General features: G+C 32.5%; 2 protein-coding genes and 1 long non-coding RNA gene across 11 annotated transcripts; 1 reads left to right on the top strand and 2 right to left on the bottom strand.

The window, feature by feature from the left end:
* Positions 1–2,013: 2,013 nt before the first annotated feature.
* On the bottom strand, positions 2,014–15,515 carry LOC123883681 (regulator of nonsense transcripts UPF2). 4 transcript variants are annotated; one of them, XM_045932588.1, is made up of 18 exons: positions 15,347–15,515; positions 15,042–15,139; positions 14,439–14,529; positions 12,706–12,908; positions 10,717–11,061; positions 10,401–10,505; positions 10,133–10,260; positions 9,322–9,495; positions 9,020–9,101; positions 8,052–8,333; positions 7,751–7,948; positions 7,546–7,647; positions 6,551–6,802; positions 6,250–6,468; positions 5,674–5,844; positions 4,679–4,864; positions 3,597–4,055; positions 2,014–3,293 (listed from the first exon to the last, which is right to left on the bottom strand). In XM_045932588.1, the coding sequence occupies exons 2-18, from the start codon at positions 15,117–15,119 to the stop codon at positions 2,787–2,789; spliced, it is 3,582 nt and encodes a 1,193-aa protein (XP_045788544.1). In that variant the 5' UTR covers positions 15,120–15,139; positions 15,347–15,515; the 3' UTR covers positions 2,014–2,786. The 4 variants fall into 4 exon arrangements, with proteins under 4 accessions (XP_045788544.1, XP_045788541.1, XP_045788542.1 ...); XM_045932585.1 differs by having other exon boundaries at positions 15,289–15,491; XM_045932586.1 differs by having other exon boundaries at positions 14,439–14,526; positions 15,289–15,491.
* A 7,630-nt stretch (positions 15,516–23,145) lies between these two features.
* Positions 23,146–39,463, bottom strand: LOC123883680 (cation-chloride cotransporter 1). Of its 2 annotated transcripts, XM_045932583.1 has the most exons (13): positions 39,095–39,463; positions 38,338–38,487; positions 37,861–37,939; positions 36,078–36,169; positions 35,341–35,455; positions 31,180–31,280; positions 30,957–31,018; positions 29,375–29,602; positions 28,668–28,782; positions 27,444–27,638; positions 26,520–26,920; positions 25,858–26,019; positions 23,146–24,398 (listed from the first exon to the last, which is right to left on the bottom strand). In XM_045932583.1, exons 1-13 carry the CDS (start codon positions 39,271–39,273, stop codon positions 23,311–23,313), a joined length of 2,967 nt encoding a protein of 988 aa, XP_045788539.1. In that variant the 5' UTR covers positions 39,274–39,463; the 3' UTR covers positions 23,146–23,310. The 2 variants fall into 2 exon arrangements, with proteins under 2 accessions (XP_045788539.1, XP_045788540.1); XM_045932584.1 differs by lacking the exons at positions 37,861–37,939; positions 38,338–38,487; positions 39,095–39,463 and adding an exon at positions 36,940–37,215.
* Positions 39,464–44,077: 4,614 nt separating this feature from the next.
* LOC123883679 lies at positions 44,078–47,654 on the top strand. Of its 5 annotated transcripts, none has more exons than XR_006800380.1 (7): positions 44,078–44,257; positions 44,463–44,558; positions 44,670–44,773; positions 44,895–44,952; positions 45,723–45,835; positions 47,213–47,294; positions 47,415–47,654. It is a non-coding gene; the product is annotated as an uncharacterized LOC123883679 (long non-coding RNA). The 5 variants fall into 5 exon arrangements; XR_006800382.1 differs by having other exon boundaries at positions 44,079–44,257; positions 44,718–44,773; positions 44,908–44,952; XR_006800377.1 differs by having other exon boundaries at positions 44,080–44,257; positions 44,718–44,773.
* The last annotated feature ends 7,351 nt before the right edge of the window (positions 47,655–55,005 follow it).

Genomic DNA, 55,005 nt, shown 5'->3' with positions numbered 1-55,005 from the left:
TTTTAGTAAAATAATCAATTGTATAAATTAGGAAATATTATATATAAGAAGATTTTCTAATCTGCACAAATATAATCACATAAGATTTTAAGTGAGTAGGGAGATTTTAATATGATGCGTCAATTAAATCTAATAGTTATTATTAAAAATTCTCGTTTCTCACAATAATTATCAGTTCTCACCTGATACATTCCATATATATATATATATATATATATATATATATAGGGGGCTGCTAATTTAGACCCAGTTGGGTCTAAATTAGCAAGGTGCACCTTTTGAGTTGGACAAAAATACCCTTTCTTTTTTTAAAAAAAAAAAAAAAAAACATATTGGCGCTGATCCAGTGTCGCGCGCCTACCGCAGGACCACCGTTACAGACCGTTGATTTCCATCAGACGGCCAAGAGATGATCTCATCATGGCTGTCGGATCAATCAGACAGTCCAGATCATCCATCTCCATGATAAGCCAGCGCGTGCACCACACTAGATCTGCGCCTGGAGAGAGAAAATTTCATTTTAAAAAAGCAGGACACGTGTCAACTGCTGGGTGGTTGGCGTGTTTTTTTTTTCATTTAATACTTTAAACTCAATTATTTCGTTGTAAATTAATTTTTTATTTTTTTATTTTTATACCAAAATTCATAATTTTTTTTGTCTACAAATAGAGACTTGGTTCGTTTGATTTGGACACAAAAACAAAAAACTCAATTTTTCACTACCTTTAATTATCTTTATATAATACTGTGAAACCATTTAGCTGGTAGAATGGTTTCACAGTATAACTCTCTGAAACCATTTTACTGGTAGAATGGTTTCAGTGAGTAATTTCTTTATTGTTTGCTTCTGAAACCATTCTGAAACCATTTAGCTGGTACAATTGTTTCAGAGCGTTGTACTTTGAAACCATTTCACTGATAGAATGGTTTCAGGGGAGTTGATTTTTAATTGTTTGCTTCTGAAACCATTTTACTGCTAGAATGGTTTCACAGTATAACTCTCTGAAACCATTCTTCCAGCTAAATGGTTTCAGAAGCAAACAATAGTTTTTAATTACCGTTTTATCTCATTTAATTAACGAAAAATAGTTTCAGGTCTCAAAAAATTTCATAAAATATACCAAAAGTTCCAGAATATTATCTAATATTTTATTAGAAACAAATAAAAAAACAATTGGTTTCAGAGTACAAATCTATGAAATTATTATTATTATTTGTTAAATGGTTTTAAATAATCAGCGGAATTTGTGAAAATAATTTCATGACTTGAACTAGGGAGAGTGAGGTACACAAGAGGGTTCTAAATAATTCATAGTACTTTACATAAAATTTTGGAAATTTTTTATGGAATTATAATATTTTTAATTACCTTTTTACTCATTTAATTAACTAAAAATAGTTTCGGGTCTCCAAAAATTTCATACAATATACCAAAATTTCCAGAATATTATCTACTATTTTATTATGAAAAAATAAAAAAAAAATAGAGCCTCCCTGAGGCCGCACGCGCCCCCACGCGCCGCCGGTGAGAGTGGGCGTGGGCGACGCGCACTGTTCATCGTCCCTCCCACTCGTTTTATGCAGAAACGGGTCGTGCGACCCGGTTTTTGACCCGGTTCGATCTCCCTCAATACTCAACGAAACTCGACGTTCCTTATATGGATTTTGATCGTTTTTCAATTTTACAAAGGTTTCCGGTATTAGTTTTTGAAATCGGCGTACGATTCGCACGTAAAATGAGGTCGAAATTTGGAAGAAATTTAAAAAATGTAATAGTTGTTCTATTGTTTCAAAAAAAAAAAAAAAGGGTATTTTTATGATGCAAATTACATACATGCCCCAGTTGCTCTATTGTTTCAAAAAAAAAAAAAATGGGTATTTTTGTCCAACTCAAAAGGTGCACCTTGCTAACTTAGACCTAACTAGGGTCTAAGTTAGAAAACCCCATATATATATATATATATATTAACATTTGTCATTCAAAGAAAGTATTATGGCATAAACATGAATGAATATCAACAGAAAAGTAAGTAACTATATTAACAACACGTTTCACACTCAAATAAGTTATACTTCGGGGATTATTCTTAAATCATTATCTAGAGTTTCTACGAGAGAAAATCCCATACAGTGCAATCTACATAGATCCCTCTCAATAGTATGGGATCAAATAGATCCATACTTCAGTCTATTAAGAATTACACTTTGAACTAGAATGTAATGCTGATGATAGGTATAACATACATGGGAGATATTCAGTAACCATGACCAAGACAAGAGAGGTCGATTCTTAAACTCATATTTGACTGTTTTCAGCTAGTTGACAATGTATCGAGACAATTTTTTTTTTCCTAGGCATTCTTCCTCATAGATACAAGCCAACCTCGCCGACTTGACAAAGTAAGAACAGCCAAAAACTATTCAATTTTGTGATTTTGTCTCCGCATAGAGCTATACAAGAGGTTTGGAGGCCATGATATAATTACAGAACCCACCTGGTACAATCCTGCACGTTAACTGAGGTCAAGAATCCAAGATAGTGTGCACAACACTCTACAAACCCTGCATCACCAACCCACCATGCTTGAAACCGCCACTTACCAACAGGATAAGGGACTCATCCTTGCCTGGAAGAGTGTGAAGAGTAGAATATGATAGTGGCACAAGAGGAGACCAGGCCATTACTAATCATGAATATCAGAGGAACTTTGTTTTCAAATATCTGTCATGCTGGGAGGAAGCAGATGGCATAAAATATCTGCCTTCCATATTCACTCAAGTATCACTTACCTCCTTCTACTATAGTAGATCCCACCGCCAGTATAGTAGTGATGATGACGATGCCGTGATCCACCACCCCTGCCACTGGTTCCTTCAAAAGAGTTGCCACGACCACCAGCCTTATTACCTCCACTTTGCATCCAGTTTGTTGGTTGGGCCCCTAATCCATTAAGCTCTTCCTCTTCTCTATCATTGTACTCCAAGATAAGCCTCTTAATGTCTTCTTTCTCCTGAAGCTCAGCTGCTTCTTTCTGTTTCGTACTCTGCACCAGTGAGGAATCACTGGGGATGTACATCTGTTTTGTTTGTTGCTTGTTCCCACGCTTCACCAGAACTTTCACCTGAACCTCTTTATTTACACCAGTTTCCTCATCTAAGGCTTCATCACCACTTTCCCCACCAATTCCTTTCGCATGATGATCCTTGGCAGATCCTTCAAATACATTCATAGGAATCATCATATTCAATGTAGGACGACCCCGTAGCTCCTGTCGCCGTTGTTCCATACTCTCCTGCATAAATTATGATACAAAGTACCGTGAGTATGTTATAAATCCAACTGCCAAACATTGTTTACATCGAGGCAATGTTGACCCATCCTTCCAAAAAAATAAGCTTGTTCAAACTTAGGATTTTGGTGGACAAGAGAGAAGATAAGGCATGATATATTTCATAAATAAGGCTCCATATAATTGAGATAATGTGGCATAAAAAACTAAACTATTTTGAAAATAATCTGCGTCAAGGTAAATCATCAAATGTTGCAGAAAATGAATCAGGAGAAAGTAAACATGATAAAATAAGTAAACCCATGCCTGTACGACAGCCTTGAGCTCCTGATCAAAATCGGCTTCTTCCAATGGGTCGACTTCTGCCACCTTCTGTCTCACATGGACTTCATCCTCATCATCAGAAGCAGGTCCATCGTCATCGTCATCCTCAGTCTCACACCCATCATCATGATTCTCCTCATCCAACTCGTCATCATCGTGTCCTTCCACATCAATTACGTCACTCCCTGAATCATGCTCACCGTCGTTGACATTGTCTTGCACTCCATTTTCCTCAGCACCATTATCATTGTTCTGTCCATTGCCAACCATCGTCGTGGAATTGGTCCTACTTAAGGGCTTATCAGTATGGGAATGTTTTTCACTACTAGCCTTGTCAGCAGAAACTAATCGGTCATGTTCCTCAATTTCCACTAGAGCTGCAGTCACCTCATCAACAGAAGTGTAACGAACCATACTGGGACGCAAGTCAGCAAACAGATCCTACAGAACAATAAATGACCCCAAAATAGTAAATGTAAGAAAATGAGTATCCATAGGTTTACAAAACTCAGTGTCACGGTTTTTAGAATCTGCTGACAACTTGACAAGCAATCTAAAGAAGATATATATGTTCATGGGTGCTAGTTGCTGCAAAGAGGTTTAAGGAAAATGTTGCAGGTACATTTTCCCACAAGTAATACCATATTTTTCAAGATAGTTATTCCATGAAAATTTATATTTGTTCCAAACTTCACTCCATATTAAATCATATCCTGTTACTGGACTGTCATTAAATTATTCATCATGATAGTCAGATCCTATTTTATATCAGCACTTAATTCCACCATATAAAGGTATTACATTGCAATCGGATAACATTGGTAAGAATAAACAATAAAAAATATTCAAATGTTTAAATATGATGCCATCCCAAAGACATATAAATTATAATACTGTACAAAATGCCGCTCGAGCTATCTCAATTCTACTGGATTAAACTCAAAACTGATGCATACATGAACTATGATTAAGATTGCTACTCTAAATCATCAAATACATAAACTAACACATCAATCATTCACTCATAATGAAATGCAGTAAACAAAAAGGCTACTCCTACTGACCTGCAAGTCAAATTCGACATCCAGAGGCAGTGCACCTTTGCTTAAAATATACCTTTGGAAATGCATCAGGAACCGATCAAGCTTTTTCTTCGAAGAGCCATGATCAAAGTAATGGCCACAAGTTTCAAGTAGAGTAATGATCAACCTTATACGGAAAAAATCTTCAGGTGGATCGAGTACATCTTGCTGACAGAATAAATAAATATATTTCATGATGTCATTAGAAGGCTCTCATATGCAAAATCAATTAATTAAGTAGTTAATGAAACAAATAAAAGAAGTCAAGTGTTTCTGTATTCAAAGCCATGTAAAACATGTCGATGTGATCTGTTGACTTGGGCAGTCCTCACCTTACAAACCAACTTTGTGTGATTGGATTATGCCTAAGCCCAAATTCTAAGATGGTATCAAAATCTATCGTAGATACATTGTTGGATTTCCCACAATGTCCAAGCTCTGGACCAATCAGGCCTAGGTATGCCGGAAACTCTGCCCTTAATTGGGGTCCATTCCTAGGCCTTAATTGCAGCAAATAGGGACTGCATTCATTGCAGCCTCAGACATCTTGTGCTGGGTGTCAGGGGTGTGTTTAGTCTTGCATCACTTAGAGGTATGATCTAAGTAGTAGTGACAAGGCATGGGCAGTCTTCACCTAGGATCTGTTAGACTATTTATTATTACTAAATAAATATTATATTTTATAATAGCAGTTATGGCAATTATTGTGTAAGTTATTATGTACTAATATAAGTAGCTATTAAGTTAGTTATGTATTGTGTGTGAATATAAGGGAAAATGCAGACTGTTGTGCGTTATCCTGAACATTAGAAAGTGGTTATTTGAGAGGGAGAGACCAGTTCTCATAATCTTGGAAGGGAGAGACCCAAGGCTCTCAAATTTCTTGGGAACCCATTGTAACATTACTATTAATTTATATTTGGTAAGCCGAAATTCTACGACTCTCCTAAAAAAGTAAGCAGTATACAATCAAATACCTCTGGTGTTCCATGGCTATAGATAATAATGAGATACAGTGTCTCAAAAATAACAGATGAGTCAGCATGCTTGTAGTTGTAAAGCTCCCCTAAAAACCGCATGTTGGCAATGCGTCTTTGTTGCATCCCATAGTCATTTAGTTCCAGCCCAATTCTAATCTCCTCCAAAACCTGAAACCAAATACCAAAAATCAACCCCAAAAACTTTCTGGAGAGTAAATGTGTATAAAAGATTCACATACAAAATCTAGAATTTAAAATAGTAAATTCAAGATTTTAATCAGAGAAAACATAATAATAATAATAATAATAATAATAATAATAATAATAATAATAATAATAATAATAATAATAATAATAATAATTTGATTACTAATAATGAGCATGTTAAATTAAGTGAGCAACTTAAAATTGAGAGGCCCAAATTTTCATGCAAACAAAGTTATGAGCAACCAAAACAAGAGCTAATTAATAGGTAGGTGTTCCCAATCAGGCATCCTTCAAAATTCAGATCATTCTATTGTATGAAGAAGAGATGACAAATCAAGAGAGAATTAAAATATAAAAATTAATAACCTCATCAACTATAGCTACAGCAAATTCATCATGATAGCGACTTAACCCAGCAGCAAGAGATGCAATCAGGTGGATCTGACCATATTTTCCTTTGTGAACCTTCATAAAGCATTTTAAAAGATACAGTTCACAATCACTCCATGGTAATTTACGAAGTTGCCTCAGTACATGCTCAATGGTCGACTTGTCAAGATCAGAGAAAAGTAACTTTCTGATATACTGCAATGAAGATATCGTTATAAAGTTAGTTGAGATTATTAAGTTATCAGAGAAAGAAAGAAAGTTGAAATAAGAATTGCACCTGATGCAATGGAGGACGGACTTTGGCTACTCGTGCAGATCTTTCAGGTGGCTTGCAAAGGTAGTATGCATTCTCCACCAAAGTACTGTGTCTAGGATCCAAGTTTTTAACATTTTTCAAGCGCATCAGTATCTCCAACATGTTACCCATACGTATACTAGTTTCTGGAGACCGATACAGAAAACGGCCACATGTTTCAAGAAGGTTGCAAGCTACATCAATGTTGTGATGACTAAAATCATCTAAACAGGCCTGAAATGATAAGAAAACAAAAATTGAGGATTCAATATTTTATACGGAGACATCACAATACATATATTCATTCTCTTCAAACCTCGCAACAAATGGCGTAAGAAATGCAAGTGGAACTAGACTTGAAGTAAGATAGAAAATATGAAGCCAAATAATGCAGTATCATTTAGTCCAATACCCAGTTCAGTTGGTCAATTATTAGACAGACAGAATATGTTGCTTCTCCAAATTGGAAAGAATTTTTCCTCAGCAGTTCACTTTCTCAAAACTTTTAATCTTGAAAGGTTAGGTGCGGTCCAACAAGGCAACAAATTTTCCAGAGTTAGGGTTTAACTGAATCTTTCAATTGGTTATTAATTTAAAAAGAGTCAGCCGTCTTCTCAAAAATGTGCACATTCTAATTATAATACCACAAACAGGAGCTATTGTGATATGCACAAACACAGTGATCTAAGATTTAGTAAATGGAGGATAACAGCATATTTCACATGAGTATAACTTATAGGACTTCTGTAACCAAAACAGAAGAAAATAATTGAAGAGGATTTTGGAATTTAAAAAGCTAGGCATAATTTTTGCAAAAAAAAAAACTAGGCATAAAAAATATAGTCAGTGAACCTGAAGCCTCTTGACATTATATTATAAGAACAGCTCCAAAACAGAAGTTGCAAATTTAAGAAAAATGTTTTTGTAATTAAAAGGAGTTAGCTATGATATGTAATTTGATTATTAGTCTCTTATACCTTCAAACAACTGAAGACCAGGCCAGCAGGGGCAATTTTGAACTTGCAAAGTTCTCCAATGAACCTGATATTCCTGATCTTTGTCTCAATATTCATCTGGTCCTGTTAAGACATTCCAAAAGCAAGATAATGAAAGTAATTACCAAATTTAAAGTGGTGAAAAATATTGATTCAATTCCAATGGAAAATTTATATAAAAATTAACCTTTTTATTTATTAAGAAGTTGAATTCCTCCTCCAACATCTGCAATAGAAGGGAGGCGACATCCTTCATACAAGTTGAGAGTGTTGCAACCATACGTGAGTAATATGCTAGCAGTTCCAGAGAAGTCCTTGGTACACTGAACAAAGCCCTCACAAGCTTTTTCCGATTTGATTTTGAATTTAGATAACAGAACTCTACCTAACATTTGTAAAGCCAAAAGGAAATAATGATTATTAGTGATGTCAAAAATAACAATACAATCTCAAAAGATAAGTAATAGAGTTCAATAAGATATCCTCACTGTTAATTGATCTATAAGGTCCCGGCTCACACAACCTGGAAGCCTCTGCAATAGAGCATCCAAATTTGTTCCTTCAAGACTTCTGAGTTTTTCTTTATCATGTTCACCCTTTTTTTCATTTTCTTTTTCGTTGTCTCTGTCCAATTCTTTAGACTTTTCTTTTTCTTCTTTATCATTCACTCTCTCTGAGCTTTCTCCCTCAGATAAAACACTAGACTCTGTGGAGACCTCTCCACTGTCAAGGGTTATCAGTTGACTTTTGTCTGATTCAGGTAATATTTCCTAGATAATAATCAAACTTGGAGTCAGAGAATAGTTGCAGAACGTCACTAAGAAAAGGGGGGAAAACCCAGGAAAATGGATGTCAAAAAAGTTTCCCATTATTCTTTAACGAAGAACCATGCAAAAAGTTGCTGAAATTTGGAAAAAGTGTCATACAAGAAAATGAAAAGTACATGCTCCAAAACAGAGAAGTACAGGAAGAAATATGAAACAATACATGATTTATCAACATTTTATGACATGCATGAATCACAGAATGGATATAGTTGAAACTATTGCTAGTTCCAAGCTATAAATGAAGAATGAAGATATTGTTGCCTAAGATCAACTTTCCTTAAGGATTAAGCATCTAGGTAGAGGTCCAATGGATAATATTAGCATCAAATATTTGAAGTGTATAGACAAAACCGCTAAAAACTAACGTAATGGAAATTAAACCGAGACATACTATGATAAGAAAACAATACACATTATTTTAATCACGTATATAAAGTGCAACTAGAGTGGTTTCAAAGAATCATGGTTGATCCCAGGCCCCAGCTGAGTCTGAAAGACATAAGTTATAAGAGTTGGATACACATAGGTTTTTTACCATCCAATAGGGATTTTTTTTGGAAAAAAAAAGCAAAAAGTATGAAAAACCAATAAAAAGATCCTAAAATAGGTTAAATAAAAAGATTTCTTACAGTTGGTTGGTCTTGACCCTTCACAGGTTGCTCATTGACTTTTGGCTCCGTTTCTCCCAAAAGCACGGCAGGAACAAAAGCTCTGGAGAAAAGCAAGCAGGATAAAGTTCCATCTAAAATAAAACAATGGTTTTTCACGAAAAAAAAAATAAAAAATAAACCAATGGTACACCAACTAAAGAAATTTTTAAACCATTTCCGTTTACATCAAAATTGTAAACAAGAATACGGTGATCAAGGACTAATGAATGGATTTCTAAATGTAGGGCTCATTAATAAAGAGGTTCCTTGGATATACAAACCTAAGATCTGGTAAACATTCATAAAAAGCCCTTGTGTCTTCATCATCCCATATGGGTTCAACAACAGAATCTTTCCCAGCAGCAGAAGAAACAGCCTCCTCACCACTAGTTACCCTTGTTGTGTGGCCATCCTCCGGCATTACAGGAGGCTGCATATCAAGTGCTTCAGCTAATCTGTAACAAGACAACCATAATTACAGGATAGAAGAATTAAATGGAATAATTAGAGACATCAAAGCAACATTCAACTGAAGGATGATTCCACTTATAATCTACATTAGACAGAAAAGATCGGCGGGATGAATGAAACGTCAAAATTTTATAACAAGTAAAGTAAAACTATCTTACAAAGACATTACAAATAATTTTGAGGGAACCTCGATGAGAGATAAAGTCCACCTCGGGTTTCAGACATAACATAGTCTTAACTCAGTATATATGAAAGTGCTTATGTTTCCCACCAACTGAGATATCCCCAATAAACTATTCTAACCCACAGAAAACCACATAATTCCATGTTTGCCTCGAATCTGCTGGACTGTGTCACAATAACTCAAAGCATGTGTGGCTTTTGTTTTATGCATAACTACATATATACAAAAAACCCACTCTGAAAGGCCAAAATATGCATGGGCAGCCATACATGTAAACCTTAAACTGGGTTCATAGTATTTTTTGCAAAAACATATTATGTAAATAATACATATACAAAAAACGATCCGTCAAAAAAAAAAAAAAAACAAGATATACAAAAACGAAGTAGCGATTAGACATGGAAACATGAAAAGTCAACTATACGAAAGCAACTTACGATGAGACATTACGGTACAAATGGTCATAGGATTTACGAAGTTTTTCATATGAAGAGAGATTTTCATCGCTTAGCTCGCCTTTTGCATTCAAAATCTTAGAATTCTCATGCTCCATTAATCGTAGTGACTGTCAAGAAATTAAAGACATCAACGATTACAAGGACAAACAAAACCATTTGCACATATTTGATGGAAAAAAATAGCCAGAAAAGAGAAGGTGAAGACAAACAATAATAAAGAATGTTTACAAAATACAGAAATGCTTACAGAATGCTCGGTCTGAAGTAGTTCAGCTGCAGCTTCATAAAATGAATAACATGCTTTCCGGATAATTTTCTTTTGATCTGCTGTGATGTTGAGGCCTTTCAAAAACTGTATCAGGATGTCAGTAAAGGAGTATTTATAACACAGCTCAGGGCAGAGAGAACGATCCTTAATATAAATAAAGGTCGGACAAAAACTTGCAATCATGATTTAAAATGACTAAAGGTTTAGAAAATCAATGAAAAAGGATATTGAATAAAAACGATTAATGGAAAGCACTGGTAATATAACTAATGTAATGAATTAATAAAATAAATACCTCTTCATGAATTTCTGTCCCAGTAACAGAAAGTCCTAGAAAAATTCTTCCTTGGCGAGCAAAGCTAGAAAGAAGGGTCAAACTTGTTTGTGTAGCTTCCCGATCTTTCAGCTGTTCCATACTAGTAAGATCTTTTATGATATTGATAAAAATGCCACCATCTTCAATAACCCCAACAAAAAAAAGTTCCAACAGAAGTTTCAGAGAGCTGCGCTTCTTCATTGCCTTTAAGTTTCTGTCTGAATCTGATTCATCACTAGATTTTCCAGGAGAGAAGACTTTGAGAAGTCCTTGAATCAGAGTTGGCACAAAATCCTTGTACCTTTGATGAAGCAAAGAGCATATCTTTCCGAAAACGAGTGGGAGATGGCCATATGCCAGAAAGAAAATATTTTAGGTAACATGCACCACATAATAATTGAAAAATGTCTCGGAGGAAAAAGTAATCTACATGCTGACTATGCACTTAATTGGTTTCGATTATCATTGTATAATAAAGAATTTATTAAGATAAGAAAGACAAGTACAAAGAAGCATGACAAGAAATTACTAACAAAAATAATGCAACGACAGGCCAAAACATGAGCAACAGTGGAATGCAAGTGATATACAACTACAGCATGGATTGAAAAGGCATACCAATGACTTATTGAGAAAATACATTTATACTAATTTACAATTTTACACACCGTATGAATGTATTGTATTTGTATATACATTAGTTTCCGTTAGAAAATTAGTGTTACAAGTGTTATTGTATTAGTGTAGGCCTGGCCTCATACTAATAAAAATAGACCAACATGACCTACGCACTAAATTGGTGAGGAAGGCTTGTGTTTTGTATCTCATACTCTCCCTCTATAACAAAATATAAACAAAAATGAGTCAAAGAAAGTTGATGTATTATTTGGTCTAAATACATCAACTTTTTTTAACCTATTTTTGCTTATATTTCTTTACTAAGGGCGTAAACCTTATTAATGTAACATTATGGAGACCTCCTGCCTTCCTTTTCCTCTTTCCATACCTAAACTATAAAGTTTCAACAGTCTATAAGACAGTGTTGTCAAATATCGGCCATGGCAGATATAAGTGGCAGGTTTTTGGCTCTCCACCATGGCACCATACTTTGATATGGTGGCGCCACATGTCGGCCTGTATGGCGAGATTTTGACTCTCCGCCGTGGAACGTCATTGACAACACTGCTATAAGTTTAAAAGGTATCTACTACTAATATATTAAAATCGATTACCACCAAAGTTACTAATTTATCTTTATTACTTTTAACCACGTTGAAAGTTTTATATCCTTCATTGTAATTTCACTAAAAAAATATTAAAGTTTACTACTAACCATTAATAATAATATTAATAAAGTTTTTGTTAATAATATATTTACAATTCAAAAAATAATAATATAATAAAGTTAATTAGTATCAAACTTACTAAATTATCCTAAATAAAATTTTTAATTTTTGATTAAAAATATACACGGGATCATTATTTGTCACTTAAACATAAATTGAATAAATAAGTTTACAAGAAATAATTAACACAATAATTCCACTTATATTTTAACATTATATAACAAATTTTAAAATATTTAATTTTAAATGTCTTTTCTACATTAATATAGTAATTAGTAACAAACTCAAATATCAAATAAAAATCAAAAGACCCGTGTGAATGCACGGGTCTTTAAACAAGTTTCTATTAAAATACAATTAAAAAAATTAATTGCCTACATAATTTGTCTAATCGAAAACAGTTTTTCAAGAGAGAAAAGATCCTTGCTATCTGCATCAATCCGAGCTAGAAGTAATATAAAAAGGAAATACTGAAGAAAGAGGAAAACACTAGGTAAACAAACAGTATGAATTTCAAATCCATGGACCCACAGCAAATTAAGGTGTACTATCAGGGATATCTTTTCTTCCAAGGAAATAGTATCTTTTGTGTGGAAAATATGAGAAACAGAAATGTGAATACCTGTACTGCTGCATGTATATCAGAACTTCTAAGCTTTGCATCACATAGAGCTGCCACTGCTTCACTAACAAATTTGCTTAAGTTGACACTTCGCAAGTCATCCATCAGTGATTCACGCTGCTCTTCATTAATCTGCTTCAGTTTCTTAATAACTGCAGTGTTGCGCTTAATGCTGGAATCCAAGGTCCTAAAAAATCCTGCGTCTGCGTTGAACATTATATTTTAGTACTATTACTATTTGTGCAACATTAAATATACCAGAAAACAACCAAATAGTGCCCGAAGGGATTTGAACTAGAGGGTGATTTCTTTCAGTAAAATCACAATGCCGGCTTGTAAGGTGAGGACTGAGGATTGCCTCTACTTATAAACCCATGTGCAGGCCATCTCACATCCTATGTGGGACTCTTAATAAATAGTTTTCATACGGTGTTACTAACAAACTCTATTAAAAGGCTAACCTGCTATGTGGAGGCATATGAATAGTTTTAATGTCTCTAAAAATGTTTACGGTATCAATGAATATGGTAAGCTTCAATCATAAACTAAACATAATGAGAATTATCTAAAAATCATCAAATACTATTGAAACAACAACCCGGTTCACAGTCGAGTTAGACTCATCGTTAACGGCAGAGTTGAATTCCTCATACTTGGATCGCTTTCACCTTTCAAGCTCGTGCTTGAATCTTGGGCTGTTAATGCAAACTTATGACTATGGACATGTACACTTGGAAATCAGGCACGTCAGGATCATGCAGACGACGGGAATAGCTGGTTCGACCCATGTATATTCATTTTGGACACTGATTAAATGTATCCCACATTTATTAGGCCCTAGAGCTCTCGTCTAGGTTTACACTAACGGCCCAAGATTCAAGACCACGAGTTTATAATATGCAATCCCAAGAAATACGAATTTATCTGGTAATTATCGCTAACTAACAACCAACATGTGCTATTACCATTATATAGATATAGAAGACTCAACCCTACGCAACTCACATTTTACAGAAGGTTTAATCTCTGCACCCAGCCTTTGGTAGATACTTTGACCTAGCAATTTAGTTTTAGCATGAACAAGATATGTGACTAATTAGTGTATTTAAATAAGCAACAAGAAGCTTCCGAATTCAAGGTTGCAGTCCATATTACATCCCCACGCAGAAGCGTCTATAATAATCTATCTATCTAAACAAGTCTGCAAATGTGATGTTGCCTAATACTGCTGACACCTATACAAACTAAAAATTATACTGTTGAGTTATTTTCTTCACTTAGATACTAATGCAAATGTAGGTGTCATCAAAACATGACATTTAAGTAATATGTTATGTACAATTAGTAAAGTGTATCCAGAAATTGTTGTCAAAGTAACCATCTGAAGTCTCAATTATTTTATTTTACATTTTTTTTGAGACGGCCAATGTTAGTTGTTAGTTTTGTTAGATTAATATTTTTCTCCCTTGCCTGGCTGGGGTAGAACCCGAGACCTCCCACTCCTTTTAACCCTTAGCTCAAAACAGTTGAGCTACCCACCCACCCCCTCAGTTATTTTGCTTTGTTATGTTTTGCTATGGAGGAGGTTCAAGATCTAGTATCCAGGCTAGGAGTCAACTCATAGAATATGTATGTAGTCTATTAAATTGTTTCATTCATTCCTATTTCCTACTGGCAGCAAAAAAAACTCGTATATCTGTAATTATTGAACAACAAAAGGAATAAAAACTAACCAGGCCTTTCAGGATTCAAATTGCTTTGACGTAACGCCATTTTTGCCTCGATTGATTTCTTGATTTCTTCGAGATGAGCAACAGCTTCCTGCTGATGATTAGAAAAGAAAGGACTCAACTGAGTCAGTGTGTACCAGAATTACACTACCAAAACCAAAACTTTATTAAACAAATTACAAACTATACAATCCATTCATTCACAAATAAGAAAAAAAATACAAAAAGCCACAGTAATTTCATAGTTACCCTCTGAAAACTGTATAAATTTTCTCACTGAATGCTCGTATAAAAATAGAAAAGTGCAACAAACATCACTAACCATTGTCTATGAAGCATGGACACAGACACACTGACCCGTTGACACCGATAATAATTTGAGAAAATGACATAATTCAATGTTCTCATAAGTGTGGCGTGCTTCACAGGCCAGTGTTAAACAAACTAAGACACTATTATTACTTACAAGATATTACATTTTCACATCTAATAACACACTCACCATATAATCAGATGAAACCCTTCTTCCCCTAATTACCCAAAAGGGAAAGGAAAAAAAAAAGCAACAAAAACGAAACAGTAAAGTTGAATGATTATGATTACAACCTCATCATCTTGTTTGCTATTACTTTCACCTTCATTACGACCCTCCTCCTCGTGTTGATCCATAACCGTATCTTGCATTCACAAAATCACGCAACGCACTGAGAAATCAAAAAAATACGAAATTAACACTAGGGTTTCGAGTGAGTAACGAATAATATAAATTAAACGCATCGAATAACACAGTTTGAAGAGAAATAGAAACAATTTGCATGAAATTACGATAGAAATAAGACAGTAATAGACAAACCTAACACGGTGTAAGGATGAAATTGTTAAGGAGAAAAACGAATCAAAGATGAAATTACCGAAGTGAAGGTATGAATGAAGAGAGTGAGTATCGGAATCGTTGTGGATTTAGAGTTGTTTGTTGATTTTGGGAAGAAACCAAAAAATGGTGGTTTTGTGGAGTTTTTTGGTCTCGCTGTTCGTTGGAACCACTGTTGCTGTGAAACTCACTATATGAAAAAAAATAATAATAAATAAAATAATAATAATAATAATAATAATAATAATAATAATAATAATAACTTTTTTGTCAATTAGGGAGTACTAAAAAAAATCCATTAATATTTTTTTTGTTTAATTAGTAAAATGGTCCCTTAAAAATATTTTTAGTTTTACATTGCTCCATTAAAGAAAAAAATATCTGAATAGGTCCCTTAAAGAAAAAAGGATCATGTTAACATGTACACCAATGGCACATGTTAAGATTCTAAATATAGAAAATTGCATTTAATGATAGAAAAAAATTTAATGTTTAAAAAGTTAAACGCACAAATTTCAATATATTATTTCTACTTTTACTTCCTTAACATGTGTCTTTGGTGCACATGTTAACATTTTCCAAGAAAAAAAAGGTCCAAATAGATCCTTAAAGACATATTCGTTAATCAGTTTGGTTCTATTCAAACCTTTTTTAGGGACCAAACTGATTAACGGAGATGTCTTTAAGGGACCTATTCGGACCTTTTTTTTCTTTAAGAGACCTATTTAGACTTTTTTTTCTTTAAGGGACCAATCTGAAATCAAAAATGTCTTTAAGGGACCATTTTACTAATTAAGCCTATATATTTTTTTTGAACAAGCTAAAATGAGATATATATTAAAAAATAGTCTTCCCAGTACAAGGTATACGAGAACGACTAAAAATATTTACAAAGAGTCACGAAAAGAACCATAAAAAATCAAACAAGGCACAAACAAAGTAAAGGATCAGACCACCAGCCATGGTAGTTTGAGACTAAAGTCACACTCGTCGTCTTCAACCACTTATAGGAAAATAGCTTAATCTTATCCAATAATTGATGAGAAGTACTTGTTGAACCGCCAAATAATCTATGATTTCTTTCCGTCCAAATAATCCAAACACAAGCGAGCCAAATCAGCTGCATAAAAGGTCGTCGAGCACGAGAACCACCTGCTGAAGAAGTGAACTAGACAAAATGATCACCCAAAGTAGTGTAATCCACCATAGGAACGCCAATCCACAACCGAACCAATGCCCAAAAAGAACCGTAAATGTTGCAAGAGAGGAACAAGTGATGAGCTGACTCCACCCCTCCACAACCAGAACACACAAGAAATAGTAAGATGCCACTGGAAACCAGATTGACTTTAGTAGGCAACCTATCCCGCAATAAACGTCATGCTAAATATCCATTAATAAGTATATATATATATATATATATATATATATATATATATATATATATATATATATATATATATTACTAATATTAATATTCGGACCAGTGTCAAGGTAAAAAATATATTTTAAATTTTATTTTTAGTCCCTATGATTTTTTTTAACATATTTTAGTCCTTCAAATATTTTTTTCACAATATTTGATTCTTCGCTTTTAAGTCAACTCACGTACATCTTTAAATTTTTGTATCATGTATATATTGTTATAAGAATTTCTTGTATCGAAATTTTAAATTTTTTTCAGTCATATTTATTAAATATAAATAAATCTATCTTGCAAAATTTTAAAATTTCTTAATATATGCGATGAGTTAAATATCAATTTTTAAGTTTATGACACTTAATTCGTCAAAAAAAAATATTGGCATTTAAAAATTCATTTTTTGTTAAAAATTTAGTGTAAATTCTCCCGTCAAAATATAGAAATTTTAACAAAAGATGAGTGATATTCCGTAATATTTGACACTTGATCTATCAAAAAAATAAAAATTTAGTGGACTGATGTAAACATTTTATTTGTCTAATGTACATATTTTTGCATCTTATCTTAATACGAATGTAAATATACATATCTTTTCTTGAAGCAGTAGGTAGGTACAGTGGTATACATATCTTGTCTAATGTAAATATTGTATCTGTATGTAATTAAAATACTAAAAATACATTTATCTCTTTCCATCTAGTATATGATAATAAGTTTTTTGTACAGATTTTTTTTCTCTAAAATGTCTATCAGCATGCACACATATATTTGGGTATCATTTGGCTTGTCTTTTTTTTCTCTTATTTAGAATTTATGCAAACAATTTATGCAATTTTTATATATTATTATAAGTTTGTCAAGGTAGTTTATGATAAAATAGCTTATAAAATTACAATTTTCACTAGTGTGAACTTATAAAATAGCATAAAACTTAATTTATATTGCATAAGTTGTTTGCATAAACTCTAAAAAAATTGGGTCAAACGGACGGTCTATATATGGACAAAAGTATCAGCAGTTGATGCCTCACGTTCGCTACCAGCACAAAGTGTATATTTTTTCATTAGATCTAAAGTCAATTGAGATGTGATTACTAAAATTTGAATTTGTGAGAAAATTTGAACAAATATAATTAAAATTGTCTTATGTGGTTGTTGATGCGGTCGTGCACGAAATTGAAAATCACACTGCAATTGAAGTGCAATGCAGTTGTAAAGACTACCATCAGCAATATTGCGGCACAATTGCAGATGTGGACCGCAATTTGAATCCATGGTTGGAATGATCCCTTTTTTGTCGTGGTTGTTGGTTGAATAACAACACTGTGGGAAAAATATGTTTTGAAAGTCCTGTAAAATAAAAAATATGAAAAAGAATAAAGAATGAGATATAAAAAAAGGTAAAAAAGAGTAAATTTATATAGGTTACCAGTGGCTGTGTAATCCATTTTCTCTATTCTACCAAATTGCGTAAAAGATTATGTTCTAAAATTTTCCTATACATTTATATATTTTTTTTAATAAAAGAAGTCATAGAAGTTAAGAAAGTATTTTTTTTGTAACGAGAAAGTATAAAAGTTAAGAGGGTAAAAAAAACTAATGGTATTTAAAAAATGCTACACCAAAAAGTAAGTTTTCCCTTTATTTATAGAAGAAGATATATAATATTATATTTTTATTAAAAAAAAAAAATTAAATCTTAGGGTCTTTTTGGTTCAACCAACAGAAGGGAGATATTTTAATGGATGGGAGAGAAGATGAGGGGAATGATTTTAATTATTTAAGTGTTTGGTTCAAAATAGAGGAGGAATGGAATAGATTTTGATTACGGGCTTGTTTGGATTTGACTAGGGGTGCTCAAATTCAAACCAATCCAAATAAAAATCGCAAACCGATACAAAAAAACTGAAAACCGCAAAAAACCTAATATTTTTTGATGTGTTTGGATGTCCTTTTGAGAAAACCGCTAGATCGAATCGGATTTCGGATCAATTTTTCAAAACCGATCAAAACCGAACTAAACCGCATACATATATTTTAATATTTATTTATTTTTTAAAATTTTGTTAATACTATTTGTTAGTTTAATTTAATTAATTTTTCACCTTTTGATATGTTTCAAATATAATTGACAATTTTTGTAAAAAAAAATATATAATTGACAATTGTCATTCCAAAATATTAACTTTTAATATATTATATGTTATTTCTTACATCAAACTAAATATTTATTTTGTCAAAAAAGTCAAACTATTATTTTATAGTGTTTTTTATAATATTAATATTTGATAAAAACATTTACATTTTATAATTTGGATGTCCAAAAACCGATCCAAATTAAACCGCATAAAATTGGATCGGATCGGATTAGATTTTTTTGTTTGTCATCCAAAACTGAACCGAACCGCAAATAAATTTATTTTTGGTTCGGATGAGTTTTTGCCTCAAAACCAATCCAAACCGAACTGCAAGCAACCCTAGATTTGACCTATTTTTGAATTTATGAAACTAGCTTATGCAAATAAATAAATTTTTATGATAACTCATAAGTTTTAAATGACAAAAATTGTATTTTTATAAGAGTTTAATTGCTTTGCACCGTCAGTGTAACATTTTTTTACACATGCATCCAATAACACGTTGCCACATCATTTAATAAATGTGACACATCATGTGTTTTTAATTACCATACATGATGTGTCGGTATATTATTGGATGCATGTGCAAAATAACTTTACACCGACGGTGCATATAAATTAAATTCTTTTTATAAACTGTTTTCTCATAAATTACTTTGAAAAACTTATTAGAATACATAAAAGCTTATTTATTTGCATAAGTTGTTTTGCATAAATAAAAAAATAAGTCAAACCAAACGGACTCTACATATATGTTTGGTTCAGAGGATGATAAGAGGGGTTCTAAAACTAATTTATTTTTTTATCGTATCATAGTTTCATAGTCTTATAAACCATTGTACATAGTCTTACTAAATGCATGGTGGCATTTAGTATGGGAAAGTGAAGTATTTTCCCACCATGGGCAAATTGTTTTGAACTTTTCTCTCCCGACCCCCTCATTTTTTTTCTACCCCCCAAAAATCCAATTTTGCTCCTTGCGGTTTGAAAATTTTTGGTCAACAAACTTCGGTTTATATAAACCGAAGTTTTTAAACATGGAAAAAAAAATCCGGTTTATATAAACCGAAATAACATATACCCCCCAAAAAGAAGGAAAATTTATGTGAAAATTTGTGTTGAGCTACCTGTGGTAAATTTAGCATATCTCTCTGAATATAAGTTGTATGCTAATGATGTTTAATCCAGTGTAAATAAGACAAAATTTACTACAAGATTGACACCGGAATTGTTAAATTTCATTAAGTATAGTATGAGAAACTCTACCTACAAGTTTGAGAAAAGTTTCTGCAAAATGTTGTAGAGATAAATATGGTAACTTTATCATAGCTCTCTGAATATAAGTCGTATGCTAATGATTTTTAATCCAGTGTAAAGAAAACAACATTTACTACAAGATTGACACCGGAATTGTTAAATTTTATTAAGTATAGTATGAGAAACTCTACCTACAAGTTTGAGAAAAGTTTCTGCAAAATGTTGTAGAGATACATGTGGTAAATTTATCATAGTTCTCTGTATATAAGTCGTATTCTAATGATTTTTAATCTAGTGTAAACAAGACAAAATGTACTACAAGATTGAAACTGAAATTGTTAAATTTCATTAAGTATAGTATGAGAAACTCTACCTGCAAGTTTGAGAAAAGTTTATGCTCTGTTTCTGTACCCGTACCCATTATTTGGTCAAACTGAACCAATTGGATAGTTAACCCTCAAAATAAAAATTATATTTGTATTCTTGACACCCTAAGCTTTCCAACGAGTGGTTATTTACTCAAATCGGACATCGTTTAGTATTTCAAATAAATTGTGGAAGTTGAGGGTCTCATGTAGAATTTATGCAGGAAAGCTGGAAAAGAATTTGGAACACAATATTTCAGTTTATATAAACCGAAATTTTTTAGCATGACAAAAAAATTCGGTTCGTATAAACTGAAGTACCCCCAAGGGCAAAAATGAAAATTCAGGAGGTGGAAAAGAAATGAGGGGGGTCGGGAGAGAAGAGTTCAATTGTTTTTAGTAATACTAGATCTAACTACCTTCTTTCTACGACCCATCTTTATTCCCTCCACCGTAGAAAATTTCTCATCTCACCTACTCACTTTCTCACCCACCCCCTGTCTTTTCCATTTTTGCCTTTGGTCAAAAAATTCGGAACGCGTTTTCCGAATTTTTTTGTTCAAATTTGGAAAAAATTCGGAAAACACATTCCGAAGTTGTTTTCAAAGGCAAAACAAATTCGGAAAACGCTTTCCGAATTTTTTGACCGAGGGGAAAAATGGAAAAACAGGGGGTGAGTGAGAAAGTGAGTAGGTGGGATGAGAAAATTTCTCCACGGTATTGCAAGTGCAAATGTGCAATCCATGGTTGCAAAATTATTGCTTTTACAATGTAAAAAAAAATATTGAAATGAGGGGGAAAAGAAAAAAACAAACTTTGGTAATAATTTGGTGACGTTGCAAGATCTCTTTCCTTTCACTTTCCTTCAATCCTTAAAAAACCCACAAACCATCTTCAATTTAAAACTAATTTTGAATTGAAATTAATTAACAAAACTTAAGGAAAAACATTTTGTTTGGTGCACCGGATAAGAGACAGGATAGGATAACTGTATCATATCTTGCCGCAATCCAGTATTTGGTGATACAGTAGGATATGATAAGTTAATCCTGAAGTTTATCCTATCATGTCTCTCCAGTTATAATTCTTATCCTGAATCTGAGCTGGGTTACCAGCAGGATAGGATAAGAAAAAAAATTACTGATTTATTTTATAAAATATATTTTAAAATACAAATATGTGATTTTCTCACAGGGGTAATTTTGTAATTTATATATTCTAAAAAGTCGAAATTTTACTAAAATTACAATATTTTAAAGTAAAATTATTATTAAAAAATTGACAAATAGGAATATTAATTTAAATTTTATAAAAAATTAAATATAATTCTTTTGCAATGGTAATTTTATTATTTACATATGAGATATATCGAGTTATTTATTTGATCATGATTCATATAAAAAATTAAACTTGATTATTTTCTCATGATTTTTATTTGAAATTATATAAAGTTATTTGATTACTTATTTATAAAATTCAAAGTATTACAAAATAATTTTAAAAAAATAACAATTGTTTTACAAGAGTAATTTTGTCATTTAAATATGTTATATATCTTATCATATTATTATGAGCAATTATGTATTAGAAACAAAATAGTTATCATGTTTGTTATCTCGTGTGCACCAAACACAGGATACGATAACTGAGTATAACTGTTATCCTACTGTTATCATATCTTATCCTATTTTATATCCTATCCTGTCACTATGTTATCCTGCGCACAAAGAGACCCAACGATGATTTATGAATTAATAATTTTATGGTTTCATCATTATTCCTATTAGTAGTTAAGGTTTCATCAAGCCTCTCATGGAGACTATGAACACAGTCAAGAGATCGGCGGCCATGGAAATCTCTAACTACAACAACAGAAATTGATGGATGGTAGATTTATGTTTACTATCAATTTCTGTGTAGATAAAGATGAAGAAAGATGTCTGATGAGGTGGTTTAGGGGCAAGGAAGAGATGATCAGGGTCGGGCCTCATTGTTTTGTGATTATGTTTTGGTTAGTTTGGAGCATGTAATGACAAATTTAATTATGGACAAGTTCAAAAGATAGGATCCCATCCAGGCAAATTCTAAAACATATCTTCTGAACAATCCTAAGGGATATTTTCAAAACTTGGGGGACTTGAGAGCAATTAATCTAGATAATAAGGGCATAATTGTTGAGAGTTCAATCAAATAAGTGTCATGTTAACATGTATCTTAATAGCATACGATAAAAAACCTAATTTAGTTTAAAAAATCTATTTATATATTGAATTCTCCAACAAATACTCCTTGTGTACCAGATCATTTTAACTTTTTATTTTCATCTCAAAACTTTAGTTCTTTTAAGAAATTAAGATACAATTAATCATATTTTACTATTTATACCCTTACAAAAACTCAGTCATTAAATGAAATCTTCTCTTTATTAAAAATGTCATATTTTTTATTTCTTAACTCATGTGCAAAACTCTAAAATGACTAAAGTTTTGGGACGGAGGGGAGTAATATATTTTAGTTTTTGGAAAAAATAGTGTGAAACAAATAATAAAAAATAACAAACGACTCTATCAAAAGATAGCCATTATTCTGCTTATAGATTTTGGAAACGAGCATATCGAAGATCAGTTCTCATCTGATAGGAAATAGTTACAACAAAGTCCAGAAAATGAATTTATAATTTCACATCTTTCTATATTATCTGATGGATACAAAAGATCCTCTTCATCAATAAAATTGGTACAAAGAATGAGCCTTGCATGTAAGCTACAAAAATATAAACAGTGAGGTAGAATTTTGATTACTGTCCTAGAATCCATTTCAAGCTATGTGAATAGAGTTACAACATCTCTACGATATCCTCTTACAATCAAAATCCTTGGTATATTCTCCAGCAACAGATCCATATACTCCATATAGAAATATGCTGGGTGGCACAATGGAGGGGGAGGAAGACTTACTAACACAACAGCAGCCATTCTCGAGTATCTCAAAATTATGGAATTCAGCTTAAGCGTTGTGTATAAAAACTTCTCGACTTGCTTCTCGTTCACAACCACGGTCTTACCATCTGCCATAAGAGGGGTACCTTCTCTCTCTGCTCTTGCCTTCATTTGGGTTAAATAATCAACAATTCTTTGATTGGCACTAGTAAATGCGTCTAATGACTCATCTTGCGGAGACCCACTATCCGCTTGTTCTTCCCATTTCATGGTTATGACAAAGACTTCTGCCTGCATCCGAAGATCGTAAAGGAATTTTTTAACATCAGCTTTTAGCCCCTCTGCATCTGCATCATCTTCTGCAATACAGAAAACCTGAATCTTACAACTCTCAAAGCTCTCTTTGGTAAGAAGCAATTGAGAGAGAAGTAGCATGAGACCGCCATCTCTTACAATCCAATACAAATCAATTGTACCATATTGCTTCTGGTACACATTTGGCCATTCATCCAGACCTTTCACTATAACTACTGCCTTGTTTGCAACAATGCAGTCATTAATTATACCAACAAAGGTGGCAGGGATATCTGTTAAGTTCTCCCGGCGCCATATTTCTGGATAACGCATCACCACAATGTTCGGCTTAAGATTACCAAGGCCCATTGTCTGAACGATGCCACGAAAACCATCAGACATGTTAGGAGCTACAACAATCTCGGCCACACCTTCACAATTCTTGTACTCAATGTAGGTACTAAGTTGTTTACAAGCTGTCTTGGCCTCTTCAGCACATTCATGGTAATCCCCGTCTAGTATAGAGACAAATATGGTCATTCCACGACCTTTCTTCTTCATACAGTTAGCGAAGTCTGCGAGTTTTGGATGACAGGGGACATTTTCTGGCAGTTTGCCCCAGGGTCGACAAAATACAAGCGGAATTGGATACCAATTCTTTGGGTGCACTTGATTTGCTACAAACATAAGTGGAAACAAGTTACTTGAGTGGAATAAATTCAGATGTGTGCACAGGTTAAAAAAAGGGCAGTGCTACAAAATGCCAGCTATGCATGATTGAAAACAGGACCTATCCAAATGGTATGATATTATACGAGCTTTAGATGACAAAATAGAACAAGAGATGATCATGCAATATTAGAAAAGCAACAGCCATCTCAAGTACTGTGATTCAAGGTTGGAATCATGTAGGTGCTACACATTCTGCCCAACTACGCATGATAGGAGTTGAAGTGAGAAAAAATGGTGTAGCAAAGCCACACTTCTGTTGCTTGGATGCATCAAAAAACAAGAGAAAGAATTAAAAACTTCTGCAGCACACAATATGGGATAAACCAACCAGTCACAATTTTCTCAAGTACCAAATTTATCCTCTGCAATTTCTCACCTTATGTACATATATATAGAGACAAAATGTCTTTATACTAATATCATTTTCTCAGCTTTCACTTTTTTACAAAACCATAAAAGCGCAGAGAAAACAATTTTTCACGGTATTCTTATTGTCTTTTTCTCTAAATCCAAGTGTGAATCATCATTTTAGTTCTTGAAATTGTGTAGCCGGGCAATTTGGTACCCAAAATTTACTGATGACTTATTAGACCCTGAAATTGATGGCTCGCGATCAATTTAGTCCATCTGTCAATCAATTCTAATAAATCTGAGTCGCTAAATAGATATCAACAAAAGCCCTAAACAAAATTTCTCAAAACATGCTTCGACTGAGCATGATCTAAAGGTGTTAACTCAACTTTTCTAACTTTGTTAAATGATGGAGGGACTGCATTGAATGACGGTGATCTTCAATTTGGTGGACTAATTTGCCATTTTGTAAATTTGAGGAACCAAATTGTGGCCAATCCCTAAAGTTTGAGGACCATAACAGTAATTCACTCATTTCACCAACCCTGAGGGTAAGGTTAATAGGTACTACAACAGGAACAGAAAATTGTATTGAATTAAAACGTAGAACTCCTTCAACACGATGATAAATCTTCTGTTAATGAACTGATACCATACTGCTAATAAGGAAAGTTAAGGATGGAATAAAGCCATTCTCCTAACAAGAAATAATGGTAATTAAGAAAAAAAATGATTAACACTCTCAATAACTACCTCGCCCCCTTTCCTCTTAATGGGCCTATTAATGCCAATGGGCCGATCAATTGTGATGAAATCACCTTAACCAACTCTAATAAAACCTCCTCTAAGCTTAGATGAGAAAAGAACATCAGCAGACCAGGTAGTTATTGTGACGTGGTTCGTCACTCCAAAGGAAGAGAACATCAAAGTGGTTCAGCCAAATCTATCTTAGGCATCAAATCATACATCATCTCAAAATCAACAAAGCTACCATATTTAGTATCATATCATCTACTTGAGACACATAGATGATTGAATTTTTAAGACATATACCTCCTAGCGACCGAAGGCTGCGAAGTGCAAGTTGGAAATAAGCACTTTTGAAACCATCTCCCCAGTCCCCAGCCTTTCCTTTGATGCTCACGTACTTGTATATAAGGCTTGCAAGGGCCAAAGAAACCACGGTGAATGACCAAGAGATTAGGAACATGATCACTGCATTGCAAACAAGGTAATGATCACCACAAAATCAAGCTTTAAAATGAAACAGAAGCAGTAATAACTCATAAGCATCTACTGAGTTGTATTGAAAGGTGTTTTTAATTGTAGTTATTACATACAGTATTACACAACTGTATTTGATTTGTACAGTGGCAATATCAGCTGTACACAGCTCTTTTCCCTTTTAGATACAAGACTAAGACATAAAGTTGAATACTATAAACTGTACAAAGGAATTCTCACTTCATCCTTTTGCCTATAGATAAAATTGATAGTGTCATATATGGTGCATCACCAATGGTGTGCTTTGAGAGCACTATTATCTCTGATATTTAGTTCTACTTCATTTCAATCATATTAACATTTACAGAAAAGGATTTTCTTCTGTCCTTGCTGTAGCCTTCCAGATTTCACCAGATTAGGTATAAAACAGGGAGATAGAGAAACAAATGAAGCAGTAAATCTATGAAAATATGCACAGGAAAGCAGCATACCTACGCAAAGTAATGCTCCTAGAAGCGACAAACTCCAATGATGAAATTTCCACCGAGGACGCCAACTAGGAGCATCTAGTAGATCGAGAAGGAAGCAGGATAAGTTGACACCAGAATAACACAGAAGGAAAAACATGGTCACAGTTGGAGTGATAAGATCAAGATTCCCAATGATGACACACCCAATACATAGGAATGCAGTAAAAAGGGTAGCAATATGTGGCTCACTGCCATCTGCAACTTTAAAGTAGTTCAGAATAGGTAAAATATCATCATTGGCTATAGCTGCAAGCAGACGTGGGGCACCGGTCAGGCTCTGAAGAGCAGCACCCATGGTTGAAAGAATAATCCCAATTTTAATTAATGAAGGAAAAGGCCAGGCAACTGTAGCTGTAAGCAACCTGCATAAAACTCCAAATCAAAATAAAACCAGTTAGTAGAATATCCATCAACATCTATGATTATAAGAATATCCCACCCAAAAAAGAAAAAGCAAAAAAAGGTAACACTGAATCTGCGGCTTAAAACCAAGAAGGAACTGCCAGATACAGACAGTTATTGACAAACTAACCGCTAAAGGGAAAATTGAAGTGATAAAAAGGGGTTTGTGCATGGTGACATAAGTGAATTCTTTGGAGAAATACCAACATGGACACAAGCCCAGATAAATTATTCTTAGGCACACTCACATAAGCAAAAGAAAATTAAAGAAAAAAATGATTAAAATTATATTAATTGATGTAACTATTTTAATTTTTTTGAATGATGTGTGTGTGTGTGTGCCTATGGCTTGTGCCTATATCCTTGTGCCTATTCAAGAATGCCTCAATTCTTTGGTGCACAATCAGAGGAAGTAGATATTTTGAGCTGATGCTTATATATTATAAGAAAAAGCTACATAAACAACTTTTTGACTAAAAGTACCTGTCAGTTAAAAGCTTCTCTCTGGTGGCAATGGCGCCAAACATTACCACAGAAATAAGATACATACAAGAAGTTACAAGAGTTGCAGATAAAGTTCCAACAGGAATAGATCGTTGAGTATCTCTCAGAGAAGATGATCGGTTAGAACCTGCCATTATTCCTGTCACTGCTGGGAAAAAGAGGCCCACCAAAGAACTGGGGGCAGAAACGTATTACAATTAAAAAATTAAAAAGCATTTCAATATCAAAACCAACCCTTTTGTCAAACAATTAATCCCCAAGGCACAAGCATTAAATATGAAATGGTCTTAAATTATACTACCTCCTTTTTAGGTGTCTTTTAACGTCGGATTTAGCGTTCCTATTTAACTTTTCTTTTGGTATTTTAAGGGTATGGTTTGTCAATTATACTCATTGTCAATTACTCTTATCTTTTTCAATAAAAGTAATTATTGCTATATTTGAAAAACTAAAGTTTGTTTTTTTAAAAAAAAAATTGGTAAATAACATATTGAATTTTTGTGTTTTTTTGGTACATAATATATTAAATTTATTGGAAAGAGAAAGTGTGTGCAAAAAAATAAGAATTTATTGGTGGATTAAAATAAGGGTATAATAGGAAGATAAAGTGCAAAAATACACTTTGTTAATTTGGTGTTACTATTCTAAAAAGACACTTAAAAAGGAACGGAGGAAGTATTAATGCTAATATATTGTAAAGTTATGAAACTTGAGTGTTTGGATAAACTTGTGGAGCCCTAGTAAAACACAAATCATTAACTTGATCCATAAACTCTTAAGAGATGGCAAATATCAAATACATTGTTTTAAAGCATTCTGTAGCAAAATATGATTTAGTCCAATTAATATTCAACACTCTAAACAAATAGGGTAGGAAATGAAATGTATATAAGGGTCTTGCTAACAAGAAGGCACTTGTTAAAGAACTAAAACGGGAAATGTGAAAATTACAAATGGAGCTATAAAAGGAGCGGAGGTAGTACATATTTAGTCAAATGAAACTCATACAATTATAATGTCTGCTGAGGTTCGCCATATAGTACTTAGATCAATTAAAAAAAGTTGAAGGACTTTTCCCACAAATGACTCGCTGACATAAAGTAAAATCCAAAGCACATCGATAATTAGGCTTCTTGCAGAAATATTTAAAGATATAATGCATAAAAGAATGATAGTAAATGAGAAAAGGCTACAAAGTCTTACTTGAAATCCCAGGTTACAGAACCATCAGGTTCTGGAATTCCAGCATCGTTAGTCTTTTGGTAATCTGAACTCCAATTTTCTTTAATAGTCTTCATACTTAACCCAGTAACTCCCTCTGAAATAAATATGGCAAAGAGTGGAAAAAAAATAATGGATTAAAGAAATTCAATAGCACAAATCAGTACAAGTAAAATTTATATAAAAAAAATACGAAAAAAAAAAAAACATGAAGGGAGTAAGAGCCAATTTCTTTTCACCAATGGGTCTGTAGTTGGACCAAGTTCATATTAGGGACACCCATTTTCTTACCGGCTTTTTGAAGCCAAACAGTCAATTCCATACAATAATTGTATCTTTTATAGCTACGTACAAAAAATTTCCTTTAAACTAGTGTCACAAATTTATCATAAAAGTACAGCTGAACTATTCCTCCATTTCATGCTCATACTGGAATCCTATGGTTGTCATTCACTTCTGCCTCCCCTTTATTTTGGATAGACTATAGAGTACAGTATATTATGAAAATAAACTAATATTTGTTACACCTAAAAATCAACCAAATCTTACGAAACTAGGAAAACTTACGGAGAAAAAAAAAACAAGAAAAAAAAGAGTACATGTGAACTTGAGTCTATGATGAAGCCAAAGTATGGAAACTAAACAAAATGGTTACAGAAGGAAGAGTTAACAATGAGAATAAAACAAACCTGCGGGCTGATCCTCCTTTGCCAAGAGAATTCCCAAATATATGCAGATGAGTGAGAATAAAACAGGTATGAGAAATGCAGGTGCAACCCGATTTATCATCTTCACTCCTCCAAATACAATAAAGCATAACACAATAGTCACAACAATCCCATAAATTTGCAGGTCATGTGAACTTGGACTCTCTATCGGTTGTGCAATTGCAGTACCATTAACTTGCGTGATAGTCTCTGCACTTGCAAAGCAGAAAAAATAAAGGAAAAAGAAATTTAAATGATCAGTTTCCTACTTCAACATCTTGCCTATTTTTTGTCAAAATAGCATAACAGTACAGTTGTTTAGTATACTTACACTCAACGCAAAAAAAAAGGAAAAAGAAATTGTTGTGCGCATGCCTAAAGCAAAATGAAAAAAGAAAAACACGCATGAAAAGTAAAAATAAACAAAAGAAATATATGGTGTTTCTATTAATATTTAACATAAAATATTAATTAGGACTGTTCATGGTTCAGTTTATGCAGAAAACTGGACCGAAACAAACCATAACAGCAGTTCAAAAGAACTGAACTGAACTGTTACTATTATCTCTCGAACTGAACCAAACCAAATTAAAGGTTCGGTGAACCGGTTCTTAATTTCAAACAGAACCGAACTGTTAAGTGGAATCCTAATGACTTGATCCTCATTTTCCACCGCAATCTCACGAACTACAAATTGAACAAGGTCTGTAACCGTTTTCCACTTTACCCATTTAGCAGCTTCTAATGCTACTGCATTCTATGGTTTTTTATTTTTGTCGTATTAAGATTAGTGTTGCTTCGGATATTCTATGGCTTCTACTACTAGATAGCTCTCCTTTGTTTATTTAATTTATTTAATGTATCCTATGTCTCCTACATTTTTCCAGATTCTTATGTCTCCGTTTGTGACTTACACACACCTTCATTGTGATATACAAATATACAACCACACAACTCCTTTACAAGAAGAAATAGAGTCACAAGGAGGAGGAGAGAACGGCGAACAAGGATGGAAGACTGGAATCGCAGGAGGGGGGGAGAATGGTGTCATAGGGTTTCGGTTTTTCTTTTCGTGGTTTGGAGGGAGGTCGAACGAGTGAAGGGTAACACAGCCCATTTCATTAAGGCCCATTGTGAAATGTGTAGCCACGAAAGATTTACGACCCTGCGATCAACACGTAATCTTGACCACGACGGCGACCACTAGAAATCTTGAATCGCAGCACGCTACTATGGTGGTGGATGATAGGATCGTATGACCCTACGTGCTGGCACCATAGGTTCAAATTCCACCAAACTAAGGTACTATAGTGCTGCTATAACCACTATTTAACAAGACTAACAATAATACAATTCCAAAAGTGTACAGTGTACACCATGGTTCTTGAGGTGAATTTTATTGCAGAAATAATTAGTAGGACAATTGTAGGAGATATACGTTTGAACAAAAACATCAATATTCAGTAAATGAGAAATAACATGCCAGTATTAAAAAATTTAATAAGTAAAATATAAAAGACACTTAATTCTGCATAAAAAAACTGTAGATTCATTAGTCATTTACCTCTAAAAATCCCAGCAGAAGGAACTGCTTTCAAAAACGTTTCTACAGCTCCCAATACATACCTAGAATCATAAACAACGAACAAGAGACTTCAGAATCCATTGCACAGTACATAATGAGCTACAATGACACTACAATTTGGCAAGACTTGATTCATCATCCTACTAGTCTGATCTCCATTAAATATTTAAAGTAAAAAAAAAGGTTCATATTATACACTTACAGAGCTCCAGCAACTGCATTTCCAAGGAAGAAGCATAAACCAATACTAACTCCAACTTCTGGACCAAGGGCACGACCTATTAGATAGTATGGTCCGCCACCCTAGAGAAGAACATACAAAAGAGAAAGACTTAACTACATTAATAAATGAACATGGCAGACAATTAAGTGCATGTATGGATTTACTTAATTTTTAGGGAAAATCAGAAAATCACTTTTTTTTAGAATGCTTTCTAGCAAAAACTTTTTATTACAAGATTTTTCAAACATACAACAAAAAGGCAAAAAAAACACAAGATAAAAAATAAAAAGAATGGAGATAAAAATAAAAAGAACAGAGATATTAAATACATGTAAATTCTCATAGAACAAACACAATTTTTGTGATTTACTTTAAAATTTGAAGCTAAAATACTGTACCTTTTTGTGCCCCACATAGCATAATTAATAGACAGTTAATACTTCCAACAAAATAAATAGCCATCTCCAAACAGAAGTTGCCACTAAATGACAGAAACTTCCATTCAGGCAATAGCAGCGGAAATCAAGGCTCTTTTTCGATAGGAATTTTATTTTTTCCTTCCAAGGCCAGATAGAGTTAGTCAGGGAATATAAGATAGAAGCAGCCAACGTGTGCAACAAAAAATGTTCAACCCAGACAGTACTCCTTTTCTCAATTTATGAAAATGGCATTTATTGACGAAAAGATGGTCAAATCGCACCCAAGAGAAGTCATCACAGGTCATACGATGAGTTGATCAAATGGAAAATCGCCAATAAGAGGCCTGTGATGTACCGACCAACAAAACTTCATCTTGTATCGTCCTCAATACATTGATAGGATTAGGGTTATTTTTAGGACTAACCTACAAGGTCCACTATCTTTTCTTTTTTTTCCAACTATACCGGACCGGCCGGTCGAACCGGTTCGGCCGTGAACCGGACCTGCATCCGGTCTGGTTAGTCTTGAAAATCGCTCAGCAAAAGAACCTGAGTATAAATCGGAAAACCGGTTAAAAACCCGAAAAGACAGGAAAAAATCGGAAAACCGGCAGTTTGCTTGGTTTTAGCGGTTCAACAGTGTTTTGTTTTTTTGTTCAAAGAAATGATAAAAAAGAAGTGGTAGAGAAATTAGATACGGCTTTCCATATGCATTGTTTCTTCTTTGTTCAATTTCTACAAGATGACTATTGGTTTAAATAAAATACCTTATAAAATACACTCAAAATAAAGCTAAAACTATTGGTTAAACCTTAAAAGTGAATGAAGACGCAGAAGTGTTGAAACTGTCAGAATTAGAAAAGGAGAAAAATTTGAAGAAAGATAAAACACGGGAAGATCTATCAAGATGGAGATCCATAATAAGAAAATGAAGCTCCATTGTTAGAGCAAGAGAGAAAAGTAGTTTAAAGATGACTGTTTTTTTTTTAAGTAAACAATATGAATGAAGATGATGGAGACTAGCTGCTGCTTCTATTTTCTTCTAGTGTGAAATATGGCTGCTTCATTCTTAACAAAGTAGCATTAGGTTAACAAGTGAAGTGGGCTTGCGTTGGGCCCATGATGTATAAACTATGATATTTTCTCTTTAGGCCCCCCATGGTTCTTTTTCACCCTCTGGATTTTACTTTTTTGCCCTTCAATAAAAACTTCGGTTTCTACGAACCGAATTTTTTTTGCCTTGAAAAAAAAATTCGGTTTCTGTTAACCAAAATTTTCCTGAATTTGAACTAGAAAAAATTTCGGTTTCTGCGAACCGAAGTTTTTATCAAGGGCAAAATTGGAATATTGGGGGTATAAAAGATACATGGGGGGCCCGGAGAGAAAATATCATAAACTATAACTATTTTTTTAACCCAAATAAATATACTAAATAATACAAGTAAATAATTGTTCTATCATTTGAATATTTAAAAGTTTGAGAAAATTTGTAACCAAATAAAAAGTATGAGAAATTTTGTTGAATGAATTTAACTTTTAATAGTGTGAAATATGAATATTATATTATTTTTTGTGTATTATTTTTTAAAAAAATATATAAAAATATATATTTAATTAAAAACGGTCTGACCCGGTTGAGCATAAAGCATACATGCTTTGTGTCATTGTAATCTTGTTTATTTATAACCTTTTAAACTTTCATAATCAAATACTCATTATAATTTTGAAAAAATAAAAGAGACTGTGTATATAAGTAACAAAAATATTACAAGTTCTTACCAATTATCATTTATAATTATTGATAAAATTTCCATTATATCGTTTTAATTTTAATAAGTATTCTATTATATCATTATTATTTTTATGTTTTTATATAAAAATCATTAGCATATCATATCCTAAATTTTTTAAGGAATAATGTAACACCGTAATCAAATACATGTTGTATCTGAAACCTATGCATCATTATTAGAGGCAAAGGGTAACCAAAAACAATCTACATGAAACTTTATGAAGGACTCTTTGAAAACTTGGTAGGTATGTGCTATGTGGACACAATACAAGGCCATTATTTGTATATGTCTACTGCCAATAGCTGTTAGCTTCGGGTACTTATCTGATAACTGTATAAACAGTTTTCAGTTTAGTCAGTTAAATAGTTAGAAAGTTGTAACTGTGTCTGGGTTAGTTAACCCTCTCCCATCTCTCTCTGTATACTTAGGGTGTATCTGAAAATCGTTTCATTCCAAACAGAAACTTGATTCGCTCTTCAACTTTCTTTCATTTATTCTCACATAAATTTTCAATATGGCACCTCTACCTCTGGCAAACTCACTGATGATGAGCCCTACACCTTTAAGTTCTCGGCTGCCACAAATAATTCATCTTCTCTCTGTCGCAACTTTCTGCATAAGCAGCAGTGGCATTCTCCCACATGTTCTCAAAGAAATTTGACGATAAGAACTTCCCTCTTTGGAAGCTATGTTTTGAACCTATTACGAAAGGTTGATGCTTTTGTGGGGAATCCTGCTTATTCCTCCCAACTGCTGAATGAGGAAGATCTAGATCTAGGTAAGTTAACAAGGTCTATTCAGTTGTAGGAGCAATAAGATCAGTTGTTCTTTTCATGGTTGCAGTCCTTTTATATCAAGGACAATTTTTATTCGAGTGATCAGTTGAATCAGTTGCTCTTGGCAAATATGGGAGAGGATACACAATCACTTCCATGCTTAGACTTACATGAAGGCAAGTCAGCCTTGCACGGAGCTCATAAATACAAAAAGCACCAAAATGATCTCTTAATTCTTGCTTTTGCCAATAAATACAAAAAGCACCAATATTACAAGTTTTTTTTATAAAAAATTTCTTTGTAGATTTTTTTTACTCAAAATTATGTAACACAACCAGAATCTATTTTGAAAAAATCTATAACAAACAAGCCCTTTGTCTTTCATTTTCTCTCACATAGATTTTCAATATTGGAAGACCACAACGAGCTCAAATCCTTTGCAGGTGGGAGTGGGACTAATCCACAGTCAATGGGTTTAAGGAGGATATTACTACTCTAATTTTGGCCTGTTATTTTGAGATTAAAAAAAGTGATCTGAAGATAAAATAATGTAGAGAATTTTTTCTTTGGAATTTTTGTGTACAACAAAAACTAATTTGTATTTTCCTACAATAATGAATATCACTTGATTAATCTACTTTTTCATCTATAACTATTACGCTCATTATGTACCCAAAAAAAAACTATTACGCTCATTAATACCATATCTTCGAAACTACTAAAAACAGTTTCTCATTATAATCATATTTTGATTCCTTTTATATTTTAATTATTTCCAAAAACCGAAACAAACAGAGGAATAATCTTAACAAGTTATTATATCTTTTAAAAAAAATAAAAAATTCATTAAATAATCTGAAACAAACAGTCTCTTCACCAGTGTTCCTAATACTCAAACATTAAATGCTTAATCATTATTCCCTTCACACAAATCACTAGCTTCATAAGGTGAGCAACACGTGACAGGAAATTCCATATTTTCAAATTAACTATCAAATATAGTTTAAACAAATTGTGGAATAATCCAAAATATTTATAAAAAAAAAAAAAGCATATTACGTGGGTGCAGTTAATTTTAACAATCAAATTTAGAAAAGGTAAAGACTGCATTCGTATCCAATAAAAGGCAGTTCCACATACTCACACACTTACCTTCATGGCACCATTGGTTGCAATAGCACTCAGTGATATTGAAGTAAGGAACGTACAAGTACCACACATAGCAACAAGAACCAATGTCTCTCCTATGCCAGCCATACCCACAATCCTACAATAATGACAATTATTGAAAAGAAAACATCTCATTTTGGGCTACTTGACTTATGATAAAGTAATAAAGTAGTCCAATTCAATCATATACAAAAGGTAAACCAAAAAAAAAAACCAATTATTTAAATGCAGCATCAAGTACAAATAATCAACTTATGCTGGTATTACTTGGTTTAATTAAGGTTACCTGCAAATGCAATACCCGCTTAGTCCAAATGCATGATATGTCGGAGTTTACATAGTTAATATGCTATTTGGGTTCATGATGTGTTAATGGTATTATACTATGTTTGGATATTAGTATAGATTTTTTTAATATTATTTTCTAATTAAGTAGACTCTTATAAAAGGACCTTGCCTAGACTTTCAAGTTTGACAACCTTCCATGTGATTGACTGTTTTCTCAAAGCAAATGACAGTTGATGAATGAAGTAATTACTTCTGATCTTTTAAATTTGAACTGGAATTCTTATGAAGTTGTATTCATATACTAATTTGTAAATTTAAATGCAAATATTTGAATTTTCAATATCACTCCTAAATATGCAAATATTTGGTTCCAAAAAGAAGTAAAGATAATCTACTATTTGAGGTAAGATTTAAAGCAACATGCAAGTTACCAAGAGAAACGAATGTAGTAGATGATGCCCAAAATGCTCTGAACACATGGAATGAATACACCCATCATTGTACCTAGTTTGGGAGCATCAGGCTGAAAAAATAAAATAAACATGGCAAAACTCAATTAAAATCAAAATTATCAAGTGCAATCCAACATACAGGTTACAACTTACAACCACCATGCTTGTTTTGCATTCACAGAAACAGATGCAAAATTATATTGAACTGCCAACATGAAAGATGGGCTACACAGGTTTAAACTGTAGGGAATAAAAGCTCCAGTGATGTGGAACTTCTTATTTGTGTGTGGGGAAGAGGGAGTGCACAATCAAGTGAGAAGAGAAGTTTGTTGTGAAAGTGAGAGCCATGAATCGTGATCACAGAATCAAGCATGTGTGACTACTATGAATGGTAATGCAACTCGCAAGTATGTCTAAGAAAAGGGCAATAAAATGTAATATAACTTTTGCCATGGTATGGCCTGGGGAAAGGTTGAACCATTGTGTAGGCAACCTTACATTGCATTTGCAAGAAGTTGATTGTGCGGGAGCGGGGAGCAGAGCAAGCGCTATTTTAGCGACGCGGACACTAATACTAAAAAATATATTATTAATTAAGGACTAAGAAAGTATGAAAAAAAATATATTTAGTATTAAAATAAATGAAAAATTAAAGATATTTGTTTTTTGGTGTTTGTAATTAATTCATAATTACTTAACTAAATTAATTGATTTATAACTAAACAGACCCAACATTAAAAAGGTAAAAAAAAATACCCAGTGTTAGATCACTATAGGCCTAGCCCAATAGTCCAATACCCTAGTTAGATCACTAGACCATTATGAAAGATCCGATATTTACCAAGAGAAACTCATTGTAACCTAGTTTCTCCTCTCACTCAGTAGACGCCGCATTCACTGTGCAATCCTTCTCATTCACCTTCATTATCCTTCTTTAATTTCTTCTACGACGACTACACAGAGAGATGGGAGAGCCAGAGAGAAAATTGCGAGAAAGAGAAAATGGCCAGAGAAAACTGTCATTTCCCCTAATCCATATGATGTGCCGTTCCAGATCCTACCCGCAACGCTATCTCGCCCGTGAAACCAGCCGCATCACCCGCTTCCTCCATTCGCGACGCTCCTTCTCGTCCGAGAGCGACCGACTGAAAAATGACACGCCGCTTTTGACAACAGAGGTATAACGGCAACAATTCCAATTATTTAAAACGCCCATATGATGTGCCCTTCACTCATGTAAGTGAACTTTAATTATAAAAACCACATATGTGTGTTCCAATAGTCAAGATATGCATGAACCATTATCACAAAAGATTCATAATAGTTTTGCAACCATACACCACCAAATAAAAATTATCTTTTCAATATTTTTCCTCATAATGAATCCTTATATTATCAAATATAAAATATAAAAACATATTTCGTGGTTCAAAATATTTAAGCAAGTTTTAAGCTTTAACTAATTTCACCCTATCAACAATAAAAAAAAAAAAAAAAATCACCCTATCATAGTCAAGTTTTAACATAGTTCATTCCTAAAATATCCTTCAACTATTTTAGATTCCAATAACTCTTTCATTTCAGTGAAACAAGTTCCCATGAAGGGCAATGTAGAGAATGCAATTAGCGTGAATTAATTTTTCTTCTTATATTTGAGACAGGAGGTATGTAGAAAATAAACACATACACATTCATCAATGACTGCACATAAATATGATACAACAGAATGGACGTGTAACTTTTACTTGAGAAGTAAGCATACCTTTGGCAGCCCAGCAGTAATTGTAATATCCTCACCATCTCTAGGACTAGACGGCGGTGCAATTTGCTCACCGGTCATGCTGGGGAAGGACAGGATTTAGTCCATAAAAATTGTGTATCATAAGAGAACAAAGAAAAATGTGGTAAACTAAACCAAAATCAATTTCGACAAACAACATTGACCTGCTCCCAGGTAAAAAAACAATACAATTAAAACCCGTCTGTTTTATTTAGAAAGCTATTTTTCAATTAAAACTATGTTTAATTTTCTTTTATAAACAAAAACCTAAAAAAAAGGTGTTTAAATGTTTCTATTCAATGTCAAAAATAGGAACGGTAGAGAAAAAACCATATCACCAGTGCAGGGTTTCAACACAAAACAAGAATAACAGCAGTAATGTGCAAACTTGAAAAAGGAAACATCCAACAGCAGAAAAGAATAACAATTCACACACAGTGTAGCTAGCAAGTGAAGTACCTTTTGAGACCAAGAATGTTGACAAGAGAATCAAAACCGAAGAGTTCCAGTTTAGATTCCTGCTGAGGTCCATTAGGTTGAGGTTGATGAAGAGAATTCCCATCTTTAGCATCTGAACTACCATTTCCACTCTTACTTACATTTATTTTTCTAACAACAACAATTACACCAATCAGTAAAACCATTCTCCAAAACAAACCCAAAATATCACAAAATCAACTTATAACAAGCAACTAACTTCAATTTTCCTTATCAATCAACAACATAAACAGTTAAACATTACTCAAAAAATGCATTCTTCAGAATAAACCAAAAACAAAAATACCAATTTCCTTCGCAAAAACACAACATCAACATGAACACTAGTCATTAAAAGATATTCTTCAGAATAAAAAAAAATTGAATTACTAGCTTCAATTCCTTCAAAAAAAAACACCAGCATCACTAAAATTATTTCACATTCATCTAATTAGGATTGTGCAAATTACTAGCTTAAATTTCCTTCACAAAAACACCATATTTCACCCAATTTCAACAATACCAAGCATGAGCATCACTAAAATTCTATCACATTAACCTAATTTCGGATTGCAAATTACTAGCTTCAATTCCTTCACAAAATACACCATATTTCACTCAATTTCAATACCAAGCACAAACATCACTAAAATTCTATCACATTCATTCAATTTCAGATTGCCAAACCGAATGAAAATAACTGAAATCATGAAAAGAGATCGAAGAGCGTGAATAATACCTGAGATTAGGAGGTTGATCTGGAAAAACAGAAGAAGAAGCGGAAGAAGATCCTGGATCTATCGAAGACATCTCAAGAACAGCACGATCGTTAGCCAATACCGGACGATATTTACGGCCGATCGGAGAATGAAAACCGTCATCTCCGGCAGCACCGCCTTCGACGTCACTGTCTCCCATTTCTCGATCTAAAGCGGAACGAATGAAACAAATCTGAATCTGTTATTATTATTTTGTGTATTTTATTCTTGTGTAATTCGAAGGATTGATGAGAGAAGTTATTTGTTTGAATGGGAATGGGAGACCAAGTTGAAAGAAAAGTAATCCTTGAAAATTATGAATGTTTCAAGGTTAAGCAAATAAATATTTTAATTAATAGTTTTTGAAGGGTTTTTTTATATAATATTTAATTTATACGTGTTACAATTATTTTACATGTACGTCCAATAATATACCAGCACATATAGTGTTTAAAAACGTATACATTAATAAAATGATATGGCAACACATCAATGAAAAAAAAATTACAACAACAATACATATAAATTAAACTCTTTTTTATATTAAAAATCAGTTTAATATGACATACAATTTCAATGAAAATAAATATATTTTTATAATATAAGGATTGATGAGAGAAATTATTTGTTTGAATGGGAATGTGAGACCAAGTTGAAAGAAAACACATATGTTCAATAATTTAATTTATAGAATTTTATAGAATTTAATTTATATGTAAGTGTCAAAGTTATTTTACACATATGTTCAATAATATACCAACACATTATGTATGGTGTTTAAAAATACATGATGTGTCACATTCATTAAACGATATGACAACACATCAATGAAAAAAACTTTACATCAATAATGCATACAAATTAATCTTTTTTTATATTAAAAATCAGCTTAATACGACATACAATTTCAATGAAAATGAATATGAATATTTTATCATTATTAAAAATCAATTACATTGGCAAAGAAAATAGCAAAAGAAAAGATTAGTCTCGAATGTGAAATCCTTTTAAAGGTTTAAATAAGAAAAATGCTCTTTAAATTGAGAAATGATATTTTAACAACTATTTTGGTACAATTTTTGGACAACCCTTAATACAAATTCATTTTAGTTTTTTTTATATAATTTTATATTGGCCTTGATTTATGTGTCAACATTCACATTACTTTCTATATTTTAGTTGTTTCATACGTTGTCTAAAAATGGTTGTCCATATAACACCTCTTTAAATTTTTAGGTGGGGACTCTCAAATAATAAGTTTATTATTGTTAATCGATTGCAGCTTGGCAAGAAATTTTGTATTAATTGTTTTTTCCAAAAACATAAATACCACAAAGATGAATTAAAAAGTCACTCTCTTTCATCATAATCCTTATATTAATAGTAATTTTTAACTTTTTTTTTGACAAATTTTTAACTTTTATCATAGGTGCTTTTAAAGTTATATAAACGATGTTTACGTGAGCTTAGCTAAGTTGGTAGAGACATCGCATTATATATACATAGGTCTTAAACACCTCACTTATCAATCATAAAAGGTGAAATTTTTAACCATTAGGCTACTTGACAAAAAAAAATTACATAAATTTTTTAAAAAATATATATAAATGATTAGTTGTGATGTGCTAACTAGGAAACCCCCAATACTTACCTTTGTGATGCTTCATGATACGGATATTAAAATTTTAGTTTCCCGTATCGTGTCGTATATTAAAGTTCCCGTACCATGATCGTATCGTATGTTAAAATTTTAAAGTTTTTTGTATCGTCGTATTTGTGTCGTATTAAGTATTTGGGCTTCTTAGTGTGCTAACAATGAAAGAACAAAAAAAATTACAGCAATAAAGCGTATATGTATATTATGGTGCCGTCTAAGGTGAGGGAGTTGTGAAGTCCCTCATCGGTGGACCACTGATATTTTACCATTGGATATAATCAATGGCTTAGATCTATTAAAATTAAAAAAAAACAAAAAAAAAAACATGAACTATTGTTCACACACAATCCAACCATAACCATAAATCATCATCTTCCAACATTGATTCTTCAATCTATCTCCAGAGAACCCAACAAAACCGAGAGATTCATTTTCAACCACAAACCCAATTTCTAGTGAACTAGAAAATTCCCAGAAATCCCAAATTTCCCAAAAATCCCAAAAATGGGATATTATATATGTTAGTAAAAACTAAAAAGATGGTGATTTTCTGAAGTTAACAGAGAAAAAATATAGGGTTTTCAAATAGAAATTGGAGACTAAAAAATAAGAGAAACAAAAAGGATTGTGGGAGGTGTGAGAGAAGGACCAATGAATTTTGTTTTGTTTTCCTTAATTTATGGGAGATGTCGATGTCTGCGAGAGAGAAAACAATGAGGAAATTTTTAAAAAAGTGATTTGCTTAAACCATCACAATTTCAGAATGTTTTGTTGAGATGATTTATTAGAAAGGAAATTTATGAGTTCGTGGAATTGTTGTTGAAGATGAGTTTGTGGTTGTTAGTTTTAAGATTAAATAAAATAATGAGTTTAATTGTATGTGAATAATTATACATGTTCTTTGTTTAATATTAATAAATTTAAGTCATTAATTACATCTAACGGTATAAGTTTACTGGTCCACCGATGAGGGACTTAATAGCTCCCTCACCTTAGACGTCACCGTATATTATAATTTTAAAATATTAATTTATATTCATACTTATTTAAGTGAAGATGCGATTGATTTGCAGAAAAATAAGAGACATAACATGACAACTTGACAATTCTGTGGACGGACTGGTAGTAGAGAAAAATTTGCGTAAAATATGAACAATAGCCGAATTACCTTGTTCGAAATTTACAATTTATGCGGAATATAATCTTTATAAATATTATTACTTGGTGATATTTTTTGTACACAAATTATTTTGTTAAGCTCGAGTTAAAGTTCTGGATTCCTTGAAGATGTGCAATTAATCATTTTTTTGGGCTTCTTAGTGTGCTAACAATGAAAGAACAAAAAAATTATAGCAATAAAGCGTATATGATTATTAGAATTTTAAAATATTAATTTATATTCAAACTTATTTAACTGAAGATGCAATTGATTTGCAGAAAAATAAGAGATATAACATGACAACTTCTATAGATAACAGTTTTGTGGATCGTACCAGTGATGAAATTTTTTTGCGTAAAATGCAAACAATGGGTAAATTACCTTGTTCGAAATTTACAATTCCTGTAGAGTAGAATATTAATAAATATTATTACTTGGTGATATTTTTTGTACACAAATTATTTTGTTAAGCTCCGGTTAAAGTTCTAGATTCCTTGAAGATGTGCAATTAATTTTTTTTTTGTGTGTGTTAACCCTATGTTTTCCGGAAGAAATGAAGGGAGCCTCTGTAACACCCAAACAAAATATTTAAATAATTCTAGGGTCAAGATCAAATAACAACAACTAGTTTGACACCAAATGTTACACCTCTTAATAATGTCTTAACCGATATAAATTTTATAAAATTCATCGTTGGATTAAAAGTTTATATTATATGTTAGATGGGATATGAATGTACATCGAGTACTTTTATCTACAATATATGGATCTATATTTGATTTTATTCCAACATGAACTAGTGACTAATGTTGTGCATGGTGCACAAGTTTCCAATAACGCTATAATGAAAACGAATTTTACAAAATCTACCGTTGTATTGAAAGATTATATGATATAGATCATCTATAATTTTTTTTAGAGAAATTGAAAATCATTTGATATGTTATTGAAACCCATCAAAATTAATGGTATTCAATAAAAAAATCATAAACCGTTAATCTTGATGGGTCTCAATATCATATCAAATGATTTTCAATTTCTCTAAAAACAATTATGAAAATTTGACTTCACATTTGTTTTCTGAATGTCCTAGTATACCACAATCAAACAGAAAGTACTCAACCTCTCGTATTTAAACTTCACCAATCCGCCCCCTCCACTGTTCAGATTGATCTTTTTCTCAATCTTCAACGATTTTCTCAAATCCACCCTAACTCTCACCCTTATATACTGCCTCCAGATACTCGTGATGGTTAGTAGTAAACTCTGTAGTAATATTGTTTATGTTTCGTTTATAAAAAAAAAATTTGTTCATGTTTTTTTCTTCTTTTTTTAATGAAAAATATTGTTTATGTTTCTTTCTTTATAGAGTATTGTTTTTTATTTAATTTTTATATTTTTATTTTTATGTGGTTTCTTCTTATTTTTTTCTATAATTTTTTTTATTGACTAAATTTTCTATAATTTTTTTCCTACTTTTATGCGGTTTCTTCTTTGGTGGTAATCGATTTTAATATATTAGTAATAGATAAGAAAAAAAAATCGGTCTGACTTGCATAACTAGTTAAACCGCCGGTTTGGTCTGATTTTCCCAGTTTTATTCCAGTTTTTTATCATGTTTAAGTGTAGAGCAGTTTTTTGGGTAAATCGGACCGAGTCCGGTTCCCGGTCGAACCGGCCGGTCCGATCCAGTTTTCATTATCGGAGTCTTCTATGAAAACATAATGAAACTACTGTTTAATATTAATTTAGTGTATAGATTACCGTGTTCTATTCTATAATTAAATAAATAAAACCGAAAATAGATTAAAACAAGCTTTAGTAAAAAAAAAAAAAAGAAGAAGATCAAAACAAGCTTAATATACTATATAATTAGAGTAGTCTTTTTGAGCCCTTGTGGTAAATCTTTATATACTAAAGGATGAGTGGTTTTCCCAAGCCCCAAATCTTAACCCTAAATCCTTGCCCAATCAATATCCTACATTTTTCCATGTTGCCCAACCACATATTGCCACCTCTAGGTTTTCATGTTTAGGTTTTCATTTCATTTTAGGGTTCAATCTTCACATTGACACCTAATCCTATTTTCTAGCCAATCACTTTTTGACACATATATGTTTGACAAATCACTAATATATATTTTTTTCTCCTACTTTCTTTATTTCTCAAATTTCTTTCTCTCTCTTCTCTCTTTTCTCCCTACGATCTCTCTCTATTTTCTCACCATCTTCATGAACATCATGAAGAACAACAAGAACACCACCACCCATCCCCAGATTCCGGCGAGCCATCGCCGGCCACCGTCGCCGCCGGAGCTTCTTTCATCTGGTTCGATCTGTTTTGCTTCTTTCTTTATTTTTTTTTCGTTTTTTGTTGTTGTCTGTTCTTCCCCTATCAATTTTCTGCTTTGTTTGTTTTATTTTAGTTGTTCTGTTTGGTGTTTGTTCTATTGATTGAAGATTGTGTTTTGGTTTGGGAATGGGTTATTTGATTAATTTTAATAATAACAATAATGATTATTATGATTTTGCAGTAAAAGAAGATGGGTTCAACATCAAAGATTTTAACCTTTGAGGATCTGGCTAAACACAATCACAAGAAAGATTGATGGATCATAGTCAACAACAAGGTCAATTTTTATTCTTTTTTTTTTTTTATGAATTTTTTGGGTATGCAATTTCTTATTGATTGATATGTTTTTCTTGATTTATTTGTTTAAGTTCATTTGATGAATCTGCAGATTTATGAACAAATTTCGGTCTCTCAAATTTACATTTTTCAATTTCAGTTTTGCATGTATGAAATTCTCCTAGATTCAAGTTTTTGGGTGTTGGAAAAACTAAGGTAAAAGAAATCAATTTGATTGAGAAATTTCCTCTAATTTCCTTTTCTCTTATTTTGTTATGTTTGGTGTTTGTTTTATGAAACAATTTCAATCTCTCAAATTTATATTCTTCAACTTCAGTTCTTGCATGTAGGAAATTCTCAATAGATTCAAGCTTTTGGGTGTTGGAAAAACTAAGGTAAGAGAAACCAACCTTCTCTTTTTATTCTTTCTCTTTTATACCAAACCCTAAGACCCTAGAAGATGGACAAAAGAGATTTTATAAGTTAAAATGGACAATATATGTTTAGGTTGCAAGTTCATGTAAAAGAAGAAATATTTATGTTAAATTTGTGTAGACATACATGTGGTAAATTTAGTATAACTCTCTGAATATAGGTCATATGCTAAATATTTTTAATCCACTACAAAGAAGACAAAATTTCCTACAATTTAGTCACCGGAAATGTTAAATTCCCATAAGTATAGTAGGAGAAAAGCTACCTACAAGTTAGAGTATAGTTTCAGTCCTGTTTCTGTACCAATACCCAATCTTTTGTTAAACTGGACCAATTGGATGGTTAACACTTAAAAAAAAATTATATCTGTAATCTTGACATCCTAATCTTTCCAACGAGTGGTCGTTTACTCGTAACGGATATCGTTTGGTATTTTAATTAACTGCGAAAGTTAAGGTGTGGTTGCTATGTTTGTGCAGAAAAACTGATTTTAAAAGAATAATCTTGATTCCTTTTGTCAAAAGTGTTTTCAATTATATGAAATGTTTTAATTTACTTTGATATTTTCACTTAGCTTCATTGTGTTGATTCCAATTTTTTGTTTACTTTCTTAAATGGCAAGATGAAATAATTTGTTTATAATCATATATATATATTAACCCAATCAATGTACCAATCATATTTTGATTTGTATGTTTTACTAATGAATTTTGAAATAATGAATATGAAGTGAACCAAACACTAGCTACTTTAGGCTTCTTTGGAGTTGAGAAGCTGCAAATAATGTGAGCAAGTTTACATGTTCTCAATATCTCATCTTGATATCCTTCATTCAATAATTAGGTGATTAATCTACCACATCTTTCTAACATCACATGCAACCTTCCTTTCATGATCATATGATGCCATTATTGCTTCTCTATTATCATTATATCTATTACTAGCTATTCCTATCATGATTATCCCTATTACTAGCTATCATATAATGATTATACCTATTATCTCTATTTCTTGCTCCATGTGACATGTGTAAAGAAGTGAAGAGACAAGTGGCATCATGCATGTATGCCAATGAATAAGTGTCTTCATAGATGAATTCATTAACCCTATGTAAACCAACTCCTCCTAAAACTACATTCACACACTAATTTTACCATCATTGTAACTTATCATTAATAAACTAATAACTTATGACTAATCTACCACATCTTTCTAACATCACATGCAACCTTCATTACATGATCACATGATGCCATCATTGCTTCTCTATCATCATTGTATTTATTACTAGCTATTCCTATCATGATTATCCCTATTACTAGCTATCATATCATGATTATACCTATTATCTCTATTTCTTGCTTCATGTGACATGTGTAAAGAAGTGAAGAGACAAGTGGCATCATGCATGTATGTCAATGAATAAGTGTCTTCATAGATGAATTCATCAACCCTATGTAAACCAACTCCTCCTAAAACTACATTCACACTAATTTTACCATCATTGTAACTTATGATTAATAAATTATATTTTAAATTTTCTTTTAAGTAATTAGTCTATTTTTTTTATGTAGCATTTTTTAATTTGAATTTATGTTTAGCAATTTATACTAAATTTTTTTCACTATGTTATTCCCTAAAATTTGTAGACAACATGTTGTCTTTTGTTCCTTTACTTTCTCAGCTTTCATATGTTAGTTGTTTATGTGTCATTCACATGATGCAATGATTTCATTGTTATGAATTCTATTAGCATGACTTCTTTATCAATTCTATTGATTGCATATATTCTTGGAACTTGCTATAATGTCCTTCACAAAATTCTTATCATGCAATCATTCCTCCTACCTATACCTATATTTTGAATAGTACTCATATGTCCCAAAGAGCACTCATTTGTCCCAAATTACAAATAGTAACTTTCTTTCAAATAGTAACATATAGTACTCATTTGTCCCAAATTAGGAATAGTAACCTATATATTCTCAAATAATAACTTTCTTCCTATATATTAAAGGTTTTTTTTTCCTGAATCTAGATTCCCTAATCATTTCATTTTTTGGTTTTAAGTCTAACAATTCATGTGTCCATAATAAGTACCTTGATAGTAATCATATGATGCATTTTACAAAGGTAAACTCTAATTTGGATTTGTTAATAATGCTAAGTTGTATCACTATATCTAAATCATCATGATTATCCATTTTCTTTGTTATAAAGGTTATCAAAGCTTATATGCTAAGGATTTCGAACAACTTCAATTGTACCATGGTCTTTTGGATCATCACAATTTGATTGAATTGTAAGTAGAAATTATCTCATAGTCTTTTGTGATGAAGCATTGTGAATGATGTCTTATTTAGAAATGTCACAAAGAAAGAATGGCTATTAGAAATTACATTAATTGATTTGGTTATTTCAGGGCCATTTAAAGGAGAAAAATGGAGCATGCTTGGTGTGAATATAATTGGGTGGTGGTGCATATCAATCCAATACAACATGTCATATTAGTTTTTTCAGCTTTGTATAATACATAGTGATAACACCCAACACTTGAAATAATGAGCAAAATTATAAATCTTAATATAAGGTTTATAATGTTGGAAAAATTGTCAACTACATTGATATTTGTCCATTATATGGTGGTTCACTTTTATATTTACTATGATTTGGTTTTTAAGTTTGTTTCCCATGAGAAAATTAAATTGAGTGTGCTCTTATACAAAAATTAAATTTTATACATGTCACGGATTTTGAAGACTCCACTATAAAATTGAGTGTGATGCTTCACTTGATTAGGTTTATTATGGTGGCCATTTTATGTTGTGGGCTATTCTCTGTTTCGAGTTCAAACTATTCTTTTTACGATGAAATGTGTTTGTTTTTAGTTCTATGTTGTTTATGTTTGTATCCAACTTGATTTCTATTGTCTTTTGAATACTTTATCCTAATTTCGTTGTGCTTATGCTTAACCCGCTTGATTAACAACATCCATGATTGACATATATATGGCGATGCTTAACCCATTTGATTAACAACATCCATGCTTGAAATATATTTAGTGTTCTGCCAAACCCGTGCAACGCACGGGTCGGTTACTAGTTAAAATAAGTACGGAGGAAAACAAAACAAGTCAATGTTTCAAGCATACTTTATTATCTTGCATTGAAACCTAGCGCATCTTTTAATGAACTGTCATAGAAGCTTTGCATATAAAAAACAATTTAGATGACAATCATAATGTAGATGATATGGTTGCTAATTTACTATCAACTAAAAATATGTTGGTGTAAATTAGCAATGCGCACCTTTTTTTAATATGACAAAAAAATCCTTGATATTTACTTATTTAACACTAGGAAATTTGAGGTTAGTTAGGTAAAACTTATTAAATGATGTGCACTCATTTGCTAATTTACACTCAAACAATTATAAATATATACAACTATAATAAATACAAGACAACCTAGTAGATCAAAAAAGACAACTTGAGAAAACATATACAATCCAAATTCATCTTTTATTCAAGTTCAAATAAAAAAAACCTGAATATTCAAGTTGATGGATTAATTAAAGTCATTGATTTATGTGAAGTACACTTAATTTATTTTTTCATGCTCCAGATTTTTTCACTATATGCTCAAGATTTTTTTTTTAATTCACGTAAAGTGACTAGATTTTCAATATATATGATCCAGATTTTCGCTATAACATAAATTCCATTTTTCACTATACATGCTCCAGCTCCGTAAAAAAAAAAGCTCCATTTTTTTTAATTCACCAAATGTTGTTTCGATGCTTTTTTTATACTATAATTAAACAAGTTTGACTATTATAAAAAAAATTGACTAACGGTAAAAAACAAAAAGACTTAAATGCAATTTTGGTCCCTTATTTTAATCTTTTTGAATTTTTTGTCCTCCTATTTTAAAACTCATTATTTTGGTCCCCCTATTTTAAAACTCAACATTTTTTTATGGTCCCCCTCTCATTTTAATGATGTGGCGTTGACATGGCAAGGTTGACTAGGACATGTTATTTTCCATGTCATTACTTTATTTCATATAGTTTATTTTAATGATTAATTAATAAAATTAAATAATTTTTTTTTGAAGAAATCTGATAATAAGCATATTATTTTCTGAAAAAAAATCTAATAATAAACTTATTATAAAATGAAGAACCCTAATTTCAACAAAATTTTCAAATCTTCTCTTAATCTTTCTCAATTCTTCATCAACAACACTATTGCATCACTTACATCTGTTCCACTAAAACTGGAAACAGTGATTTTCTTCTTTCAAATTTTTATCGCAAAAAAAAGAAAAGAATTGAATGACATGAAAACCCAGTTCAAAAGTTCAAGGATTGAATGTTCCATGCTCGCCCACTATTAACAATAAGGCTAACCTCTCACCTCTAAATCTCATACTATTAATGGTGCTCCTAGTTTTGGGATTTAGAGTGGACCTTCATCTTTTTTGTCGCGAAAGACAGCTACAACAAGAGGGAAGGATGGTTTTAATGATTTTTGTTGTATTGATTTGGAAATATATGATTTAGAGAGATTGAGAGTTGGAGTTATAGTTTGAAGAAAGTTGATGATGATGCAATTGTGTTGTTGTTGAAGAATTGAGGAAGATGAAGAGAGGATTTGGGAATTTTTTAGAAATTAGGGTTCTTCATTTTATAAAAGCTTATTATTATCAGATTATTTTTTTAAAAAAAATTATCTGTTTTTATTTAATTTTTTTTTAAATTATTTGTTTTTATTTAATTTTATTAGTTAATTATTAAAATAAATTATATGAAATAAACTAATGACAAGGAAAATAATACGTCAATGTCACATCATCAATTGGGATGCCACATCATTTAAATGAGAGGGGGGCCATAAAAAAATGTTGACTTTTAAAATAGGGGACCAAAATGTTGAGTTTTAAAATAGGGGGACCAAAAGTTCAAAAAAATTAAAATAGGGGGATCAAAAGTGTATTTAAGCCAAACAAAAATGTTTTGTTTGTCTTTTTTTAGGTCTAAAGAAATTGTGTTTGGATTGTTTGATTTCCTAGGTTGTTTAGTTAAGTTGCTTATATTTATAATTGTTTGGGTGTAAATTAGCAAATGAGTGTATAATATTTAATAAAAGTTACCTAACTAACCTTTAATTTTCTAGTGAAAAATAACTAAATGTAAAGTTTTTTTATTATGGAGGAGAACCTTAAATGAAAGTATGGAAAAATATCTACAAACCACAAACAAAACCAAATGGAATTGAGGCTAGCCTTTAACAAAATATTGAACGGATGTTGTCCATAAAACTAGTCCAATTGCATTTTTTTATAGGTGCTCAAATTTTAAGATTATTACAAAACTTCTAAAGTGTTATGGCTATGACTTTATATTAACTTCAATGGAACAATTTTATAAATGAAGTAAAACATGAACACATCGACGGATCCAGACATAAAAATTTAGTGTGGCTAAAATCTTAAAGAAAATGTAACAAAATAAAAATAAAAATAAAGAAACAATGAGCATAAAAAAGATAATGTATTAATTAAGGTGTAAGGTTCTTTATACACCAGTTGAAGGTTGAAAGTAACAGCAGAGAGAAAGACACATTTACAACGAAAATTGTCTACCATCCATTTGTTGAAAATGATCTAAAATGACATCATTGTCAATTGTTGCAAGAAAGAAATACGCTGGCGATTATGGAGGACGATGTGAATATGAGTGGCGGTGAAGAAGGAAGAGAAAGAAATACGCTGCTTAAAGTGAAACGTAAAAAATTGTTCTTCTATTCTGTCTTGAAAATTTTCTCTTTCACTCTATATATTTTTTTGTTTAAAAAAATAAAAAAAGGTGAAAAATCTGGTGTGGCTTTAGCCACACCCAGCACCTACTTGTGTTTGTCCCTGCATGAACATCAAATTAACCATGCTCACAACACAAACACAAAACTTAAAATCTTCAGGCTCATTTCAAACATCACGTAACACAAAGTTGAAATATTTTTGTTGGGTTTTTGTATGTTGGCTACATTTTGCAAAAACATCTTTTAGCCAAGTGTTGAGACATATGTGCGTACACCAAGTGTTGAGACAGATGTAACAACACTTATATGTCTGATTGTTCGCGCCAGCTAGCGTTTTTATTTTCTATTCAATCTTTCGAAGATTTGATTGAAGAATTATTTCGTGGTTTCTTACACAACAAGGCGCACATGGTCTATTGTTTCTGAAGGCAGCCGAACCCTAGTTCTATTTTCTAAAGGAATAAAATAACTTTTAGAAAATATAATATTTGTTTCAAAAATATATCTTGTGAAGATTGCTGCAGAAAATATAAAAGATTTATTTCAAATAAATCTTTGTGCTTCAAGAAGATTAGAAGATTTAATTTTAAAATATATTTACAACAAATATATTTATGGGAGGAATATTTGATGCAAAGAAAGATTTGGTAAAAATATATATTTTGCATCTAGAAGATTTATTGGAGCTGAAGCATTATGAAAAGCCCACGTGGCTCTGCTATTTAAAGGGTGCTGCTAACCTTGTTTTATTCACCGAAACTTGAAGCTAAAATAGAATATCAAAGATGTAGTCTTTTAAGGGTTTCGTGTCTTTAAGCCACTCTCTAGGAGAGTTGGTGTAAAGTGAACCACTCGGATTGTGAGATGGTCACTATGTCCTCACTCAGAAACCTGTAGGTAATGAGTTGAGTATTGTATTTGGAGGAAGCTTTTAAGCAACTCCAAATGGTGAACTTAGTCGTTGGCTAGGTGTTAATGTCATTGAAGTGTGTCTTCATCTTTGTCAATGAGAGTGTCTCCATTATGTTGTTATTGAAATCCTTACTGGTTGTAAGGTTGAGGGGAGTGAGACGGGGTCTCATATCTAGGAGTTCCTAGGTAGAAGTGTCATTGGGTAGGGATTAAGTGAGGAGTTGTAAACGGGGGAGTTTAGCTCTGAATTAATACTGCTGGTAGTGAATTTCCTCCTGGATTGGTATCCCCCAGATTAGGCTATTAGGCTGAACTGGGTTAACAATTATGTGTGTTATTTATGCTTTTCAGTATCTGTTTTTAATGCTCTGATTTATTGTTCTCTCTGTTAAGACAAGTGTTACGACAAGTGTCTGAACATCGTGGACAACACTTGTCTACTGTGTACCAGAATTTCAATTGGTATCAGAGCAGGCATCCTGTTTTGTATCTGGGTGAGATCCTAGGGAATATACTTTCTGGTTATGAACAAGTAAGGAATACTGAAAAGTTGTTTGGACTTGGATAAGTTCATATTTGTTTGAATGGTCCCTAGAAGTGGAGGATGGACTATTCATGGCAAGGTGTGTAGCTTTGGTGTTGAGCTGCTGTATGGTTTGATTTATTTTCAAACCTATGTTAACCTGTTGCACCTGGAGTGTGGAGTTTGTGCAAAGGTCATTCTGGTATGCCTGAAGTTTGTTGAGGAGTTTTCTAGTTTGAATTCCGCTGCATACATATATGATGGGAAAACTCCTGGTGGTTTTGAGTGTGCAACACTCTGTTGTCCTCTGAAGAGGTTCAACTAACTTGTTGGAGATGCCAACGATACTTGAGGGTGATCTCAAGTCCACTCATAAAGGCACTCATATATGAGTTTGTTGAAGAGAGATCTGGAGGAAGTTGTGAGCAATTTATTTTTGCTTTCAATCCTACAAGCCAACCTCCAGTGGCCTTGATAAATGATATCTTATTATGGTCCTTGAGAAGGGGACTGATGTGCTCCCAAATGTTGGTACATCTGACTTGCAAATTATGCAGAATCGTGTTGGATGACAATTGGGCATGAAAGGTGTTTGGGATTGTGCATGGGAGTGCTCAAGTTGCATGGTCAGAAGAGGCGTTTCTGACTATGTGAATCATAATGTGGAGGTTCTGATCTTGTTTTAATAGTATGCTCTAGCAATGCATGACTATTTATTCTACTAGTAGTGGATGTAAGGGCAACAAAATATTGTCAGATACTGAGGTCTGATAATTGTCTTTGGTTATCTACTGCAAGTCACTCTAGAAAAGGGCTGATAATCAGAATCTTAGTCAAGCTTTTAAGAAAACTAAGAAGTTTTGGAGTTTGTGAGTGACTTCACACCTATTAAGCATGACATCTTTCCTATTCAAAAGGTCATGATATAGAGTGTGGTTCTGCCAGGATAGTGATCAAGATGTGTCCTTGTTAAGTAAAAGGGTTAGAGTATTGTTCAAACATGTGTGGATGATTTGGTATTGAAGGTTGATCAACTACTGATGGTTGATCCTATTGTGTCCCACTGCTGTTGTTAATTGTGACTTTGATGCTTCCACTAAGGCCACAAGTGATTGTGTTGGTGAAACTCTCAAGGAAACTATCCCTGAGACAAATGTTGTACCAAGTGTAGGTACATGTGTGGCACCTGCAACTGCCACATATTTTGATACATCTGCAGCACCTGAAACTGTAATAGATCATAATGTTTCAGATATTTCTTACCAGATGAATACTACTGAGAAAGAGAATACTACAAAACTAATTATGACTGGTAATAATTCTGCTGATCACAGTGTTGTGAACTCTCAATCTGATGAGAGTATGAAGACTGTGTCTAAAACTCTTGAGGATAGTTAGCATGTTGGTGATCTTGCAGCTCATGCTCTGATTAGTAGTGTGCTAGTGTTTGTCGTGATGTTTGTGGAGGTGTTATGCTATAAATCTAGTCATCCCGATCTAATATGTTTTTTTGTGAGAATTTATATTTCTCTGTCAATGTGCTCTGTGGGTTGGGTGAACCCAATTCCGCTACTACATGCCTCTAGTGTGTTTGTGTTTAAGTGAAAGAAGGTATGTCATGTATCTTTCTCTCCATTGTCTGGTGCACGCCAATCAAGGGAAATATGATTTAAATTCTTCGGCAAATGTTAATTGTAACACCCAAACCCGTTATTTAATTAACTCTGCCTTTATAAAATCTTTTTCGAAAATACGCAGCGGAAAAATTGAAAATCTGATTTATAAAGCGCTGGTTTGAATATCACAAACTTCATTCAAAGATAATACTAATACATTTATCTAGTAAAATATTCGAATGAACTGAAAACAAAACCTCGCATCGAACGATGCGTTATTAGTTATACAAAACGGATACTTTTCAAATGAAAGCTTAAGACCAACAGAGTATACTAAGAGGACTACATGCATATACATATAAAAACCCCTTTTTCCCGTGTCTCAATCAGAGCAGAGCTTCACCATTGCACTCGGACGAGGCTAACACATAACCTGTCAACCTGGACCCCCAAAGGTCCAGCAATTAACACAAAGCAGAGAGTTAGAAAACATAAACATAAATATAAGTGTGAGTAGTATTGTTGGGTTTTTGTATGATTGGCTACATTTTGCAAAAACATATTTTAGCCAAGTGTTGAGACAAGTGAGCTGACCCCAAGTGTTGTGACAAATGTTGTGACACTTTGGAACAACACCTGACTCTGTTCTGCGCGCGCCAGCTAAGATGTTATTATTTTCTACGCAATCTTTTGAAGATCTGTTTGAAGAATTATGTCAAGGTTTCTTACAGAAGAAGGCGCACGTGTTTAATGTGTTTCATGAGGCAGCTAAACCCTAGTTTTATTTTCCAAAAGAATTATATTTTTGGAAAATATATTTTTGCGGTTTCAAAAATATAACTATTGTTTTCAAAAATATATCACTGCTGCCGCAATTCTAGAAGCCCTAATTTTGTCTTGAAGCCCAAGTCGTTCTACTACTATAAATACGAAGGCATGCATATGGTTTCAAGCATCTAAAATCGAGTCTTACAAAGTGTGAGTTTTTAGGATTTTAGAGTGTTAATTGTGAGCCTTTCTTGTATCTCATTGATGCAAGCTTAGGACCTGAGTGTTATTGAGTTGTAAGTGTGAACTTCTCCTAAGCTTTGAAGTACGGAGATTGTTCTATTATGTTGTGTGGTTTACTCGCAAGCTTTTA

This window comes from Trifolium pratense, linkage group LG5 (assembly GCF_020283565.1).
Source record: "Trifolium pratense cultivar HEN17-A07 linkage group LG5, ARS_RC_1.1, whole genome shotgun sequence".
Lineage (NCBI taxonomy): Eukaryota > Viridiplantae > Streptophyta > Magnoliopsida > Fabales > Fabaceae > Trifolium > Trifolium pratense.
This window is presented reverse-complemented; position numbering and strand designations above follow the sequence as displayed.

Coding starts and splice junctions, on each gene's coding strand:
- LOC123883680 (XM_045932583.1), bottom strand. CDS start 39,273: ATGGGAGACAGTGACGTCGAAGGCGGTGCTGCCGGAGATGACGGTTTT. Junction 38,488..39,094: donor GATCAACCTCCTAATCTCAG/GTATTATTCACG, acceptor TGTTGTTGTTAG/AAAAATAAATGTAAGTAAGA. Junction 37,940..38,337: donor AACATTCTTGGTCTCAAAAG/GTACTTCACTTG, acceptor GTCCTTCCCCAG/CATGACCGGTGAGCAAATTG.
- LOC123883681 (XM_045932588.1), bottom strand. CDS start 15,119: ATGCAAGATACGGTTATGGATCAACACGAGGAGGAGGGTCGTAATGAA. Junction 14,530..15,041: donor ATAGCAAACAAGATGATGAG/GTTGTAATCATA, acceptor TCTAATCATCAG/CAGGAAGCTGTTGCTCATCT. Junction 10,261..10,400: donor TACTTCAGACCGAGCATTCT/GTAAGCATTTCT, acceptor ATTTCTTGACAG/TCACTACGATTAATGGAGCA.